We start from the raw sequence: 72,089 nt of genomic DNA, 5'->3' as shown, positions 1-72,089 counted from the left end.
TGTTCATTTCATGTATGCGCGAAATGCCTTAAAAATGGCTTTAAAATGGATTTGGAGCATGGAGACGATTATCTCGGGATTGCAAGATAACCAAACAAAACTTTTAGTGGATTTCTACTTATTTTATTAAATATCATCTCCACCAAACAGGACAAGCTTGCATCTGTTATAGTTTTGGAGAAAAATGTGTTCATTTCATGTATGCGCGAAATGCCTTAAAAATGGCTTTAAAATGGATTTGGAGCATGGAGACGATTATCTCGGGATTGCAATATAACCAAACAAAACTTTTAGTGGATTTCTACTTATTTTATTAAATATCATCTCCACCAAACAGGACAAGCTTGCATCTGTTATAGTTTTGGAGAAAAATGTGTTCATTTCATGTATGCGCGAAATGCCTTAAAAATGGCTTTAAAATGGATTTGGAGCATGGAGACGATTATCTCGGGATTGCAAGATAACCAAGCAAAACTTTTAGTGGATTTCTACTTATTTTATTAAATATCATCTCCACCAAACAGGACAAGCTTGCATCTGTTATAGTTTTGGAGAAAAATGTGTTCATTTCATGTATGCGCGAAATGCCTTAAAAATGGCTTTAAAATGGATTTGGAGCATGGAGACGATTATCTCGGGATTGCAATATAACCAAACAAAACTTTTAGTGGATTTCTACTTATTTTATTAAATATCATCTCCACCAAACAGGACAAGCTTGCATCTGTTATAGTTTTGGAGAAAAATGTGTTCATTTCATGTATGCGCGAAATGCCTTAAAAATGGCTTTAAAATGGATTTGGAGCATGGAGACGATTATCTCGGGATTGCAATATAACCAAACAAAACTTTTAGTGGATTTCTACTTATTTTATTAAATATCATCTCCACCAAACAGGACAAGCTTGCATCTGTTATAGTTTTGGAGAAAAATGTGTTCATTTCATGTATGCGCGAAATGCCTTAAAAATGGCTTTAAAATGGATTTGGAGCATGGAGACGATTATCTCGGGATTGCAAGATAACCAAACAAAACTTTTAGTGGATTTCTACTTATTTTATTAAATATCATCTCCACCAAACAGGACAAGCTTGCATCTGTTATAGTTTTGGAGAAAAATGTGTTAATTTCATGTATGCGCGAAATGCCTTAAAAATGGCTTTAAAATGGATTTGGAGCATGGAGACGATTATCTCGGGATTGCAAGATAACCAAACAAAACTTTTAGTGGATTTCTACTTATTTTATTAAATATCATCTCCACCAAACAGGACAAGCTTGCATCTGTTATAGTTTTGGAGAAAAATGTGTTCATTTCATGTATGCGCGAAATGCCTTAAAAATGGCTTTAAAATGGATTTGGAGCATGGAGACGATTATCTCGGGATTGCAATATAACCAAACAAAACGTTTAGTGGATTTCTACTTATTTTATTAAATATCATCTCCACCAAACAGGACAAGCTTGCATCTGTTATAGTTTTGGAGAAAAATGTGTTCATTTCATGTATGCGCGAAATGCCTTAAAAATGACTTTAAAATGGATTTGGAGCATGGAGACGATTATCTCGGGATTGCAAGATAACCAAACAAAACTTTTAGTGGATTTCTACTTATTTTATTAAATATCATCTCCACCAAACAGGACAAGCTTGCATCTGTTATAGTTTTGGAGAAAAATGTGTTCATTTCATGTATGCGCGAAATGCCTTAAAAATGGCTTTAAAATGGATTTGGAGCATGGAGACGATTATCTCGGGATTGCAATATAACCAAACAAAACTTTTAGTGGATTTCTACTTATTTTATTAAATATCATCTCCACCAAACAGGACAAGCTTGCATCTGTTATAGTTTTGGAGAAAAATGTGTTCATTTCATGTATGCGCGAAATGCCTTAAAAATGGCTTTAAAATGGATTTGGAGCATGGAGACGATTATCTCGGGATTGCAAGATAACCAAGCAAAACTTTTAGTGGATTTCTACTTATTTTATTAAATATCATCTCCACCAAACAGGACAAGCTTGCATCTGTTATAGTTTTGGAGAAAAATGTGTTCATTTCATGTATGCGCGAAATGCCTTAAAAATGGCTTTAAAATGGATTTGGAGCATGGAGACGATTATCTCGGGATTGCAATATAACCAAACAAAACTTTTAGTGGATTTCTACTTATTTTATTAAATATCATCTCCACCAAACAGGACAAGCTTGCATCTGTTATAGTTTTGGAGAAAAATGTGTTCATTTCATGTATGCGCGAAATGCCTTAAAAATGGCTTTAAAATGGATTTGGAGCATGGAGACGATTATCTCGGGATTGCAATATAACCAAACAAAACTTTTAGTGGATTTCTACTTATTTTATTAAATATCATCTCCACCAAACAGGACAAGCTTGCATGTGTTATAGTTTTGGAGAAAAATGTGATCATTTCATTTATGCACGAAATGCCTTAGAAATGGCTTTTAAGAGGATTTGAAGCATGGAGACGATTATCTCGGGATTGCAAGATAACCAAACAAAACTTTTAGTGAATTTCTATTTATTTTATTAAATATCATCTCCACCAAACAGGACAAGCTTGCATGTGTTATAGTTTTGGAGAAAAATGTGATCATTTCATTTATGCACGAAATGCCTTAGAAATGGCTTTTAAGAGGATTTGAAGCATGGAGACGATTATCTCGGGATTGCAAGATAACCAAACAAAACTTTTAGTGGATTTCTACTTATTTTATTAAATATCATCTCCACCAAACAGGACAAGCTTGCATCTGTTATAGTTTAGGAGAAAAATGTGATCATTTCATTTATGCGCGAAATGCCTTAGAAATGGCTTTTAAGAGGATTTGAAGCATGGAGACGATTATCTCGGGATTTAAAGATAACCAAACAAAACTTTTAGTGGATTTCTACTTATTTTATTAAATATCATCTCCACCAAACAGGACAAGCTTGCATCTGTTATAGTTTTGGAGAAAAATATGATCATTTCATTTATGCGCGAAATGCCTTAGAAATGGCTTTTAAGAGGATTTGAAGCATGGAGACGATTATCTCGGGATTGAAAGATAACCAAACAAAACTTTTAGTGGATTTCTACTTATTTTATTAAATACCATCTCCACCAAACAGGACAAGCTTGCATCTGTTATAGTTTAGGATAAAAATGTGATCATTTCATTTATGCGCGAAATGCCTTAGAAATGGCTTTTAAGAGGATTTGAAGCATGGAGACGATTATCTCGGGATTGCAAGATAACCAAACAAAACTTTTAGTGGATTTCTACTTATTTTATTAAATATCATCTCCACCAAACAGGACAAGCTTGCATCTGTTATAGTTTTGGAGAAAAATGTGATCATTTCATTTATGCGCGAAATGCCTTAGAAATGGCTTTTAAGAGGATTTGAAGCATGGAGACGATTATCTCGGGATTGAAAGATAACCAAACAAAACTTTTAGTGGATTTCTACTTATTTTATTAAATATCATCTCCACCAAACAGGACAAGCTTGCAACTGCTATAGTTTTGGAGAAAAATGTGATCATTTCATTTACGCGCAAAATGCCTTAGAAATGGCTTTTAAGAGGATTTGAAGCATGGAGACGATTATCTCGAGATTGCAAGATAACCAATCAAAACTTTTGGTGAATTTCTACTTATTTTATTAAATATCATCTCCACCAAATAGGACAAGCTTGCATCTGTTATAGTTTTGGAGAAAAATGTGATCATTTCATTTATGCGCGAAATGCCTTCGAAATGGCTTTTAAGAGGATTTGAAGCATGGAGGCGATTATCTCGGGATTGCAAGATAACCAAACAAAACTTTTAATGGATTTCCACTTATTTTATTAAATATCATCTCCACCAAACAGGACAAGCTTGCATCTGTTATAGTTTTGGAGAAAAATGTGATCATTTAATTTATGCGCGAAATGCCTTAGAAATGGCTTTTTAGAGGATTTGAAGCATGGAGACGATTATCTCGAGATTGCAAGATAACCAATCAAAACTTTTAGTGAATTTCTACTTATTTTATTAAATATCATCTCCACCAAACAGGACAAGCTTGCATCTGTTATAGTTTTGGAGAAAAATGTGATCATTTCATTTATGCGCGAAATGCCTTAGAAATGGCTTTTAAGAGGATTTGAAGCATGGAGACGATTATCTCGGGATTGCAAGATAACCAAACAAAACTTTTAGTGGATTTCTACTTATTTTATTAAATATCATCTCCACCAAACAGGAAAAGCTTGCACCTGTTATAGTTTTGGAGAAAAATGTGATGATTTCATTTATGCGCGAAATGCCTTAGAAATGGCTTTTAAGAGGATTTGAAGCATTGAGACGATTTTGTCGGGATTGCAAGATAACCAAACAAAACTTTTAGTGGATTTCTACTTATTTTATTAAATATCATCTCCACCAAACAGGACAAGCTTGTATCTGTTATAGTTTTAGAGAAAAATGTGATCATTTCATTTATGCGCGAAATGTCTTAGAAATGGCTTTTAAGAGGATTTGAAGCATGGAGACGATTATCTCGGGATTGCAAGATAACCAAACAAAACTTTTAGTGGATTTCTACTTATTTTATTAAATATCATCTCCACCAAATAGGACAAGCTTGCATCTGTTATAGTTTTGGAGAAAAATGTGATCATTTCATTTATGCGCGAAATGCCCTAGAAATGGCTTTTAAGAGGATTTGAAGCATTGAAACGATTATCTCGGGATTGCAAGATAACCAAACAAAACTTTTAGTGAATTTCTACTTATTTTATTAAATATCATCTCCACCAAACAGGACAAGCTTGTATCTGTTATAGTTTTCGAGAAAAATGTGATCATTTCATGTATGCGCGAAATGCCTTAGAAATGGCTTTTAAGAGGATTTGAAGCATGGAGACGATTATCTCGGGATTGCAAGATAACCAAACAAAACTTTTAATGGATTTCTACTTATTTTATTAAATATCATCTCCACCAAACAGGACAAGCTTGCATCTGTTATAGTTTTGGAGAAAAATGTGATCATTTCATTTATGCGAGAAATGTCTTAGAAATGGCTTTTAAGAGGATTTGAAGCATGGAGATGATTATCTCGAGATTGCAAGATAACCAAACAAAACTTTTAGTGAATTTCTACTTATTTTATTAAATATCATCTCCACCAAACAGGACAAGCTTGCATCTGTTATAGTTTTGGAGAAAAATGTGATCATTTCATTTATGCGCGAAATGCCTTAGAAATGGCTTTTAAGAGGATTTGAAGCATGGAGACGATTATCTCGGGATTGCAAGATAACCAAACAAAACTTTTAGTGGATTTCTACTTATTTTATTAAATATCATCTCCACCAAATAGGACAAGCTTGCATCTGTTATAGTTTTGGAGAAAAATGTGATCATTTCATTTATGCGCGAAATGCCCTAGAAATGGCTTTTAAGAGGATTTGAAGCATGGAGACGATTATCTCGGGATTGCAAGATAACCAAACAAAACTTTTAGTGAATTTCTACTTATTTTATTAAATATCATCTCCACCAAACAGGACAAGCTTGACACTGTTATAGTTTTGGAGAAAAATGTGATCATTTCATTTATGCGCGAAATGCCTTAGAAATGGCTTTTAAGAGGATTTGAAGCATTGAGACGATTTTCTCGGGATTTAAAGATAACCAAACAAAACTTTTAGTGGATTTCTACTTATTTTATTAAATATCATCTCCACCAAACAGGACAAGCTTGCAACTGTTATAGTTTTGGAGAAAAATGTGATCATTTCATTTATGCGCGAAATGCCTTCGAAATGGCTTTTAAGAGGATTTGAAGCATGGAGACGATTATCTCGGGATTGCAAGATAACCAAACAAAACTTTTTATGGATTTTTACTTATTTTATTAAATATCATCTCCACCAAACAGGACAAGCTTGCATCTGTTATAGTTTTGGAGAAAAATGTGATCATTTCATTTATGCGCGAAATGCCTTAGAAATGGCTTTTAAGAGGATTTGAAGCATGGAGACGATTATCTCGAGATTGCAAGATAACCAATCAAAACTTTTAGTGAATTTCTACTTATTTTATTAAATATCATCTCCACCAAACAGGACAAGCTTGTATCTGTTATAGTTTTCGAGAAAAATGTGATCATTTCATGTATGCGCGAAATGCCTTAGAAATGGCTTTTAAGAGGATTTGAAGCATGGAGACGATTATCTCGGGATTGCAAGATAACCAAACAAAACTTTTAATGGATTTCTACTTATTTTATTAAATATCATCTCCACCAAACAGGACAAGCTTGCATCTGTTATAGTTTTGGAGAAAAATGTGATCATTTCATTTATGCACGAAATGCCTTAGAAATGGCTTTTAAGAGGATTTGAAGCATGGAGACGATTATCTCGGGATTGCAAGATAACCAAACAAAACTTTTAGTGGATTTCTACTTATTTTATTAAATATCATCTCCACCAAACAGGACAAGCTTGCATCTGTTATAGTTTTAGAGAAAAAGTGATCATTTTATTTATGCGCGAAATGTCTTAGAAATGGCTTTTAAGAGGATTTGAAGCATGCAGACGATTATCTCGGGATTGCAAGATAACCAAACAAAACATTTAGTGGATTTCTACTTATTTTATTAAATATCATCTCCACCAAACAGGACAAGCTTGCAACTGTTATAGTTTTGGAGAAAAATGTGATCATTTAATTTATGCACGAAATGCCTTAGAAATGGCTTTTTAGAGGATTTGAAGCATGGAGACGATTATCTCGGGATTGCAAGATAACCAAACAAAACTTTTAGTGGATTTCTACTTATTTTATTAAATATCATCTCCACCAAACAGGACAAGCTTGCAACTGCTATAGTTTTGGAGAAAAATGTAATCATTTCATTTATGCGCGAAATGCCGTAGAAATGGCTTTTAAGAGGATTTGAAGTATGGAGACGATTATCTCGGGATTGCAAGATAACCAAACAAAACTTTTAGTGGATTTCTACTTATTTTATTAAATATCATCTCCACCAAACAGGACAAGCTTGCAACTGTTATAGTTTTGGAGAAAAATGTGATCATTTCATTTATGCGCGAAATGCCTTCGAAATGGCTTTTAAGAGGATTTGAAGCATGGAGGCGATTATCTCGGGATTGCAAGATAACCAAACAAAACTTTTAATGGATTTTTACTTATTTTATTAAATATCATCTCCACCAAACAGGACAAGCTTGCATCTGTTATAGTTTTGGAGAAAAATGGGATCATTTCATTTATGCGCGAAATGCCTTAGAAATGGCTTTTAAGAGGATTTGAAGCATGGAGACGATTATCTCGAGATTGCAAGATAACCAATCAAAACTTTTAGTGAATTTCTACTTATTTTATTAAATATCATCTCCACCAAACAGGACAAGCTTGCATCTGTTATAGTTTTGGAGAAAAATGTGATCATTTCATTTATGCGCGAAATGCCTTAGAAATGGCTTTTAAGAGGATTTGAAGCATTGAGACGATTTTCTCGGGATTTAAAGATAACCAAACAAAACTTTTAGTGGATTTCTACTTATTTTATTAAATATCATCTCCACCAAACAGGACAAGCTTGCATCTGTTATAGTTTTGGAGAAAAATGTGTTCATTTCATGTATGCGCGAAATGCCTTAAAAATGGCTTTAAAATGGATTTGGAGCATGGAGACGATTATCTCGGGATTGCAAGATAACCAAACAAAACTTTTAGTGGATTTCTACTTATTTTATTAAATATCATCTCCACCAAACAGGACAAGATTGCATCTGTTATAGTTTTGGAGAAAAATGTGTTCATTTCATGTATGCGCGAAATGCCTTAAAAATGGCTTTAAAATGGATTTGGAGCATGGAGACGATTATCTCGGGATTGCAAGATAACCAAACAAAACTTTTAGTGGATTTCTACTTATTTTATTAAATATCATCTCCACCAAACAGGACAAGCTTGCATCTGTTATAGTTTTGGAGAAAAATGTGATCATTTCATGTATGCGCGAAATGCCTTAGAAATGGCTTTTTAGAGGATTTGAAGCATGGAGACGATTATCTCGAGATTTAAAGATAACCAATCAAAACTTTTAGTGAATTTCTACTTATTTTATTAAATATCATCTCCACCAAACAGGACAAGCTTGCATCTGTTATAGTTTTGGAGAAAAATGTAATCATTTCATTTATGCGCGAAATGCCGTAGAAATGGCTTTTAAGAGGATTTGAAGCATGGAGACGATTATCTCGGGATTGCAAGATAACCAAACAAAACTTTTTATGGATTTTTACTTATTTTATTAAATATCATCTCCACCAAACAGGACAAGCTTGCATCTGTTATAGTTTTGGAGAAAAATGTGATCATTTCATGTATGCGCGAAATGCCTTAGAAATGGCTTTTAAGAGGATTTGAAGCATGGAGACGATTATCTCGGGATTGCAAGATAACCAAACAAAACTTTTAATGGATTTCTACTTATTTTTTTAAATATCATCTCCACCAAACAGGACAAGCTTGCATCTGTTATAGTTTTGGAGAAAAATGTGATCATTTCATTTATGCGAGAAATGTCTTAGAAATGGCTTTTAAGAGGATTTGAAGCATGGAGACGATTATCTCGAGATTGCAAGATAACCAAACAAAACTTTTAGTGGATTTCTACTTATTTTATTAAATATCATCTCCACCAAACAGGACAAGCTTGCATCTGTTATAGTTTTGGAGAAAAATGTGATCATTTCATGTATGCGCGAAATGCCTTAGAAATGGCTTTTTAGAGGATTTGAAGCATGGAGACGATTATCTCGAGATTGCAAGATAACCAATCAAAACTTTTAGTGAATTTCTACTTATTTTATTAAATATCATCTCCACCAAACAGGACAAGCTTGCATCTGTTATAGTTTTGGAGAAAAATGTAATCATTTCATTTATGCGCGAAATGCCGTAGAAATGGCTTTTAAGAGGATTTGAAGCATGGAGACGATTATCTCGGGATTGCAAGATAACCAAACAAAACTTTTTATGGATTTTTACTTATTTTATTAAATATCATCTCCACCAAACAGGACAAGCTTGCATCTGTTATAGTTTTGGAGAAAAATGTGATCATTTCATTTATGCGCGAAATGCCTTAGAAATGGCTTTTAAGAGGATTTGAAGCATGGAGACGATTATCTCGAGATTGCAAGATAACCAATCAAAACTTTTAGTGAATTTCTACTTATTTTATTAAATATCATCTCCACCAAACAGGACAAGCTTGTATCTGTTATAGTTTTCGAGAAAAATGTGATCATTTCATGTATGCGCGAAATGCCTTAGAAATGGCTTTTAAGAGGATTTGAAGCATGGAGACGATTATCTCGGGATTGCAAGATAACCAAACAAAACTTTTAATGGATTTCTACTTATTTTATTAAATATCATCTCCACCAAACAGGACAAGCTTGCATCTGTTATAGTTTTGGAGAAAAATGTGATCATTTCATTTATGCGCGAAATGCCTTCGAAATGGCTTTTAAGAGGATTTGAAGCATGGAGGCGATTATCTCGGGATTGCAAGATAACCAAACAAAACTTTTAATGGATTTCTACTTATTTTATTAAATATCATCTCCACCAAACAGGACAAGCTTGCATCTGTTATAGTTTTGGAGAAAAATGTGATCATTTCATTTATGCGCGAAATGCCTTAGAAATGGCTTTTAAGAGGATTTGAAGCATGGAGATGATTATCTCGAGATTGCAAGATAACCAAACAAAACTTTTAGTGGATTTCTACTTATTTTATTAAATATCATCTCCACCAAATAGGACAAGCTTGCATCTGTTATAGTTTTGGAGAAAAATGTGATCATTTCATTTATGCGCGAAATGCCCTAGAAATGGCTTTTAAGAGGATTTGAAGCATGGAGACGATTATCTCGGGATTGCAAGATAACCAAACAAAACTTTTAGTGAATTTCTACTTATTTTATTAAATATCATCTCCACCAAACAGGACAAGCTTGACACTGTTATAGTTTTGGAGAAAAATGTGATCATTTCATTTATGCGCGAAATGCCTTAGAAATGGCTTTTAAGAGGATTTGAAGCATTGAGACGATTTTCTCGGGATTTAAAGATAACCAAACAAAACTTTTAGTGGATTTCTACTTATTTTATTAAATATCATCTCCACCAAACAGGACAAGCTTGCAACTGTTATAGTTTTGGAGAAAAATGTGATCATTTCATTTATGCGCGAAATGCCTTCGAAATGGCTTTTAAGAGGATTTGAAGCATGGAGACGATTATCTCGGGATTGCAAGATAACCAAACAAAACTTTTTATGGATTTTTACTTATTTTATTAAATATCATCTCCACCAAACAGGACAAGCTTGCATCTGTTATAGTTTTGGAGAAAAATGTTATCATTTCATTTATGCGCGAAATGCCTTAGAAATGGCTTTTAAGAGGATTTGAAGCATGGAGACGATTATCTCGAGATTGCAAGATAACCAATCAAAACTTTTAGTGAATTTCTACTTATTTTATTAAATATCATCTCCACCAAACAGGACAAGCTTGCATCTGTTATAGTTTTGGAGAAAAATGTGATCATTTCATTTATGCGCGAAATGCCTTCGAAATGGCTTTTAAGAGGATTTGAAGCATGGAGGCGATTATCTCGGGATTGCAAGATAACCAAACAAAACTTTTAGTGGATTTTTACTTATTTTATTAAATATCATCTCCACCAAACAGGACAAGCTTGCATCTGTTATAGTTTTGGAGAAAAATGTGATCATTTCATTTATGCGCGAAATGCCTTAGAAATGGCTTTTAAGAGGATTTGAAGCATGGAGACGATTATCTCGGGATTGCAAGATAACCAAACAAAACTTTTAGTGAATTTCTACTTATTTTATTAAATATCATCTCCACCAAACAGGACAAGCTTGACACTGTTATAGTTTTGGAGAAAAATGTGATCATTTCATTTATGCGCGAAATGCCTTAGAAATGGCTTTTAAGAGGATTTGAAGCATTGAGACGATTTTCTCGGGATTGCAAGATAACCAAACAAAACTTTTTATGGATTTTTACTTATTTTATTAAATATCATCTCCACCAAACAGGACAAGCTTGCATCTGTTATAGTTTTGGAGAAAAATGTTATCATTTCATTTATGCGCGAAATGCCTTAGAAATGGCTTTTAAGAGGATTTGAAGCATGGAGACGATTATCTCGAGATTGCAAGATAACCAATCAAAACTTTTAGTGAATTTCTACTTATTTTATTAAATATCATCTCCACCAAACAGGACAAGCTTGCATCTGTTATAGTTTTGGAGAAAAATGTGATCATTTCATTTATGCGCGAAATGCCTTCGAAATGGCTTTTAAGAGGATTTGAAGCATGGAGGCGATTATCTCGGGATTGCAAGATAACCAAACAAAACTTTTAGTGGATTTTTACTTATTTTATTAAATATCATCTCCACCAAACAGGACAAGCTTGCATCTGTTATAGTTTTGGAGAAAAATGTGATCATTTCATTTATGCGCGAAATGCCTTGGAAATGGCTTTTAAGAGGATTTGAAGCATGGAGACGATTATCTCGGGATTGCAAGATAACCAAACAAAACTTTTAGTGGATTTCTACTTATTTTATTAAATATCATCTCCACCAAATAGGACAAGCTTGCATCTGTTATAGTTTTGGAGAAAAATGTGATCATTTCATTTATGCGCGAAATGCCCTAGAAATGGCTTTTAAGAGGATTTGAAGCATGGAGACGATTATCTCGGGATTGCAAGATAACCAAACAAAACTTTTAGTGAATTTCTACTTATTTTATTAAATATCATCTCCACCAAACAGGACAAGCTTGACACTGTTATAGTTTTGGAGAAAAATGTGATCATTTCATTTATGCGCGAAATGCCTTAGAAATGGCTTTTAAGAGGATTTGAAGCATTGAGACGATTTTCTCGGGATTTAAAGATAACCAAACAAAACTTTTAGTGGATTTCTACTTATTTTATTAAATATCATCTCCACCAAACAGGACAAGCTTGCAACTGTTATAGTTTTGGAGAAAAATGTGATCATTTCATTTATGCGCGAAATGCCTTCGAAATGGCTTTTAAGAGGATTTGAAGCATGGAGACGATTATCTCGGGATTGCAAGATAACCAAACAAAACTTTTTATGGATTTTTACTTATTTTATTAAATATCATCTCCACCAAACAGGACAAGCTTGCATCTGTTATAGTTTTGGAGAAAAATGTTATCATTTCATTTATGCGCGAAATGCCTTAGAAATGGCTTTTAAGAGGATTTGAAGCATGGAGACGATTATCTCGAGATTGCAAGATAACCAATCAAAACTTTTAGTGAATTTCTACTTATTTTATTAAATATCATCTCCACCAAACAGGACAAGCTTGCATCTGTTATAGTTTTGGAGAAAAATGTGATCATTTCATTTATGCGCGAAATGCCTTCGAAATGGCTTTTAAGAGGATTTGAAGCATGGAGGCGATTATCTCGGGATTGCAAGATAACCAAACAAAACTTTTAGTGGATTTTTACTTATTTTATTAAATATCATCTCCACCAAACAGGACAAGCTTGCATCTGTTAAAGTTTTGGAGAAAAATGTGATAATTTCATTTATGCGCGAAATGCCTTAGAAATGGCTTTTAAGAGGATTTGAAGCATGGAGACGATTATCTCGAGATTGCAAGATAACCAATCAAAACTTTTAGTGAATTTCTACTTATTTTATTAAATATCATCTCCACCAAACAGGACAAGCTTGCATCTGTTATAGTTTTGGAGAAAAATGTGATCATTTCATTTATGCGCGAAATGCCTTAGAAATGGCTTTTAAGAGGATTTGAAGCATGGAGACGATTATCTCGGGATTGAAAGATAACCAAACAAAACTTTTAGTGGATTTCTACTTATTTTATTAAATATCATCTCCACCAAACAGGACAAGCTTGCAACTGCTATAGTTTTGGAGAAAAATGTGATCATTTCATTTATGCGCGAAATGCCTTAGAAATGGCTTTTAAGAGGATTTGAAGCATAGAGACGATTATCTCGGGATTGAAAGATAACCAAACAAAACTTTTAGTGGATTTCTACTTATTTTATTAAATATCATCTCCACCAAACAGGACAAGCTTGCATCTGTTATAGTTTAGGAGAAAAATGTGATCATTTCATTTATGCGCGAAATGCCTAAGAAATGGCTTTTAAGAGGATTTGAAGCATGGAGACGATTATCTCGGGATTGAAAGATAACCAAACAAAACTTTTAGTGGATTTCTACTTATTTTATTAAATACCATCTCCACCAAACAGGACAAGCTTGACACTGTTATAGTTTAGGATAAAAATGTGATCATTTCATTTATGCGCGAAATGCCTTAGAAATGGCTTTTAAGAGGATTTGAAGCATGGAGACGATTATCTCGGGATTGCAAGATAACCAAACAAAACTTTTAGTGGATTTCTACTTATTTTATTAAATATCATCTCCACCAAACAGGACAAGCTTGCATCTGTTATAGTTTTGGAGAAAAATGTGATCATTTCATTTATGCGCGAAATGCCTTCGAAATGGCTTTTAAGAGGATTTGAAGCATGGAAGCGATTATCTCGTGATTGCAAGATAACCAAACAAAACATTTAATGGATTTCTACTTATTTTATTAAACATCATCTCCACCAAACAGGACAAGCTTGCATCTGTTATAGTTTTGGAGAAAAATGTGATCATTTCATTTATGCGCGAAATGCCTTAGAAATGGATTTTAAGAGGATTTGAAGCATGGAGACGATTATCTCGAGATTGCAAGATAACCAATCAAAACTTTTAGTGAATTTCTACTTATTTTATTAAATATCATCTCCACCAAACAGGACAAGCTTGTATCTGTTATAGTTTTCGAGAAAAATGTGATCATTTCATGTATGCGCAAAATGCCTTAGAAATGGCTTTTAAGAGGATTTGAAGCATGGAGACGATTATCTCGGGATTGCAAGATAACCAAACAAAACTTTTAATGGATTTCTACTTATTTTATTAAATATCATCTCCACCAAACAGGACAAGCTTGCATCTGTTATAGTTTTGGAGAAAAATGTGATCATTTCATTTATGCGAGAAATGTCTTAGAAATGGCTTTTAAGAGGATTTGAAGCATGGAGACGATTATCTCGGGATTGAAAGATAACCAAACAAAACTTTTAGTGGATTTCTACTTATTTTATTAAATATCATCTCCACCAAACAGGACAAGCTTGCAACTGCTATAGTTTTGGAGAAAAATGTGATCATTTCATTTATGCGCGAAATGCCTTAGAAATGGCTTTTAAGAGGATTTGAAGCATAGAGACGATTATCTCGGGATTGAAAGATAACCAAACAAAACTTTTAGTGGATTTCTACTTATTTTATTAAATATCATCTCCACCAAACAGGACAAGCTTGCATCTGTTATAGTTTAGGAGAAAAATGTGATCATTTCATTTATGCGCGAAATGCCTAAGAAATGGCTTTTAAGAGGATTTGAAGCATGGAGACGATTATCTCGGGATTGAAAGATAACCAAACAAAACTTTTAGTGGATTTCTACTTATTTTATTAAATACCATCTCCACCAAACAGGACAAGCTTGACACTGTTATAGTTTAGGATAAAAATGTGATCATTTCATTTATGCGCGAAATGCCTTAGAAATGGCTTTTAAGAGGATTTGAAGCATGGAGACGATTATCTCGGGATTGCAAGATAACCAAACAAAACTTTTAGTGGATTTCTACTTATTTTATTAAATATCATCTCCACCAAACAGGACAAGCTTGCATCTGTTATAGTTTTGGAGAAAAATGTGATCATTTCATTTATGCGCGAAATGCCTTCGAAATGGCTTTTAAGAGGATTTGAAGCATGGAAGCGATTATCTCGTGATTGCAAGATAACCAAACAAAACATTTAATGGATTTCTACTTATTTTATTAAACATCATCTCCACCAAACAGGACAAGCTTGCATCTGTTATAGTTTTGGAGAAAAATGTGATCATTTCATTTATGCGCGAAATGCCTTAGAAATGGATTTTAAGAGGATTTGAAGCATGGAGACGATTATCTCGAGATTGCAAGATAACCAATCAAAACTTTTAGTGAATTTCTACTTATTTTATTAAATATCATCTCCACCAAACAGGACAAGCTTGTATCTGTTATAGTTTTCGAGAAAAATGTGATCATTTCATGTATGCGCAAAATGCCTTAGAAATGGCTTTTAAGAGGATTTGAAGCATGGAGACGATTATCTCGGGATTGCAAGATAACCAAACAAAACTTTTAATGGATTTCTACTTATTTTATTAAATATCATCTCCACCAAACAGGACAAGCTTGCATCTGTTATAGTTTTGGAGAAAAATGTGATCATTTCATTTATGCGAGAAATGTCTTAGAAATGGCTTTTAAGAGGATTTGAAGCATGGAGACGATTATCTCGAGATTGCAAGATAACCAAACAAAACTTTTAGTGGATTTCTACTTATTTTATTAAATATCATCTCCACCAAACAGGACAAGCTTGCATCTGTTATAGTTTTGGAGAAAAATGTGATCATTTCATGTATGCGCGAAATGCCTTAGAAATGGCTTTTAAGAGGATTTGAAGCATGGAGACGATTATCTCGGGATTGCAAGATAACCAAACAAAACTTTTAATGGATTTCTACTTATTTTTTTAAATATCATCTCCACCAAACAGGACAAGCTTGCATCTGTTATAGTTTTGGAGAAAAATGTGATCATTTCATTTATGCGAGAAATGTCTTAGAAATGGCTTTTAAGAGGATTTGAAGCATGGAGACGATTATCTCGAGATTGCAAGATAACCAAACAAAACTTTTAGTGGATTTCTACTTATTTTATTAAATATCATCTCCACCAAACAGGACAAGCTTGCATCTGTTATAGTTTTGGAGAAAAATGTGATCATTTCATGTATGCGCGAAATGCCTTAGAAATGGCTTTTTAGAGGATTTGAAGCATGGAGACGATTATCTCGAGATTGCAAGATAACCAATCAAAACTTTTAGTGAATTTCTACTTATTTTATTAAATATCATCTCCACCAAACAGGACAAGCTTGCATCTGTTATAGTTTTGGAGAAAAATGTGATCATTTCATTTATGCGCGAAATGCCTTAGAAATGGCTTTTAAGAGGATTTGAAGCATGGAGACGATTATCTCGGGATTGCAAGATAACCAAACAAAACTTTTAGTGGATTTCTACTTATTTTATTAAATATCATCTCCACCAAACAGGAAAAGCTTGCACCTGTTATAGTTTTGGAGAAAAATGTGATGATTTCATTTATGCGCGAAATGCCTTAGAAATGGCTTTTAAGAGGATTTGAAGCATGGAGACGATTTTCTCGGGATTTAAAGATAACCAAACAAAACTTTTAGTGGATTTCTACTTATTTTATTAAATATCATCTCCACCAAACAGGACAAGCTTGCATCTGTTATAGTTTTGGAGAAAAATGTGATCATTTCATTTATGCGCGAAATGCCCTATAAATGGCTTTTAAGAGGATTTGAAGCATTGAAACGATTATCTCGGGATTGCAAGATAACCAAACAAAACTTTTAGTGAATTTCTACTTATTTTATTAAATATCATCTCCACCAAACAGGACAAGCTTGCATCTGTTATAGTTTTGGAGAAAAATGTGATCATTTCATTTATGCGCGAAATGCCTTAGAAATGGCTTTTAAGAGGATTTGAAGCATGGAGACGATTATCTCGGGATTGCAAGATAACCAAACAAAACTTTTAGTGGATTTCTACTTATTTTATTAAATATCATCTCCACCAAACAGGACAAGCTTGCATCTGTTATAGTTTTAGAGAAAAAGTGATCATTTCATTTATGCGCGAAATGCCTTCGAAATGGCTTTTAAGAGGATTTGAAGCATGAAGGCGATTATCTCGGGATTGCAAGATAACCAAACAAAACTTTTAATGGATTTCCACTTATTTTATTAAATATCATCTCCACCAAACAGGACAAGCTTGCATCTGTTATAGTTTTGGAGAAAAATGTGATCATTTCATTTATGCGAGAAATGTCTTAGAAATGGCTTTTAAGAGGATTTGAAGCATGGAGACGATTATCTCGAGATTGCAAGATAACCAAACAAAACTTTTAGTGGATTTCTACTTATTTTATTAAATATCATCTCCACCAAACAGGACAAGCTTGCATCTGTTATAGTTTTGGAGAAAAATGTGATCATTTCATGTATGCGCGAAATGCCTTAGAAATGGCTTTTAAGAGGATTTGAAGCATGGAGACGATTATCTCGGGATTGCAAGATAACCAAACAAAACTTTTAATGGATTTCTACTTATTTTTTTAAATATCATCTCCACCAAACAGGACAAGCTTGCATCTGTTATAGTTTTGGAGAAAAATGTGATCATTTCATTTATGCGAGAAATGTCTTAGAAATGGCTTTTAAGAGGATTTGAAGCATGGAGACGATTATCTCGAGATTGCAAGATAACCAAACAAAACTTTTAGTGGATTTCTACTTATTTTATTAAATATCATCTCCACCAAACAGGACAAGCTTGCATCTGTTATAGTTTTGGAGAAAAATGTGATCATTTCATGTATGCGCGAAATGCCTTAGAAATGGCTTTTTAGAGGATTTGAAGCATGGAGACGATTATCTCGAGATTGCAAGATAACCAATCAAAACTTTTAGTGAATTTCTACTTATTTTATTAAATATCATCTCCACCAAACAGGACAAGCTTGCATCTGTTATAGTTTTGGAGAAAAATGTAATCATTTCATTTATGCGCGAAATGCCGTAGAAATGGCTTTTAAGAGGATTTGAAGCATGGAGACGATTATCTCGGGATTGCAAGATAACCAAACAAAACTTTTTATGGATTTTTACTTATTTTATTAAATATCATCTCCACCAAACAGGACAAGCTTGCATCTGTTATAGTTTTGGAGAAAAATGTGATCATTTCATGTATGCGCGAAATGCCTTAGAAATGGCTTTTAAGAGGATTTGAAGCATGGAGACGATTATCTCGGGATTGCAAGATAACCAAACAAAACTTTTAATGGATTTCTACTTATTTTTTTAAATATCATCTCCACCAAACAGGACAAGCTTGCATCTGTTATAGTTTTGGAGAAAAATGTGATCATTTCATTTATGCGAGAAATGTCTTAGAAATGGCTTTTAAGAGGATTTGAAGCATGGAGACGATTATCTCGAGATTGCAAGATAACCAAACAAAACTTTTAGTGGATTTCTACTTATTTTATTAAATATCATCTCCACCAAACAGGACAAGCTTGCATCTGTTATAGTTTTGGAGAAAAATGTGATCATTTCATGTATGCGCGAAATGCCTTAGAAATGGCTTTTTAGAGGATTTGAAGCATGGAGACGATTATCTCGAGATTGCAAGATAACCAATCAAAACTTTTAGTGAATTTCTACTTATTTTATTAAATATCATCTCCACCAAACAGGACAAGCTTGCATCTGTTATAGTTTTGGAGAAAAATGTAATCATTTCATTTATGCGCGAAATGCCGTAGAAATGGCTTTTAAGAGGATTTGAAGCATGGAGACGATTATCTCGGGATTGCAAGATAACCAAACAAAACTTTTTATGGATTTTTACTTATTTTATTAAATATCATCTCCACCAAACAGGACAAGCTTGCATCTGTTATAGTTTTGGAGAAAAATGTGATCATTTCATTTATGCGCGAAATGCCTTAGAAATGGCTTTTAAGAGGATTTGAAGCATGGAGACGATTATCTCGAGATTGCAAGATAACCAATCAAAACTTTTAGTGAATTTCTACTTATTTTATTAAATATCATCTCCACCAAACAGGACAAGCTTGTATCTGTTATAGTTTTCGAGAAAAATGTGATCATTTCATGTATGCGCGAAATGCCTTAGAAATGGCTTTTAAGAGGATTTGAAGCATGGAGACGATTATCTCGGGATTGCAAGATAACCAAACAAAACTTTTAATGGATTTCTACTTATTTTATTAAATATCATCTCCACCAAACAGGACAAACTTGCATCTGTTATAGTTTTGGAGAAAAATGTGATCATTTCATTTATGCGCGAAATGCCTTCGAAATGGCTTTTAAGAGGATTTGAAGCATGGAGGCGATTATCTCGGGATTGCAAGATAACCAAACAAAACTTTTAATGGATTTCTACTTATTTTATTAAATATCATCTCCACCAAACAGGACAAGCTTGCATCTGTTATAGTTTTGGAGAAAAATGTGATCATTTCATTTATGCGCGAAATGCCTTAGAAATGGCTTTTAAGAGGATTTGAAGCATGGAGATGATTATCTCGAGATTGCAAGATAACCAAACAAAACTTTTAGTGGATTTCTACTTATTTTATTAAATATCATCTCCACCAAATAGGACAAGCTTGCATCTGTTATAGTTTTGGAGAAAAATGTGATCATTTCATTTATGCGCGAAATGCCCTAGAAATGGCTTTTAAGAGGATTTGAAGCATGGAGACGATTATCTCGGGATTGCAAGATAACCAAACAAAACTTTTAGTGAATTTCTACTTATTTTATTAAATATCATCTCCACCAAACAGGACAAGCTTGACACTGTTATAGTTTTGGAGAAAAATGTGATCATTTCATTTATGCGCGAAATGCCTTAGAAATGGCTTTTAAGAGGATTTGAAGCATTGAGACGATTTTCTCGGGATTTAAAGATAACCAAACAAAACTTTTAGTGGATTTCTACTTATTTTATTAAATATCATCTCCACCAAACAGGACAAGCTTGCAACTGTTATAGTTTTGGAGAAAAATGTGATCATTTCATTTATGCGCGAAATGCCTTCGAAATGGCTTTTAAGAGGATTTGAAGCATGGAGACGATTATCTCGGGATTGCAAGATAACCAAACAAAACTTTTTATGGATTTTTACTTATTTTATTAAATATCATCTCCACCAAACAGGACAAGCTTGCATCTGTTATAGTTTTGGAGAAAAATGTTATCATTTCATTTATGCGCGAAATGCCTTAGAAATGGCTTTTAAGAGGATTTGAAGCATGGAGACGATTATCTCGAGATTGCAAGATAACCAATCAAAACTTTTAGTGAATTTCTACTTATTTTATTAAATATCATCTCCACCAAACAGGACAAGCTTGCATCTGTTATAGTTTTGGAGAAAAATGTGATCATTTCATTTATGCGCGAAATGCCTTCGAAATGGCTTTTAAGAGGATTTGAAGCATGGAGGCGATTATCTCGGGATTGCAAGATAACCAAACAAAACTTTTAGTGGATTTTTACTTATTTTATTAAATATCATCTCCACCAAACAGGACAAGCTTGCATCTGTTATAGTTTTGGAGAAAAATGTGATCATTTCATTTATGCGCGAAATGCCTTAGAAATGGCTTTTAAGAGGATTTGAAGCATGGAGACGATTATCTCGGGATTGCAAGATAACCAAACAAAACTTTTAGTGAATTTCTACTTATTTTATTAAATATCATCTCCACCAAACAGGACAAGCTTGACACTGTTATAGTTTTGGAGAAAAATGTGATCATTTCATTTATGCGCGAAATGCCTTAGAAATGGCTTTTAAGAGGATTTGAAGCATTGAGACGATTTTCTCGGGATTGCAAGATAACCAAACAAAACTTTTTATGGATTTTTACTTATTTTATTAAATATCATCTCCACCAAACAGGACAAGCTTGCATCTGTTATAGTTTTGGAGAAAAATGTTATCATTTCATTTATGCGCGAAATGCCTTAGAAATGGCTTTTAAGAGGATTTGAAGCATGGAGACGATTATCTCGAGATTGCAAGATAACCAATCAAAACTTTTAGTGAATTTCTACTTATTTTATTAAATATCATCTCCACCAAACAGGACAAGCTTGCATCTGTTATAGTTTTGGAGAAAAATGTGATCATTTCATTTATGCGCGAAATGCCTTCGAAATGGCTTTTAAGAGGATTTGAAGCATGGAGGCGATTATCTCGGGATTGCATGATAACCAAACAAAACTTTTAGTGGATTTTTACTTATTTTATTAAATATCATCTCCACCAAACAGGACAAGCTTGCATCTGTTATAGTTTTGGAGAAAAATGTGATCATTTCATTTATGCGCGAAATGCCTTGGAAATGGCTTTTAAGAGGATTTGAAGCATGGAGACGATTATCTCGGGATTGCAAGATAACCAAACAAAACTTTTAGTGGATTTCTACTTATTTTATTAAATATCATCTCCACCAAATAGGACAAGCTTGCATCTGTTATAGTTTTGGAGAAAAATGTGATCATTTCATTTATGCGCGAAATGCCCTAGAAATGGCTTTTAAGAGGATTTGAAGCATGGAGACGATTATCTCGGGATTGCAAGATAACCAAACAAAACTTTTAGTGAATTTCTACTTATTTTATTAAATATCATCTCCACCAAACAGGACAAGCTTGACACTGTTATAGTTTTGGAGAAAAATGTGATCATTTCATTTATGCGCGAAATGCCTTAGAAATGGCTTTTAAGAGGATTTGAAGCATTGAGACGATTTTCTCGGGATTTAAAGATAACCAAACAAAACTTTTAGTGGATTTCTACTTATTTTATTAAATATCATCTCCACCAAACAGGACAAGCTTGCAACTGTTATAGTTTTGGAGAAAAATGTGATCATTTCATTTATGCGCGAAATGCCTTCGAAATGGCTTTTAAGAGGATTTGAAGCATGGAGACGATTATCTCGGGATTGCAAGATAACCAAACAAAACTTTTTATGGATTTTTACTTATTTTATTAAATATCATCTCCACCAAACAGGACAAGCTTGCATCTGTTATAGTTTTGGAGAAAAATGTTATCATTTCATTTATGCGCGAAATGCCTTAGAAATGGCTTTTAAGAGGATTTGAAGCATGGAGACGATTATCTCGAGATTGCAAGATAACCAATCAAAACTTTTAGTGAATTTCTACTTATTTTATTAAATATCATCTCCACCAAACAGGACAAGCTTGCATCTGTTATAGTTTTGGAGAAAAATGTGATCATTTCATTTATGCGCGAAATGCCTTCGAAATGGCTTTTAAGAGGATTTGAAGCATGGAGGCGATTATCTCGGGATTGCAAGATAACCAAACAAAACTTTTAGTGGATTTTTACTTATTTTATTAAATATCATCTCCACCAAACAGGACAAGCTTGCATCTGTTAAAGTTTTGGAGAAAAATGTGATAATTTCATTTATGCGCGAAATGCCTTAGAAATGGCTTTTAAGAGGATTTGAAGCATGGAGACGATTATCTCGAGATTGCAAGATAACCAATCAAAACTTTTAGTGAATTTCTACTTATTTTATTAAATATCATCTCCACCAAACAGGACAAGCTTGCATCTGTTATAGTTTTGGAGAAAAATGTGATCATTTCATTTATGCGCGAAATGCCTTAGAAATGGCTTGTAAGAGGATTTGAAGCATGGAGACGATTATCTCGGGATTGAAAGATAACCAAACAAAACTTTTAGTGGATTTCTACTTATTTTATTAAATATCATCTCCACCAAACAGGACAAGCTTGCAACTGCTATAGTTTTGGAGAAAAATGTGATCATTTCATTTATGCGCGAAATGCCTTAGAAATGGCTTTTAAGAGGATTTGAAGCATAGAGACGATTATCTCGGGATTGAAAGATAACCAAACAAAACTTTTAGTGGATTTCTACTTATTTTATTAAATATCATCTCCACCAAACAGGACAAGCTTGCATCTGTTATAGTTTAGGAGAAAAATGTGATCATTTCATTTATGCGCGAAATGCCTAAGAAATGGCTTTTAAGAGGATTTGAAGCATGGAGACGATTATCTCGGGATTGAAAGATAACCAAACAAAACTTTTAGTGGATTTCTACTTATTTTATTAAATACCATCTCCACCAAACAGGACAAGCTTGACACTGTTATAGTTTAGGATAAAAATGTGATCATTTCATTTATGCGCGAAATGCCTTAGAAATGGCTTTTAAGAGGATTTGAAGCATGGAGACGATTATCTCGGGATTGCAAGATAACCAAACAAAACTTTTAGTGGATTTCTACTTATTTTATTAAATATCATCTCCACCAAACAGGACAAGCTTGCATCTGTTATAGTTTTGGAGAAAAATGTGATCATTTCATTTATGCGCGAAATGCCTTCGAAATGGCTTTTAAGAGGATTTGAAGCATGGAAGCGATTATCTCGTGATTGCAAGATAACCAAACAAAACATTTAATGGATTTCTACTTATTTTATTAAACATCATCTCCACCAAACAGGACAAGCTTGCATCTGTTATAGTTTTGGAGAAAAATGTGATCATTTCATTTATGCGCGAAATGCCTTAGAAATGGATTTTAAGAGGATTTGAAGCATGGAGACGATTATCTCGAGATTGCAAGATAACCAATCAAAACTTTTAGTGAATTTCTACTTATTTTATTAAATATCATCTCCACCAAACAGGACAAGCTTGTATCTGTTATAGTTTTCGAGAAAAATGTGATCATTTCATGTATGCGCAAAATGCCTTAGAAATGGCTTTTAAGAGGATTTGAAGCATGGAGACGATTATCTCGGGATTGCAAGATAACCAAACAAAACTTTTAATGGATTTCTACTTATTTTATTAAATATCATCTCCACCAAACAGGACAAGCTTGCATCTGTTATAGTTTTGGAGAAAAATGTGATCATTTCATTTATGCGAGAAATGTCTTAGAAATGGCTTTTAAGAGGATTTGAAGCATGGAGACGATTATCTCGAGATTGCAAGATAACCAAACAAAACTTTTAGTGGATTTCTACTTATTTTATTAAATATCATCTCCACCAAACAGGACAAGCTTGACACTGTTATAGTTTTGGAGAAAAATGTGATCATTTTATTTATGCGCGAAATGCCTTAGAAATGGCTTTTAAGAGGATTTGAAGCATTGAGACGATTTTCTCGGGATTGCAAGATAACCAAACAAAACTTTTTATGGATTTTTACTTATTTTATTAAATATCATCTCCACCAAACAGGACAAGCTTGCATCTGTTATAGTTTTGGAGAAAAATGTTATCATTTCATTTATGCGCGAAATGCCTTAGAAATGGCTTTTAAGAGGATTTGAAGCATGGAGACGATTATCTCGAGATTGCAAGATAACCAATCAAAACTTTTAGTGAATTTCTACTTATTTTATTAAATATCATCTCCACCAAACAGGACAAGCTTGCATCTGTTATAGTTTTGGAGAAAAATGTGATCATTTCATTTATGCGCGAAATGCCTTCGAAATGGCTTTTAAGAGGATTTGAAGCATGGAGGCGATTATCTCGGGATTGCATGATAACCAAACAAAACTTTTAGTGGATTTTTACTTATTTTATTAAATATCATCTCCACCAAACAGGACAAGCTTGCATCTGTTATAGTTTTGGAGAAAAATGTGATCATTTCATTTATGCGCGAAATGCCTTGGAAATGGCTTTTAAGAGGATTTGAAGCATGGAGACGATTATCTCGGGATTGCAAGATAACCAAACAAAACTTTTAGTGGATTTCTACTTATTTTATTAAATATCATCTCCACCAAATAGGACAAGCTTGCATCTGTTATAGTTTTGGAGAAAAATGTGATCATTTCATTTATGCGCGAAATGCCCTAGAAATGGCTTTTAAGAGGATTTGAAGCATGGAGACGATTATCTCGGGATTGCAAGATAACCAAACAAAACTTTTAGTGAATTTCTACTTATTTTATTAAATATCATCTCCACCAAACAGGACAAGCTTGACACTGTTATAGTTTTGGAGAAAAATGTGATCATTTCATTTATGCGCGAAATGCCTTAGAAATGGCTTTTAAGAGGATTTGAAGCATTGAGACGATTTTCTCGGGATTTAAAGATAACCAAACAAAACTTTTAGTGGATTTCTACTTATTTTATTAAATATCATCTCCACCAAACAGGACAAGCTTGCAACTGTTATAGTTTTGGAGAAAAATGTGATCATTTCATTTATGCGCGAAATGCCTTCGAAATGGCTTTTAAGAGGATTTGAAGCATGGAGACGATTATCTCGGGATTGCAAGATAACCAAACAAAACTTTTTATGGATTTTTACTTATTTTATTAAATATCATCTCCACCAAACAGGACAAGCTTGCATCTGTTATAGTTTTGGAGAAAAATGTTATCATTTCATTTATGCGCGAAATGCCTTAGAAATGGCTTTTAAGAGGATTTGAAGCATGGAGACGATTATCTCGAGATTGCAAGATAACCAATCAAAACTTTTAGTGAATTTCTACTTATTTTATTAAATATCATCTCCACCAAACAGGACAAGCTTGCATCTGTTATAGTTTTGGAGAAAAATGTGATCATTTCATTTATGCGCGAAATGCCTTCGAAATGGCTTTTAAGAGGATTTGAAGCATGGAGGCGATTATCTCGGGATTGCAAGATAACCAAACAAAACTTTTAGTGGATTTTTACTTATTTTATTAAATATCATCTCCACCAAACAGGACAAGCTTGCATCTGTTAAAGTTTTGGAGAAAAATGTGATAATTTCATTTATGCGCGAAATGCCTTAGAAATGGCTTTTAAGAGGATTTGAAGCATGGAGACGATTATCTCGAGATTGCAAGATAACCAATCAAAACTTTTAGTGAATTTCTACTTATTTTATTAAATATCATCTCCACCAAACAGGACAAGCTTGCATCTGTTATAGTTTTGGAGAAAAATGTGATCATTTCATTTATGCGCGAAATGCCTTAGAAATGGCTTTTAAGAGGATTTGAAGCATGGAGACGATTATCTCGGGATTGAAAGATAACCAAACAAAACTTTTAGTGGATTTCTACTTATTTTATTAAATATCATCTCCACCAAACAGGACAAGCTTGCAACTGCTATAGTTTTGGAGAAAAATGTGATCATTTCATTTATGCGCGAAATGCCTTAGAAATGGCTTTTAAGAGGATTTGAAGCATAGAGACGATTATCTCGGGATTGAAAGATAACCAAACAAAACTTTTAGTGGATTTCTACTTATTTTATTAAATATCATCTCCACCAAACAGGACAAGCTTGCATCTGTTATAGTTTAGGAGAAAAATGTGATCATTTCATTTATGCGCGAAATGCCTAAGAAATGGCTTTTAAGAGGATTTGAAGCATGGAGACGATTATCTCGGGATTGAAAGATAACCAAACAAAACTTTTAGTGGATTTCTACTTATTTTATTAAATACCATCTCCACCAAACAGGACAAGCTTGACACTGTTATAGTTTAGGATAAAAATGTGATCATTTCATTTATGCGCGAAATGCCTTAGAAATGGCTTTTAAGAGGATTTGAAGCATGGAGACGATTATCTCGGGATTGCAAGATAACCAAACAAAACTTTTAGTGGATTTCTACTTATTTTATTAAATATCATCTCCACCAAACAGGACAAGCTTGCATCTGTTATAGTTTTGGAGAAAAATGTGATCATTTCATTTATGCGCGAAATGCCTTCGAAATGGCTTTTAAGAGGATTTGAAGCATGGAAGCGATTATCTCGTGATTGCAAGATAACCAAACAAAACATTTAATGGATTTCTACTTATTTTATTAAACATCATCTCCACCAAACAGGACAAGCTTGCATCTGTTATAGTTTTGGAGAAAAATGTGATCATTTCATTTATGCGCGAAATGCCTTAGAAATGGATTTTAAGAGGATTTGAAGCATGGAGACGATTATCTCGAGATTGCAAGATAACCAATCAAAACTTTTAGTGAATTTCTACTTATTTTATTAAATATCATCTCCACCAAACAGGACAAGCTTGTATCTGTTATAGTTTTCGAGAAAAATGTGATCATTTCATGTATGCGCAAAATGCCTTAGAAATGGCTTTTAAGAGGATTTGAAGCATGGAGACGATTATCTCGGGATTGCAAGATAACCAAACAAAACTTTTAATGGATTTCTACTTATTTTATTAAATATCATCTCCACCAAACAGGACAAGCTTGCATCTGTTATAGTTTTGGAGAAAAATGTGATCATTTCATTTATGCGAGAAATGTCTTAGAAATGGCTTTTAAGAGGATTTGAAGCATGGAGACGATTATCTCGAGATTGCAAGATAACCAAACAAAACTTTTAGTGGATTTCTACTTATTTTATTAAATATCATCTCCACCAAACAGGACAAGCTTGCATCTGTTATAGTTTTGGAGAAAAATGTGATCATTTCATGTATGCGCGAAATGCCTTAGAAATGGCTTTTAAGAGGATTTGAAGCATGGAGACAATTATCTCGGGATTGCAAGATAACCAAACAAAACTTTTAATGGATTTCTACTTATTTTTTTAAATATCATCTCCACCAAACAGGACAAGCTTGCATCTGTTATAGTTTTGGAGAAAAATGTGATCATTTCATTTATGCGAGAAATGTCTTAGAAATGGCTTTTAAGAGGATTTGAAGCATGGAGACGATTATCTCGAGATTGCAAGATAACCAAACAAAACTTTTAGTGGATTTCTACTTATTTTATTAAATATCATCTCCACCAAACAGGACAAGCTTGCATCTGTTATAGTTTTGGAGAAAAATGTGATCATTTCATGTATGCGCGAAATGCCTTAGAAATGGCTTTTTAGAGGATTTGAAGCATGGAGACGATTATCTCGAGATTGCAAGATAACCAATCAAAACTTTTAGTGAATTTCTACTTATTTTATTAAATATCATCTCCACCAAACAGGACAAGCTTGCATCTGTTATAGTTTTGGAGAAAAATGTGATCATTTCATTTATGCGCGAAATGCCTTAGAAATGGCTTTTAAGAGGATTTGAAGCATGGAGACGATTATCTCGGGATTGCAAGATAACCAAACAAAACTTTTAGTGGATTTCTACTTATTTTATTAAATATCATCTCCACCAAACAGGAAAAGCTTGCACCTGTTATAGTTTTGGAGAAAAATGTGATGATTTCATTTATGCGCGAAATGCCTTAGAAATGGCTTTTAAGAGGATTTGAAGCATGGAGACGATTTTCTCGGGATTTAAAGATAACCAAACAAAACTTTTAGTGGATTTCTACTTATTTTATTAAATATCATCTCCACCAAACAGGACAAGCTTGCATCTGTTATAGTTTTGGAGAAAAATGTGATCATTTCATTTATGCGCGAAATGCCCTATAAATGGCTTTTAAGAGGATTTGAAGCATTGAAACGATTATCTCGGGATTGCAAGATAACCAAACAAAACTTTTAGTGAATTTCTACTTATTTTATTAAATATCATCTCCACCAAACAGGACAAGCTTGCATCTGTTATAGTTTTGGAGAAAAATGTGATCATTTCATTTATGCGCGAAATGCCTTAGAAATGGCTTTTAAGAGGATTTGAAGCATGGAGACGATTATCTCGGGATTGCAAGATAACCAAACAAAACTTTTAGTGGATTTCTACTTATTTTATTAAATATCATCTCCACCAAACAGGACAAGCTTGCATCTGTTATAGTTTTAGAGAAAAAGTGATCATTTCATTTATGCGCGAAATGCCTTCGAAATGGCTTTTAAGAGGATTTGAAGCATGAAGGCGATTATCTCGGGATTGCAAGATAACCAAACAAAACTTTTAATGGATTTCCACTTATTTTATTAAATATCATCTCCACCAAACAGGACAAGCTTGCATCTGTTATAGTTTTGGAGAAAAATGTGATCATTTAATTTATGCGCGAAATGCCTTAGAAATGGCTTTTTAGAGGATTTGAAGCATGGAGACGATTATCTCGAGATTGCAAGATAACCAATCAAAACTTTTAGTGAATTTCTACTTATTTTATTAAATATCATCTCCACCAAACAGGACAAGCTTGCATCTGTTATAGTTTTGGAGAAAAATGTGATCATTTCATTTATGCGCGAAATGCCTTAGAAATGGCTTTTAAGAGGATTTGAAGCATGGAGACGATTATCTCGGGATTGCAAGATAACCAAACAAAACTTTTAGTGGATTTCTACTTATTTTATTAAATATCATCTCCACCAAACAGGAAAAGCTTGCACCTGTTATAGTTTTGGAGAAAAATGTGTTCATTTCATGTATGCGCGAAATGCCTTAAAAATGGCTTTAAAATGGATTTGGAGCATGGAGACGATTATCTCGGGATTGCAAGATAACCAAACAAAACTTTTAGTGGATTTCTACTTATTTTATTAAATATCATCTCCACCAAACAGGACAAGCTTGCATCTGTTATAGTTTTGGAGAAAAATGTGTTCATTTCATGTATGCGCGAAATGCCTTAAAAATGGCTTTAAAATGGATTTGGAGCATGGAGACGATTATCTCGGGATTGCAATATAACCAAACAAAACTTTTAGTGGATTTCTACTTATTTTATTAAATATCATCTCCACCAAACAGGACAAGCTTGCATCTGTTATAGTTTTGGAGAAAAATGTGTTCATTTCATGTATGCGCGAAATGCCTTAAAAATGGCTTTAAAATGGATTTGGAGCATGGAGACGATTATCTCGGGATTGCAAGATAACCAAACAAAACTTTTAGTGGATTTCTACTTATTTTATTAAATATCATCTCCACCAAACAGGACAAGCTTGCATCTGTTATAGTTTTGGAGAAAAATGTGTTCATTTCATGTATGCGCGAAATGCCTTAAAAATGGCTTTAAAATGGATTTGGAGCATGGAGACGATTATCTCGGGATTGCAAGATAACCAAACAAAACTTTTAGTGGATTTCTACTTATTTTATTAAATATCATCTCCACCAAACAGGACAAGCTTGCATCTGTTATAGTTTTGGAGAAAAATGTGTTCATTTCATGTATGCGCGAAATGCCTTAAAAATGGCTTTAAAATGGATTTGGAGCATGGAGACGATTATCTCGGGATTGCAAGATAACCAAACAAAACTTTTAGTGGATTTCTACTTATTTTATTAAATATCATCTCCACCAAACAGGACAAGCTTGCATCTGTTATAGTTTTGGAGAAAAATGTGTTCATTTCATGTATGCGCGAAATGCCTTAAAAATGGCTTTAAAATGGATTTGGAGCATGGAGACGATTATCTCGGGATTGCAATATAACCAAACAAAACTTAGTGGATTTCTACTTATTTTATTAAATATCATCTCCACCAAACAGGACAAGCTTGCATCTGTTATAGTTTTGGAGAAAAATGTGTTCATTTCATGTATGCGCGAAATGCCTTAAAAATGGCTTTAAAATGGATTTGGAGCATGGAGACGATTATCTCGGGATTGCAAGATAACCAAACAAAACTTTTAGTGGATTTCTACTTATTTTATTAAATATCATCTCCACCAAACAGGACAAGCTTGCATCTGTTATAGTTTTGGAGAAAAATGTGTTAATTTCATGTATGCGCGAAATGCCTTAAAAATGGCTTTAAAATGGATTTGGAGCATGGAGACGATTATCTCGGGATTGCAAGATAACCAAACAAAACTTTTAGTGGATTTCTACTTATTTTATTAAATATCATCTCCACCAAACAGGACAAGCTTGCATCTGTTATAGTTTTGGAGAAAAATGTGTTCATTTCATGTATGCGCGAAATGCCTTAAAAATGGCTTTAAAATGGATTTGGAGCATGGAGACGATTATCTCGGGATTGCAATATAACCAAACAAAACGTTTAGTGGATTTCTACTTATTTTATTAAATATCATCTCCACCAAACAGGACAAGCTTGCATCTGTTATAGTTTTGGAGAAAAATGTGTTCATTTCATGTATGCGCGAAATGCCTTAAAAATGGCTTTAAAATGGATTTGGAGCATGGAGACGATTATCTCGGGATTGCAAGATAACCAAACAAAACTTTTAGTGGATTTCTACTTATTTTATTAAATATCATCTCCACCAAACAGGACAAGCTTGCATCTGTTATAGTTTTGGAGAAAAATGTGTTCATTTCATGTATGCGCGAAATGCCTTAAAAATGGCTTTAAAATGGATTTGGAGCATGGAGACGATTATCTCGGGATTGCAAGATAACCAAACAAAACTTTTAGTGGATTTCTACTTATTTTATTAAATATCATCTCCACCAAACAGGACAAGCTTGCATCTGTTATAGTTTTGGAGAAAAATGTGTTCATTTCATGTATGCGCGAAATGCCTTAAAAATGGCTTTAAAATGGATTTGGAGCATGGAGACGATTATCTCGGGATTGCAAGATAACCAAACAAAACTTTTAGTGGATTTCTACTTATTTTATTAAATATCATCTCCACCAAACAGGACAAGCTTGCATCTGTTATAGTTTTGGAGAAAAATGTGTTCATTTCATGTATGCGCGAAATGCCTTAAAAATGGCTTTAAAATGGATTTGGAGCATGGAGACGATTATCTCGGGATTGCAAGATAACCAAACAAAACTTTTAGTGGATTTCTACTTATTTTATTAAATATCATCTCCACCAAACAGGACAAGCTTGCATCTGTTATAATTTTGGAGAAAAATGTGTTCATTTCATGTATGCGCGAAATGCCTTAAAAATGGCTTTAAAATGGATTTGGAGCATGGAGACGATTATCTCGGGATTGCAAGATAACCAAACAAAACTTTTAGTGGATTTCTTCTTATTTTATTAAATATCATCTCCACCAAACAGGACAAGCTTGCATCTGTTATAGTTTTGGAGAAAAATGTGTTCATTTCATGTATGCGCGAAATGCCTTAAAAATGGCTTTAAAATGGATTTGGAGCATGGAGACGATTATCTCGGGATTGCAAGATAACCAAACAAAACTTTTAGTGGATTTCTACTTATTTTATTAAATATCATCTCCACCAAACAGGACAAGCTTGCATCTGTTATAGTTTTGGAGAAAAATGTGTTCATTTCATGTATGCGCGAAATGCCTTAAAAATGGCTTTAAAATGGATTTGGAGCATGGAGACGATTATCTCGGGATTGCAAGATAACCAAACAAAACTTTTAGTGGATTTCTACTTATTTTATTAAATATCATCTCCACCAAACAGGACAAGCTTGCATCTGTTATAGTTTTGGAGAAAAATGTGTTCATTTCATGTATGCGCGAAATGCCTTAAAAATGGCTTTAAAATGGATTTGGAGCATGGAGACGATTATCTCGGGATTGCAAGATAACCAAACAAAACTTTTAGTGGATTTCTACTTATTTTATTAAATATCATCTCCACCAAACAGGACAAGCTTGCATCTGTTATAGTTTTGGAGAAAAATGTGTTCATTTCATGTATGCGCGAAATGCCTTAAAAATGGCTTTAAAATGGATTTGGAGCATGGAGACGATTATCTCGGGATTGCAAGATAACCAAACAAAACTTTTAGTGGATTTCTACTTATTTTATTAAATATCATCTCCACCAAACAGGACAAGCTTGCATCTGTTATAGTTTTGGAGAAAAATGTGTTCATTTCATGTATGCGCGAAATGCCTTAAAAATGGCTTTAAAATGGATTTGGAGCATGGAGACGATTATCTCGGGATTGCAAGATAACCAAACAAAACTTTTAGTGGATTTCTACTTATTTTATTAAATATCATCTCCACCAAACAGGACAAGCTTGCATCTGTTATAGTTTTGGAGAAAAATGTGTTCATTTCATGTATGCGCGAAATGCCTTAAAAATGGCTTTAAAATGGATTTGGAGCATGGAGACGATTATCTCGGGATTGCAATATAACCAAACAAAACTTTTAGTGGATTTCTACTTATTTTATTAAATATCATCTCCACCAAACAGGACAAGCTTGCATCTGTTATAGTTTTGGAGAAAAATGTGTTCATTTCATGTATGCGCGAAATGCCTTAAAAATGGCTTTAAAATGGATTTGGAGCATGGAGACGATTATCTCGGGATTGCAAGATAACCAAGCAAAACTTTTAGTGGATTTCTACTTATTTTATTAAATATCATCTCCACCAAACAGGACAAGCTTGCATCTGTTATAGTTTTGGAGAAAAATGTGTTCATTTCATGTATGCGCGAAATGCCTTAAAAATGGCTTTAAAATGGATTTGGAGCATGGAGACGATTATCTCGGGATTGCAATATAACCAAACAAAACTTTTAGTGGATTTCTACTTATTTTATTAAATATCATCTCCACCAAACAGGACAAGCTTGCATCTGTTATAGTTTTGGAGAAAAATGTGTTCATTTCATGTATGCGCGAAATGCCTTAAAAATGGCTTTAAAATGGATTTGGAGCATGGAGACGATTATCTCGGGATTGCAATATAACCAAACAAAACTTTTAGTGGATTTCTACTTATTTTATTAAATATCATCTCCACCAAACAGGACAAGCTTGCATCTGTTATAGTTTTGGAGAAAAATGTGTTCATTTCATGTATGCGCGAAATGCCTTAAAAATGGCTTTAAAATGGATTTGGAGCATGGAGACGATTATCTCGGGATTGCAAGATAACCAAACAAAACTTTTAGTGGATTTCTACTTATTTTATTAAATATCATCTCCACCAAACAGGACAAGCTTGCATCTGTTATAGTTTTGGAGAAAAATGTGTTAATTTCATGTATGCGCGAAATGCCTTAAAAATGGCTTTAAAATGGATTTGGAGCATGGAGACGATTATCTCGGGATTGCAAGATAACCAAACAAAACTTTTAGTGGATTTCTACTTATTTTATTAAATATCATCTCCACCAAACAGGACAAGCTTGCATCTGTTATAGTTTTGGAGAAAAATGTGTTCATTTCATGTATGCGCGAAATGCCTTAAAAATGGCTTTAAAATGGATTTGGAGCATGGAGACGATTATCTCGGGATTGCAATATAACCAAACAAAACGTTTAGTGGATTTCTACTTATTTTATTAAATATCATCTCCACCAAACAGGACAAGCTTGCATCTGTTATAGTTTTGGAGAAAAATGTGTTCATTTCATGTATGCGCGAAATGCCTTAAAAATGACTTTAAAATGGATTTGGAGCATGGAGACGATTATCTCGGGATTGCAAGATAACCAAACAAAACTTTTAGTGGATTTCTACTTATTTTATTAAATATCATCTCCACCAAACAGGACAAGCTTGCATCTGTTATAGTTTTGGAGAAAAATGTGTTCATTTCATGTATGCGCGAAATGCCTTAAAAATGGCTTTAAAATGGATTTGGAGCATGGAGACGATTATCTCGGGATTGCAATATAACCAAACAAAACTTTTAGTGGATTTCTACTTATTTTATTAAATATCATCTCCACCAAACAGGACAAGCTTGCATCTGTTATAGTTTTGGAGAAAAATGTGTTCATTTCATGTATGCGCGAAATGCCTTAAAAATGGCTTTAAAATGGATTTGGAGCATGGAGACGATTATCTCGGGATTGCAAGATAACCAAGCAAAACTTTTAGTGGATTTCTACTTATTTTATTAAATATCATCTCCACCAAACAGGACAAGCTTGCATCTGTTATAGTTTTGGAGAAAAATGTGTTCATTTCATGTATGCGCGAAATGCCTTAAAAATGGCTTTAAAATGGATTTGGAGCATGGAGACGATTATCTCGGGATTGCAATATAACCAAACAAAACTTTTAGTGGATTTCTACTTATTTTATTAAATATCATCTCCACCAAACAGGACAAGCTTGCATCTGTTATAGTTTTGGAGAAAAATGTGTTCATTTCATGTATGCGCGAAATGCCTTAAAAATGGCTTTAAAATGGATTTGGAGCATGGAGACGATTATCTCGGGATTGCAATATAACCAAACAAAACTTTTAGTGGATTTCTACTTATTTTATTAAATATCATCTCCACCAAACAGGACAAGCTTGCATCTGTTATAGTTTTGGAGAAAAATGTGTTCATTTCATGTATGCGCGAAATGCCTTAAAAATGGCTTTAAAATGGATTTGGAGCATGGAGACGATTATCTCGGGATTGCAAGATAACCAAACAAAACTTTTAGTGGATTTCTACTTATTTTATTAAATATCATCTCCACCAAACAGGACAAGCTTGCATCTGTTATAGTTTTGGAGAAAAATGTGTTAATTTCATGTATGCGCGAAATGCCTTAAAAATGGCTTTAAAATGGATTTGGAGCATGGAGACGATTATCTCGGGATTGCAAGATAACCAAACAAAACTTTTAGTGGATTTCTACTTATTTTATTAAATATCATCTCCACCAAACAGGACAAGCTTGCATCTGTTATAGTTTTGGAGAAAAATGTGTTCATTTCATGTATGCGCGAAATGCCTTAAAAATGGCTTTAAAATGGATTTGGAGCATGGAGACGATTATCTCGGGATTGCAATATAACCAAACAAAACGTTTAGTGGATTTCTACTTATTTTATTAAATATCATCTCCACCAAACAGGACAAGCTTGCATCTGTTATAGTTTTGGAGAAAAATGTGTTCATTTCATGTATGCGCGAAATGCCTTAAAAAATGACTTTAAAATGGATTTGGAGCATGGAGACGATTATCTCGGGATTGCAAGATAACCAAACAAAACTTTTAGTGGATTTCTACTTATTTTATTAAATATCATCTCCACCAAACAGGACAAGCTTGCATCTGTTATAGTTTTGGAGAAAAATGTGTTCATTTCATGTATGCGCGAAATTCCTTAAAAATGGCTTTAAAATGGATTTGGAGCATGGAGACGATTATCTCGGGATTGCAAGATAACCAAACAAAACTTTTAGTGGATTTCTACTTATTTTATTAAATATCATCTCCACCAAACAGGACAAGCTTGCATCTGTTATAGTTTTGGAGAAAAATGTGTTCATTTCATGTATGCGCGAAATGCCTTAAAAATGGCTTTAAAATGGATTTGGAGCATGGAGACGATTATCTCGGGATTGCAAGATAACCAAACAAAACTTTTAGTGGATTTCTACTTATTTTATTAAATATCATCTCCACCAAACAGGACAAGCTTGCATCTGCTATAGTTTTGGAGAAAAATGTGTTCATTTCATGTATGCGCGAAATGCCCTTAAAAATGGCTTTAAAATGGATTTGGAGCATGGAGACGATTATCTCGGGATTGCAAGATAACCAAACAAAACTTTTAGTGGATTTCTACTTATTTTATTAAATATCATCTCCACCAAACAGGACAAGCTTGCATCTGTTATAGTTTTGGAGAAAAATGTGTTCATTTCATGTATGCGCGAAATGCCTTAAAAATGGCTTTAAAATGGATTTGGAGCATGGAGACGATTATCTCGGGATTGCAAGATAACCAAACAAAACTTTTAGTGGATTTCTACTTATTTTATTAAATATCATCTCCACCAAACAGGACAAGCTTGCATCTGTTATAGTTTTGGAGAAAAATGTGTTCATTTCATGTATGCGCGAAATGCCTTAAAAATGGCTTTAAAATGGATTTGGAGCATGGAGACGATTATCTCGGGATTGCAAGATAACCAAACAAAACTTTTAGTGGATTTCTACTTATTTTATTAAATATCATCTCCACCAAACAGGACAAGCTTGCATCTGTTATAGTTTTGGAGAAAAATGTGTTCATTTCATGTATGCGCGAAATGCCTTAAAAATGGCTTTAAAATGGATTTGGAGCATGGAGACGATTATCTCGGGATTGCAAGATAACCAAACAAAACTTTTAGTGGATTTCTACTTATTTTATTAAATATCATCTCCACCAAACAGGACAAGCTTGCATCTGTTATAGTTTTGGAGAAAAATGTGTTCATTTCATGTATGCGCGAAATGCCTTAAAAATGGCTTTAAAATGGATTTGGAGCATGGAGACGATTATCTCGGGATTGCAAGATAACCAAACAAAACTTTTAGTGGATTTCTACTTATTTTATTAATATCATCTCCACCAAACAGGACAAGCTTGCATCTGTTATAGTTTTGGAGAAAAATGTGTTCATTTCATGTATGCGCGAAATGCCTTAAAAATGGCTTTAAAATGGATTTGGAGCATGGAGACGATTATCTCGGGATTGCAAGATAACCAAACAAAACTTTTAGTGGATTTCTACTTATTTTATTAAATATCATCTCCACCAAACAGGACAAGCTTGCATCTGTTATAGTTTTGGAGAAAAATGTGTTCATTTCATGTATGCGCGAAATGCCTTAAAAATGGCTTTAAAATGGATTTGGAGCATGGAGACGATTATCTCGGGATTGCAAGATAACCAAACAAAACTTTTAGTGGATTTCTACTTATTTTATTAAATATCATCTCCACCAAACAGGACAAGCTTGCATCTGTTATAGTTTTGGAGAAAAATGTGTTCATTTCATGTATGCGCGAAATGCCTTAAAAATGGCTTTAAAATGGATTTGGAGCATGGAGACGATTATCTCGGGATTGCAAGATAACCAAACAAAACTTTTAGTGGATTTCTACTTATTTTATTAAACATCATCTCCACCAAACAGGACAAGCTTGCATCTGTTATAGTTTTGGAGAAAAATGTGTTCATTTCATGTATGCGCGAAATGCCTTAAAAATGGCTTTAAAATGGATTTGGAGCATGGAGACGATTATCTCGGGATTGCAAGATAACCAACAAAACTTTTAGTGGATTTCTACTTATTTTATTAAATATCATCTCCACCAAACAGGACAAGCTTGCATCTGTTATAGTTTTGGAGAAAAATGTGTTCATTTCATGTATGCGCGAAATGCCTTAAAAATGGCTTTAAAATGGATTTGGAGCATGGAGACGATTATCTCGGGATTGCAAGATAACCAAACAAAACTTTTAGTGGATTTCTACTTATTTTATTAAATATCATCTCCACCAAACAGGACAAGCTTGCATCTGTTATAGTTTTGGAGAAAAATGTGTTCATTTCATGTATGCGCGAAATGCCTTAAAAATGGCTTTAAAATGGATTTGGAGCATGGAGACGATTATCTCGGGATTGCAAGATAACCAAACAAAACTTTTAGTGGATTTCTACTTATTTTATTAAATATCATCTCCACCAAACAGGACAAGCTTGCATCTGTTATAGTTTTGGAGAAAAATGTGTTCATTTCATGTATGCGCGAAATGCCTTAAAAATGGCTTTAAAATGGATTTGGAGCATGGAGACGATTATCTCGGGATTGCAAGATAACCAAACAAAACTTTTAGTGGATTTCTACTTATTTTATTAAATATCATCTCCACCAAACAGGACAAGCTTGCATCTGTTATAGTTTTGGAGAAAAATGTGTTCATTTCATGTATGCGCGAAATGCCTTAAAAATGGCTTTAAAATGGATTTGGAGCATGGAGACGATTATCTCGGGATTGCAATATAACCAAACAAAACTTTTAGTGGATTTCTACTTATTTTATTAAATATCATCTCCACCAAACAGGACAAGCTTGCATCTGTTATAGTTTTGGAGAAAAATGTGTTCATTTCATGTATGCGCGAAATGCCTTAAAAATGGCTTTAAAATGGATTTGGAGCATGGAGACGATTATCTCGGGATTGCAAGATAACCAAACAAAACTTTTAGTGGATTTCTACTTATTTTATTAAATATCATCTCCACCAAACAGGACAAGCTTGCATCTGTTATAGTTTTGGAGAAAAATGTGTTCATTTCATGTATGCGCGAAATGCCTTAAAAATGGCTTTAAAATGGATTTGGAGCATGGAGACGATTATCTCGGGATTGCAATATAACCAAACAAAACTTTTAGTGGATTTCTACTTATTTTATTAAATATCATCTCCACCAAACAGGACAAGCTTGCATCTGTTATAGTTTTGGAGAAAAATGTGTTCATTTCATGTATGCGCGAAATGCCTTAAAAATGGCTTTAAAATGGATTTGGAGCATGGAGACGATTATCTCGGGATTGCAATATAACCAAACAAAACTTTTAGTGGATTTCTACTTATTTTATTAAATATCATCTCCACCAAACAGGACAAGCTTGCATCTGTTATAGTTTTGGAGAAAAATGTGTTCATTTCATGTATGCGCGAAATGCCTTAAAAATGGCTTTAAAATGGATTTGGAGCATGGAGACGATTATCTCGGGATTGCAAGATAACCAAACAAAACTTTTAGTGGATTTCTACTTATTTTATTAAATATCATCTCCACCAAACAGGACAAGCTTGCATCTGTTATAGTTTTGGAGAAAAATGTGTTCATTTCATGTATGCGCGAAATGCCCTTAAAAATGGCTTTAAAATGGATTTGGAGCATGGAGACGATTATCTCGGGATTGCAAGATAACCAAACAAAACTTTTAGTGGATTTCTACTTATTTTATTAAATATCATCTCCACCAAACAGGACAAGCTTGCATCTGTTATAGTTTTGGAGAAAAATGTGTTCATTTCATGTATGCGCGAAATGCCTTAAAAATGGCTTTAAAATGGATTTGGAGCATGGAGACGATTATCTCGGGATTGCAAGATAACCAAACAAAACTTTTAGTGGATTTCTACTTATTTTATTAAATATCATCTCCACCAAACAGGACAAGCTTGCATCTGTTATAGTTTTGGAGAAAAATGTGTTCATTTCATGTATGCGCGAAATGCCTTAAAAATGGCTTTAAAATGGATTTGGAGCATGGAGACGATTATCTCGGGATTGCAATATAACCAAACAAAACGTTTAGTGGATTTCTACTTATTTTATTAAATATCATCTCCACCAAACAGGACAAGCTTGCATCTGTTATAGTTTTGGAGAAAAATGTGTTCATTTCATGTATGCGCGAAATGCCTTAAAAATGGCTTTAAAATGGATTTGGAGCATGGAGACGATTATCTCGGGATTGCAAGATAACCAAACAAAACTTTTAGTGGATTTCTACTTATTTTATTAAATATCATCTCCACCAAACAGGACAAGCTTGCATCTGTTATAGTTTTGGAGAAAAATGTGTTCATTTCATGTATGCGCGAAATGCCTTAAAAATGGCTTTAAAATGGATTTGGAGCATGGAGACGATTATCTCGGGATTGCAAGATAACCAAACAAAACTTTTAGTGGATTTCTACTTATTTTATTAAATATCATCTCCACCAAACAGGACAAGCTTGCATCTGTTATAGTTTTGGAGAAAAATGTGTTCATTTCATGTATGCGCGAAATGCCTTAAAAATGGCTTTAAAATGGATTTGGAGCATGGAGACGATTATCTCGGGATTGCAAGATAACCAAACAAAACTTTTAGTGGATTTCTACTTATTTTATTAAATATCATCTCCACCAAACAGGACAAGCTTGCATCTGTTATAGTTTTGGAGAAAAATGTGTTCATTTCATGTATGCGCGAAATGCCTTAAAAATGGCTTTAAAATGGATTTGGAGCATGGAGACGATTATCTCGGGATTGCAATATAACCAAACAAAACTTTTAGTGGATTTCTACTTATTTTATTAAATATCATCTCCACCAAACAGGACAAGCTTGCATGTGTTATAGTTTTGGAGAAAAATGTGTTCATTTCATGTATGCGCAAAATGCCTTTGAAATGGCTTTAAAATGGATTTGGAGCATGGAGACGATTATCTCGGATTGCAAGATAACCAAACAAAACTTTTAGTGGATTTCTACTTATTTTATTAAATATCATCTCCACCAAACAGGACAAGCTTGCATCTGTTATAGTTTTGGAGAAAAATGTGTTCATTTCATGTATGCGCGAAATGCCTTAAAAATGGCTTTAAAATGGATTTGGAGCATGGAGACGATTATCTCGGGATTGCAAGATAACCAAACAAAACTTTTAGTGGTTTTCTACTTATTTTATTAAATATCATCTCCACCAAACAGGACAAGCTTGCATGTGTTATAGTTTTGGAGAAAAATGTGTTCATTTCATGTATGCGCAAAATGCCTTTAAAATGGCTTTAAAATGGATTTGGAGCATGGAGACGATTATCTCAGGATGGCAATATAAACAAACGAAACTTTTAGTAGATTTCTACTTATTTTATTAATATGATCTCCACCAAACAGGACAAGCTTGCATCTGTTATAGTTTTGGAGAAAAATGTGTTCATTTCATGTATGCGCGAAATGCCTTAAAAATGGCTTTAAAAATGGATTTGGAGCATGGAGACGATTATCTCGGGATTGCAAGATAACCAAACAAAACTTTTAGTGGATTTCTACTTATTTTATTAAATATCATCTCCACCAAACAGGACAAGCTTGCATCTGTTATAGTTTTGGAGAAAAATGTGTTCATTTCATGTATGCGCGAAATGCCTTAAAAATGGCTTTAAAATGGATTTGGAGCATGGAGACGATTATCTCGGGATTGCAAGATAACCAAACAAAACTTTTAGTGGATTTCTACTTATTTTATTAAATATCATCTCCACCAAACAGGACAAGCTTGCATCTGTTATAGTTTTGGAGAAAAATGTGTTCATTTCATGTATGCGCGAAATGCCTTAAAAATGGCTTTAAAATGGATTTGGAGCATGGAGACGATTATCTCGGGATTGCAAGATAACCAAACAAAACTTTTAGTGGATTTCTACTTATTTTATTAAATATCATCTCCACCAAACAGGACAAGCTTGCATCTGTTATAGTTTTGGAGAAAAATGTGTTCATTTCATGTATGCGCGAAATGCCTTAAAAATGGCTTTAAAATGGATTTGGAGCATGGAGACGATTATCTCGGGATTGCAAGATAACCAAACAAAACTTTTAGTGGATTTCTACTTATTTTATTAAATATCATCTCCACCAAACAGGACAAGCTTGCATCTGTTATAGTTTTGGAGAAAAATGTGTTCATTTCATGTATGCGCGAAATGCCTTAAAAATGGCTTTAAAATGGATTTGGAGCATGGAGACGATTATCTCGGGATTGCAAGATAACCAAACAAAACTTTTAGTGGATTTCTACTTATTTTATTAAATATCATCTCCACCAAACAGGACAAGCTTGCATCTGTTATAGTTTTGGAGAAAAATGTGTTCATTTCATGTATGCGCGAAATGCCTTAAAAATGGCTTTAAAATGGATTTGGAGCATGGAGACGATTATCTCGGGATTGCAAGATAACCAAACAAAACTTTTAGTGGATTTCTACTTATTTTATTAAATATCATCTCCACCAAACAGGACAAGCTTGCATCTGTTATAGTTTTGGAGAAAAATGTGTTCATTTCATGTATGCGCGAAATGCCTTAAAAATGGCTTTAAAATGGATTTGGAGCATGGAGACGATTATCTCGGGATTGCAAGATAACCAAACAAAACTTTTAGTGGATTTCTACTTATTTTATTAAATATCATCTCCACCAAACAGGACAAGCTTGCATGTGTTATAGTTTTGGAGAAAAATGTGTTCATTTCATGTATGCGCAAAATGCCTTTGAAATGGCTTTAAAATGGATTTGGAGCATGGAGACGATTATCTCGGGATTGCAAGATAACCAAACAAAACTTTTAGTGGATTTCTACTTATTTTATTAAATATCATCTCCACCAAACAGGACAAGCTTGCATCTGTTATAGTTTTGGAGAAAAATGTGTTCATTTCATGTATGCGCGAAATGCCTTAAAAATGGCTTTAAAATGGATTTGGAGCATGGAGACGATTATCTCGGGATTGCAAGATAACCAAACAAAACTTTTAGTGGATTTCTACTTATTTTATTAAATATCATCTCCACCAAACAGGACAAGCTTGCATCTGTTATAGTTTTGGAGAAAAATGTGTTCATTTCATGTATGCGCGAAATGCCTTAAAAATGGCTTTAAAATGGATTTGGAGCATGGAGACGATTATCTCGGGATTGCAAGATAACCAAACAAAACTTTTAGTGGATTTCTACTTATTTTATTAAATATCATCTCCACCAAACAGGACAAGCTTGCATCTGTTATAGTTTTAGAGAAAAATGTGTTCATTTCATGTATGCGCGAAATGCCTTAAAAATGGCTTTAAAATGGATTTGGAGCATGGAGACGATTATCTCGGGATTGCAAGATAACCAAACAAAACTTTTAAAGGATTTCTACTTATTTTATTAAATATCATCTCCACCAAACAGGACAAGCTTGCATGTGTTATAGTTTTGGAGAAAAATGTGTTCATTTCATGTATGCGCAAAATGCCTTTGAAATGGCTTTAAAATGGATTTGGAGCATGGAGACGATTATCTCAGGATGGCAATATAAACAAACGAAACTTTTAGTAGATTTCTACTTATTTTATTAAATATTATCTCCACCAAACAGGACAAGCTTGCATCTGTTATAGTTTTGGAGAAAAATGTGTTCATTTCATGTATGCGCGAAATGCCTTAAAAATGGCTTTAAAATGGATTTGGAGCATGGAGACGATTATCTCGGGATTGCAAGATAACCAAACAAAACTTTTAGTGGATTTCTACTTATTTTATTAAATATCATCTCCACCAAACAGGACAAGCTTGCATCTGTTATAGTTTTGGAGAAAAATGTGTTCATTTCATGTATGCGCGAAATGCCTTAAAAATGGCTTTAAAATGGATTTGGAGCATGGAGACGATTATCTCGGGATTGCAAGATAACCAAACAAAACTTTTAGTGGATTTCTACTTATTTTATTAAATATCATCTCCACCAAACAGGACAAGCTTGCATCTGTTATAGTTTTGGAGAAAAATGTGTTCATTTCATGTATGCGCGAAATGCCTTAAAAATGGCTTTAAAATGGATTTGGAGCATGGAGACGATTATCTCGGGATTGCAAGATAACCAAACAAAACTTTTAGTGGATTTCTACTTATTTTATTAAATATCATCTCCACCAAACAGGACAAGCTTGCATCTGTTATAGTTTTGGAGAAAAATGTGTTCATTTCATGTATGCGCGAAATGCCTTAAAAATGGCTTTAAAATGGATTTGGAGCATGGAGACGATTATCTCGGGATTGCAAGATAACCAAACAAAACTTTTAGTGGATTTCTACTTATATTATTAAATATCATCTCCACCAAACAGGACAAGCTTGCATGTGTTATAGTTTTGGAGAAAAATGTGTTCATTTCATGTATGCGCAAAATGCCTTTGAAATGGCTTTAAAATGGATTTGGAGCATGGAGACGATTATCTCGGGATTGCAAGATAACCAAACAAAACTTTTAGTGGATTTCTACTTATTTTATTAAATATCATCTCCACCAAACAGGACAAGCTTGCATCTGTTATAGTTTTGGAGAAAAATGTGTTCATTTCATGTATGCGCGAAATGCCTTAAAAATGGCTTTAAAATGGATTTGGAGCATGGAGACGATTATCTCGGGATTGCAAGATAACCAAACAAAACTTTTAGTGGATTTCTACTTATTTTATTAAATATCATCTCCACCAAACAGGACAAGCTTGCATCTGTTATAGTTTTGGAGAAAAATGTGTTCATTTCATGTATGCGCGAAATGCCTTAAAAATGGCTTTAAAATGGATTTGGAGCATGGAGACGATTATCTCGGGATTGCAAGATAACCAAACAAAACTTTTAGTGGATTTCTACTTATTTTATTAAATATCATCTCCACCAAACAGGACAAGCTTGCATCTGTTATAGTTTTAGAGAAAAATGTGTTCATTTCATGTATGCGCGAAATGCCTTAAAAATGGCTTTAAAATGGATTTGGAGCATGGAGACGATTATCTCGGGATTGCAAGATAACCAAACAAAACTTTTAAAGGATTTCTACTTATTTTATTAAATATCATCTCCACCAAACAGGACAAGCTTGCATGTGTTATAGTTTTGGAGAAAAATGTGTTCATTTCATGTATGCGCAAAATGCCTTTGAAATGGCTTTAAAATGGATTTGGAGCATGGAGACGATTATCTCAGGATGGCAATATAAACAAACGAAACTTTTAGTAGATTTCTACTTATTTTATTAAATATTATCTCCACCAAACAGGACAAGCTTGCATCTGTTATAGTTTTGGAGAAAAATGTGTTCATTTCATGTATGCGCGAAATGCCTTAAAAATGGCTTTAAAATGGATTTGGAGCATGGAGACGATTATCTCGGGATTGCAATATAACCAAACAAAACTTTTAGTGGATTTCTACTTATTTTATTAAATATCATCTCCACCAAACAGGACAAGCTTGCATCTGTTATAGTTTTGGAGAAAAATGTGTTTATTTCATGTATGCGCGAAATGCCTTAAAAATGGCTTTAAAATGGATTTGGAGCATGGAGACGATTATCTCGGGATTGCAAGATAACCAAACAAAACTTTTAGTGGATTTCTACTTATTTTATTAAATATCATCTCCACCAAACAGGACAAGCTTGCATGTGTTATAGTTTTGGAGAAAAATGTGTTCATTTCATGTATGCGCAAAATGCATTTGAAATGGCTTTAAAATGGATTTGGAGCATGGAGACGATTATCTCGGGATTGCAAGATAACCAAACAAAACTTTTAGTGGATTTCTACTTATTTTATTAAATATCATCTCCACCAAACAGGACAAGCTTGCATCTGTTATAGTTTTGGAGAAAAATGTGTTCATTTCATGTATGCGCGAAATGCCTTAAAAATGGCTTTAAAATGGATTTGGAGCATGGAGACGATTATCTCGGGATTGCAAGATAACCAAACAAAACTTTTAGTGGTTTTCTACTTATTTTATTAAATATCATCTCCACCAAACAGGACAAGCTTGCATGTGTTATAGTTTTGGAGAAAAATGTGTTCATTTCATGTATGCGCAAAATGCCTTTGAAATGGCTTTAAAATGGATTTGGAGCATGGAGACGATTATCTCGGGATTGCAAGATAACCAAACAAAACTTTTAGTGGATTTCTACTTATTTTATTAAATATCATCTCCACCAAACAGGACAAGCTTGCATCTGTTATAGTTTTGGAGAAAAATGTGTTCATTTCATGTATGCGCGAAATGCCTTAAAAATGGCTTTAAAATGGATTTGGAGCATGGAGACGATTATCTCGGGATTGCAAGATAACCAAACAAAACTTTTAGTGGATTTCTACTTATTTTATTAAATATCATCTCCACCAAACAGGACAAGCTTGCATCTGTTATAGTTTTGGAGAAAAATGTGTTCATTTCATGTATGCGCGAAATGCCTTAAAAATGGCTTTAAAATGGATTTGGAGCATGGAGACGATTATCTCGGGATTGCAAGATAACCAAACAAAACTTTTAGTGGATTTCTACTTATTTTATTAAATATCATCTCCACCAAACAGGACAAGCTTGCATGTGTTATAGTTTTGGAGAAAAATGTGTTCATTTCATGTATGCGCAAAATGCCTTTGAAATGGCTTTAAAATGGATTTGGAGCATGGAGACGATTATCTCGGGATTGCAAGATAACCAAACAAAACTTTTAGTGGATTTCTACTTATTTTATTAAATATCATCTCCACCAAACAGGACAAGCTTGCATCTGTTATGGTTTTGGAGAAAAATGTGTTCATTTCATGTATGCGCGAAATGCCTTAAAAATGGCTTTAAAATGGATTTGGAGCATGGAGACGATTATCTCGGGATTGCAAGATAACCAAACAAAACTTTTAGTGGATTTCTACTTATTTTATTAAATATCATCTCCACCAAACAGGACAAGCTTGCATCTGTTATAGTTTTGGAGAAAAATGTGTTCATTTCATGTATGCGCGAAATGCCTTAAAAATGGCTTTAAAATGGATTTGGAGCATGGAGACGATTATCTCGGGATTGCAAGATAACCAAACAAAACTTTTAGTGGATTTCTACTTATTTTATTAAATATCATCTCCACCAAACAGGACAAGCTTGCATCTGTTATAGTTTTAGAGAAAAATGTGTTCATTTCATGTATGCGCGAAATGCCTTAAAAATGGCTTTAAAATGGATTTGGAGCATGGAGACGATTATCTCGGGATTGCAAGATAACCAAACAAAACTTTTAGTGGATTTCTACTTATTTTATTAAATATCATCTCCACCAAACAGGACAAGCTTGCATGTGTTATAGTTTTGGAGAAAAATGTGTTCATTTCATGTATGCGCAAAATGCCTTTGAAATGGCTATAAAATGGATTTGGAGCATGGAGACGATTATCTCAGGATGGCAATATAAACAAACGAAACTTTTAGTAGATTTCTACTTATTTTATTAAATGTTATCTCCACCAAACAGGACAAGCTTGCATCTGTTATAGTTTTGGAGAAAAATGTGTTCATTTCATGTATGCGCGAAATGCCTTAAAAATGGCTTTAAAATGGATTTGGAGCATGGAGACGATTATCTCGGGATTGCAAGATAACCAAACAAAACTTTTAGTGGATTTCTACTTATTTTATTAAATATCATCTCCACCAAACAGGACAAGCTTGCATCTGTTATAGTTTTGGAGAAAAATGTGTTCATTTCATGTATGCGCGAAATGCCTTAAAAATGGCTTTAAAATGGATTTGGAGCATGGAGACGATTATCTCGGGATTGCAAGATAACCAAACAAAACTTTTAGTGGATTTCTACTTATTTTATTAAATATCATCTCCACCAAACAGGACAAGCTTGCATCTGTTATAGTTTTGGAGAAAAATGTGTTCATTTCATGTATGCGCGAAATGCCTTAAAAATGGCTTTAAAATGGATTTGGAGCATGGAGACGATTATCTCGGGATTGCAAGATAACCAAACAAAACTTTTAGTGGATTTCTACTTATTTTATTAAATATCATCTCCACCAAACAGGACAAGCTTGCATCTGTTATAGTTTTAGAGAAAAATGTGTTCATTTCATGTATGCGCGAAATGCCTTAAAAATGGCTTTAAAATGGATTTGGAGCATGGAGACGATTATCTCGGGATTGCAAGATAACCAAACAAAACTTTTAGTGGATTTCTACTTATTTTATTAAATATCATCTCCACCAAACAGGACAAGCTTGCATGTGTTATAGTTTTGGAGAAAAATGTGTTCATTTCATGTATGCGCAAAATGCCTTTGAAATGGCTTTAAAATGGATTTGGAGCATGGAGACGATTATCTCAGGATGGCAATATAAACAAACGAAACTTTTAGTAGATTTCTACTTATTTTATTAAATATTATCTCCACCAAACAGGACAAGCTTGCATCTGTTATAGTTTTGGAGAAAAATGTGTTCATTTCATGTATGCGCGAAATGCCTTAAAAATGGCTTTAAAATGGATTTGGAGCATGGAGACGATTATCTCGGGATTGCAAGATAACCAAACAAAACTTTTAGTGGATTTCTACTTATTTTATTAAATATCATCTCCACCAAACAGGACAAGCTTGCATCTGTTATAGTTTTGGAGAAAAATGTGTTCATTTCATGTATGCGCGAAATGCCTTAAAAATGGCTTTAAAATGGATTTGGAGCATGGAGACGATTATCTCGGGATTGCAAGATAACCAAACAAAACTTTTAGTGGATTTCTACTTATTTTATTAAATATCATCTCCACCAAACAGGACAAGCTTGCATGTGTTATAGTTTTGGAGAAAAATGTGTTCATTTCATGTATGCGCAAAATGCCTTTGAAATGGCTTTAAAATGGATTTGGAGCATGGAGACGATTATCTCAGGATGGCAATATAATCAAACGAAACTTTTAGTAGATTTCTACTTATTTTATTAAATATTATCTCCACCAAACAGGACAAGCTTGCATCTGTTATAGTTTTGGAGAAAAATGTGTTCATTTCATGTATGCGCGAAATGCCTTAAAAATGGCTTTAAAATGGATTTGGAGCATGGAGACGATTATCTCGGGATTGCAAGATAACCAAACAAAACTTTTAGTGGATTTCTACTTATTTTATTAAATATCATCTCCACCAAACAGGACAAGCTTGCATCTGTTATAGTTTTGGAGAAAAATGTGTTCATTTCATGTATGCGCGAAATGCCTTAAAAATGGCTTTAAAATGGATTTGGAGCATGAAGACGATTATCTCGGGATTGCAATATAACCAAACAAAACTTTTAGTGGATTTCTACTTATTTTATTAAATATCATCTCCACCAAACAGGACAAGCTTGCATCTGTTATAGTTTTGGAGAAAAATGTGTTCATTTCATGTATGCGCGAAATGCCTTAAAAATGGCTTTAAAATGGATTTGGAGCATGGAGACGATTATCTCGGGATTGCAAGATAACCAAACAAAACTTTTAGTGGATTTCTACTTATTTTATTAAATATCATCTCCACCAAACAGGACAAGCTTGCATCTGTTATAGTTTTGGAGAAAAATGTGTTCATTTCATGTATGCGCGAAATGCCTTAAAAATGGCTTTAAAATGGATTTGGAGCATGGAGACGATTATCTCGGGATTGCAAGATAACCAAACAAAACTTTTAGTGGATTTCTACTTATTTTATTAAATATCATCTCCACCAAACAGGACAAGCTTGCATGTGTTATAGTTTTGGAGAAAAATGTGTTCATTTCATGTATGCGCAAAATGCCTTTGAAATGGCTTTAAAATGGATTTGGAGCATGGAGACGATTATCTCAGGATGGCAATATAAACAAACGAAACTTTTAGTAGATTTCTACTTATTTTATTAAATATTATCTCCACCAAACAGGACAAGCTTGCATCTGTTATAGTTTTGGAGAAAAATGTGTTCATTTCATGTATGCGCGAAATGCCTTAAAAATGGCTTTAAAATGGATTTGGAGCATGGAGACGATTATCTCGGGATTGCAAGATAACCAAACAAAACTTTTAGTGGATTTCTACTTATTTTATTAAATATCATCTCCACCAAACAGGACAAGCTTGCATCTGTTATAGTTTTGGAGAAAAATGTGTTCATTTCATGTATGCGCGAAATGCCTTAAAAATGGCTTTAAAATGGATTTGGAGCATGAAGACGATTATCTCGGGATTGCAATATAACCAAACAAAACTTTTAGTGGATTTCTACTTATTTTATTAAATATCATCTCCACCAAACAGGACAAGCTTGCATCTGTTATAGTTTTGGAGAAAAATGTGTTCATTTCATGTATGCGCGAAATGCCTTAAAAATGGCTTTAAAATGGATTTGGAGCATGGAGACGATTATCTCGGGATTGCAAGATAACCAAACAAAACTTTTAGTGGATTTCTACTTATTTTATTAAATATCATCTCCACCAAACAGGACAAGCTTGCATCTGTTATAGTTTTGGAGAAAAATGTGTTCATTTGATGTATGCGCGAAATGCCTTAAGAATGGCTTTAAAATGGATTTGGAGCATGGAGACGATTATCTCGGGATTGCAAGATAACCAAACAAAACTTTTAGTGGATTTCTACTTATTTTATTAAATATCATCTCCACCAAACAGGACAAGCTTGCATCTGTTATAGTTTTGGAGAAAAATGTGTTCATTTCATGTATGCGCGAAATGCCTTAAAAATGGCTTTAAAATGGATTTGGAGCATGGAGACGATTATCTCGGGATTGCAAGATAACCAAACAAAACTTTTAGTGGATTTCTACTTATTTTATTAAATATCATCTCCACCAAACAGGACAAGCTTGCATGTGTTATAGTTTTGGAGAAAAATGTGTTCATTTCATGTATGCGCAAAATGCCTTTGAAATGGCTTTAAAATGGATTTGGAGCATGGAGACGATTATCTCGGGATTGCAAGATAACCAAACAAAACTTTTAGTGGATTTCTACTTATTTTATTAAATATCATCTCCACCAAACAGGACAAGCTTGCATCTGTTATAGTTTTGGAGAAAAATGTGTTCATTTCATGTATGCGCGAAATGCCTTAAAAATGGCTTTAAAATGGATTTGGAGCATGGAGACGATTATCTCGGGATTGCAAGATAACCAAACAAAACTTTTAGTGGTTTTCTACTTATTTTATTAAATATCATCTCCACCAAACAGGACAAGCTTGCATGTGTTATAGTTTTGGAGAAAAATGTGTTCATTTCATGTATGCGCAAAATGCCTTTGAAATGGCTTTAAAATGGATTTGGAGCATGGAGACGATTATCTCGGGATTGCAAGATAACCAAACAAAACTTTTAGTGGATTTCTACTTATTTTATTAAATATCATCTCCACCAAACAGGACAAGCTTGCATCTGTTATAGTTTTGGAGAAAAATGTGTTCATTTCATGTATGCGCGAAATGCCTTAAAAATGGCTTTAAAATGGATTTGGAGCATGGAGACGATTATCTCGGGATTGCAAGATAACCAAACAAAACTTTTAGTAAATTTCTACTTATTTTATTAAATATCATCTCCACCAAACAGGACAAGCTTGCATCTGTTATAGTTTTGGAGAAAAATGTGTTCATTTCATGTATGCGCGAAATGCCTTAAAAATGGCTTTAAAATGGATTTGGAGCATGGAGACGATTATCTCGGGATTGCAAGATAACCAAACAAAACTTTTAGTGGATTTCTACTTATTTTATTAAATATCATCTCCACCAAACAGGACAAGCTTGCATGTGTTATAGTTTTGGAGAAAAATGTGTTCATTTCATGTATGCGCAAAATGCCTTTGAAATGGCTTTAAAATGGATTTGGAGCATGGAGACGATTATCTCGGGATTGCAAGATAACCAAACAAAACTTTTAGTGGATTTCTACTTATTTTATTAAATATCATCTCCACCAAACAGGACAAGCTTGCATGTGTTATAGTTTTGGAGAAAAATGTGTTCATTTCATGTATGCGCAAAATGCCTTTGAAATGGCTTTAAAATGGATTTGGAGCATGGAGACGATTATCTCGGGATTGCAAGATAACCAAACAAAACTTTTAGTGGATTTCTACTTATTTTATTAAATATCATCTCCACCAAACAGGACAAGCTTGCATCTGTTATAGTTTTGGAGAAAAATGTGTTCATTTCATGTATGCGCGAAATGCCTTAAAAATGGCTTTAAAATGGATTTGGAGCATGGAGACGATTATCTCGGGATTGCAAGATAACCAAACAAAACTTTTAGTGGTTTTCTACTTATTTTATTAAATATCATCTCCACCAAACAGGACAAGCTTGCATGTGTTATAGTTTTGGAGAAAAATGTGTTCATTTCATGTATGCGCAAAATGCCTTTGAAATGGCTTTAAAATGGATTTGGAGCATGGAGACGATTATCTCGGGATTGCAAGATAACCAAACAAAACTTTTAGTGGATTTCTACTTATTTTATTAAATATCATCTCCACCAAACAGGACAAGCTTGCATCTGTTATAGTTTTGGAGAAAAATGTGTTCATTTCATGTATGCGCGAAATGCCTTAAAAATGGCTTTAAAATGGATTTGGAGCATGGAGACGATTATCTCGGGATTGCAAGATAACCAAACAAAACTTTTAGTAAATTTCTACTTATTTTATTAAATATCATCTCCACCAAACAGGACAAGCTTGCATCTGTTATAGTTTTGGAGAAAAATGTGTTCATTTCATGTATGCGCGAAATGCCTTAAAAATGGCTTTAAAATGGATTTGGAGCATGGAGACGATTATCTCGGGATTGCAAGATAACCAAACAAAACTTTTAGTGGATTTCTACTTATTTTATTAAATATCATCTCCACCAAACAGGACAAGCTTGCATGTGTTATAGTTTTGGAGAAAAATGTGTTCATTTCATGTATGCGCAAAATGCCTTTGAAATGGCTTTAAAAGGGATTTGGAGCATGGAGACGATTATCTCGGGATTGCAAGATAACCAAACAAAACTTTTAGTGGATTTCTACTTATTTTATTAAATATCATCTCCACCAAACAGGACAAGCTTGCATGTGTTATAGTTTTGGAGAAAAATGTGTTCATTTCATGTATGCGCAAAATGCCTTTGAAATGGCTTTAAAATGGATTTGGAGCATGGAGACGATTATCTCAGGATGGCAATATAAACAAACGAAACTTTTAGTAGATTTCTACTTATTTTATTAAATATTATCTCCACCAAACAGGACAAGCTTGCATCTGTTATAGTTTTGGAGAAAAATGTGTTCATTTCATGTATGCGCGAAATGCCTTAAAAATGGCTTTAAAATGGATTTGGAGCATGGAGACGATTATCTCGGGATTGCAAGATAACCAAACAAAACTTTTAGTGGATTTCTACTTATTTTATTAAATATCATCTCCACCAAACAGGACAAGCTTGCATGTGTTATAGTTTTGGAGAAAAATGTGTTCATTTCATGTATGCGCAAAATGCCTTTGAAATGGCTTTAAAATGGATTTGGAGCATGGAGACGATTATCTCAGGATGGCAATATAAACAAACGAAACTTTTAGTAGATTTCTACTTATTTTATTAAATATTATCTCTACCAAACAGGACAAGCTTGCATCTGTTATAGTTTTGGAGAAAAATGTGTTCATTTCATGTATGCGCGAAATGCCTTAAAAATGGCTTTAAAATGGATTTGGAGCATGGAGACGATTATCTCGGGATTGCAATATAACCAAACAAAACTTTTAGTGGATTTCTACTTATTTTATTAAATATCATCTCCACCAAACAGGACAAGCTTGCATCTGTTATAGTTTTGGAGAAAAATGTGTTCATTTCATGTATGCGCGAAATGCCTTAAAAATGGCTTTAAAATGGATTTGGAGCATGGAGACGATTATCTCGGGATTGCAAGATAACCAAACAAAACTTTTAGTGGATTTCTACTTATTTTATTAAATATCATCTCCACCAAACAGGACAAGCTTGCATCTGTTATAGTTTTGGAGAAAAATGTGTTCATTTCATGTATGCGCGAAATGCCTTAAAAATGGCTTTAAAATGGATTTGGAGCATGGAGACGATTATCTCGGGATTGCAAGATAACCAAACAAAACTTTTAGTGGATTTCTACTTATTTTATTAAATATCATCTCCACCAAACAGGACAAGCTTGCATCTGTTATAGTTTTGGAGAAAAATGTGTTCATTTCATGTATGCGCGAAATGCCTTAAAAATGGCTTTAAAATGGATTTGGAGCATGGAGACGATTATCTCGGGATTGCAAGATAACCAAACAAAACTTTTAGTGGATTTCTACTTATTTTATTAAATATCATCTCCACCAAACAGGACAAGCTTGCATGTGTTATAGTTTTGGAGAAAAATGTGTTCATTTCATGTATGCGCAAAATGCATTTGAAATGGCTTTAAAATGGATTTGGAGCATGGAGACGATTATCTCGGGATTGCAAGATAACCAAACAAAACTTTTAGTGGATTTCTACTTATTTTATTAAATATCATCTCCACCAAACAGGACAAGCTTGCATCTGTTATAGTTTTGGAGAAAAATGTGTTCATTTCATGTATGCGCGAAATGCCTTAAAAATGGCTTTAAAATGGATTTGGAGCATGGAGACGATTATCTCGGGATTGCAAGATAACCAAACAAAACTTTTAGTGGATTTCTACTTATTTTATTAAATATCATCTCCACCAAACAGGACAAGCTTGCATGTGTTATAGTTTTGGAGAAAAATGTGTTCATTTCATGTATGCGCAAAATGCCTTTGAAATGGCTTTAAAATGGATTTGGAGCATGGAGACGATTATCTCGGGATTGCAAGATAACCAAACAAAACTTTTAGTGGATTTCTACTTATTTTATTAAATATCATCTCCACCAAACAGGACAAGCTTGCATCTGTTATAGTTTTGGAGAAAAATGTGTTCATTTCATGTATGCGCGAAATGCCTTAAAAATGGCTTTAAAATGGATTTGGAGCATGGAGACGATTATCTCGGGATTGCAAGATAACCAAACAAAACTTTTAGTGGATTTCTACTTATTTTATTAAATATCATCTCCACCAAACAGGACAAGCTTGCATCTGTTATAGTTTTGGAGAAAAATGTGTTCATTTCATGTATGCGCGAAATGCCTTAAAAATGGCTTTAAAATGGATTTGGAGCATGGAGACGATTATCTCGGGATTGCAAGATAACCAAACAAAACTTTTAGTGGATTTCTACTTATTTTATTAAATATCATCTCCACCAAACAGGACAAGCTTGCATGTGTTATAGTTTTGGAGAAAAATGTGTTCATTTCATGTATGCGCAAAATGCCTTTGAAATGGCTTTAAAATGGATTTGGAGCATGGAGACGATTATCTCGGGATTGCAAGATAACCAAACAAAACTTTTAGTGGATTTCTACTTATTTTATTAAATATCATCTCCACCAAACAGGACAAGCTTGCATCTGTTATAGTTTTGGAGAAAAATGTGTTCATTTCATGTATGCGCGAAATGCCTTAAAAATGGCTTTAAAATGGATTTGGAGCATGGAGACGATTATCTCGGGATTGCAAGATAACCAAACAAAACTTTTAGTGGATTTCTACTTATTTTATTAAATATCATCTCCACCAAACAGGACAAGCTTGCATCTGTTATAGTTTTAGAGAAAAATGTGTTCATTTCATGTATGCGCGAAATGCCTTAAAAATGGCTTTAAAATGGATTTGGAGCATGGAGACGATTATCTCGGGATTGCAAGATAACCAAACAAAACTTTTAGTGGATTTCTACTTATTTTATTAAATATCATCTCCACCAAACAGGACAAGCTTGCATGTGTTATAGTTTTGGAGAAAAATGTGTTCATTTCATGTATGCGCAAAATGCCTTTGAAATGGCTTTAAAATGGATTTGAAGCATGGAGACGATTATCTCAGGATGGCAATATAAACAAACGAAACTTTTAGTAGATTTCTACTTATTTTATTAAATATTATCTCCACCAAACAGGACAAGCTTGCATCTGTTATAGTTTTGGAGAAAAATGTGTTCATTTCATGTATGCGCGAAATGCCTTAAAAATGGCTTTAAAATGGATTTGGAGCATGGAGACGATTATCTCGGGATTGCAAGATAACCAAACAAAACTTTTAGTGGATTTCTACTTATTTTATTAAATATCATCTCCACCAAACAGGACAAGCTTGCATCTGTTATAGTTTTGGAGAAAAATGTGTTCATTATATGTATGCGCGAAATGCCTTAAAAATGGCTTTAAAATGGATTTGGAGCATGGAGACGATTATCTCGGGATTGCAAGATAACCAAACAAAACTTTTAGTGGATTTCTACTTATTTTATTAAATATCATCTCCACCAAACAGGACAAGCTTGCATCTGTTATAGTTTTGGAGAAAAATGTGTTCATTTCATGTATGCGCGAAATGCCTTAAAAATGGCTTTAAAATGGATTTGGAGCATGGAGACGATTATCTCGGGATTGCAAGATAACCAAACAAAACTTTTAGTGGATTTCTACTTATTTTATTAAATATCATCTCCACCAAACAGGACAAGCTTGCATGTGTTATAGTTTTGGAGAAAAATGTGTTCATTTCATGTATGCGCAAAATGCCTTTGAAATGGCTTTAAAATGGATTTGGAGCATGGAGACGATTATCTCGGGATTGCAAGATAACCAAACAAAACTTTTAGTGGATTTCTACTTATTTTATTAAATATCATCTCCACCAAACAGGACAAGCTTGCATCTGTTATAGTTTTGGAGAAAAATGTGTTCAGTTCATGTATGCGCGAAATGCCTTAAAAATGGCTTTAAAATGGATTTGGAGCATGGAGACGATTATCTCGGGATTGCAAGATAACCAAACAAAACTTTTAGTGGATTTCTACTTATTTTATTAAATATCATCTCCACCAAACAGGACAAGCTTGCATCTGTTATAGTTTTGGAGAAAAATGTGTTCATTTCATGTATGCGCGAAATGCCTTAAAAATGGCTTTAAAATGGATTTGGAGCATGGAGACGATTATCTCGGGATTGCAAGATAACCAAACAAAACTTTTAGTAAATTTCTACTTATTTTATTAAATATCATCTCCACCAAACAGGACAAGCTTGCATCTGTTATAGTTTTGGAGAAAAATGTGTTCATTTCATGTATGCGCGAAATGCCTTAAAAATGGCTTTAAAATGGATTTGGAGCATGGAGACGATTATCTCGGGATTGCAAGATAACCAAACAAAACTTTTAGTGGATTTCTACTTATTTTATTAAATATCATCTCCACCAAACAGGACAAGCTTGCATGTGTTATAGTTTTGGAGAAAAATGTGTTCATTTCATGTATGCGCAAAATGCCTTTGAAATGGCTTTAAAAGGGATTTGGAGCATGGAGACGATTATCTCGGGATTGCAAGATAACCAAACAAAACTTTTAGTGGATTTCTACTTATTTTATTAAATATCATCTCCACCAAACAGGACAAGCTTGCATGTGTTATAGTTTTGGAGAAAAATGTGTTCATTTCATGTATGCGCAAAATGCCTTTGAAATGGCTTTAAAATGGATTTGGAGCATGGAGACGATTATCTCAGGATGGCAATATAAACAAACGAAACTTTTAGTAGATTTCTACTTATTTTATTAAATATTATCTCCACCAAACAGGACAAGCTTGCATCTGTTATAGTTTTGGAGAAAAATGTGTTCATTTCATGTATGCGCGAAATGCCTTAAAAATGGCTTTAAAATGGATTTGGAGCATGGAGACGATTATCTCGGGATTGCAAGATAACCAAACAAAACTTTTAGTGGATTTCTACTTATTTTATTAAATATCATCTCCACCAAACAGGACAAGCTTGCATGTGTTATAGTTTTGGAGAAAAATGTGTTCATTTCATGTATGCGCAAAATGCCTTTGAAATGGCTTTAAAATGGATTTGGAGCATGGAGACGATTATCTCAGGATGGCAATATAAACAAACGAAACTTTTAGTAGATTTCTACTTATTTTATTAAATATTATCTCTACCAAACAGGACAAGCTTGCATCTGTTATAGTTTTGGAGAAAAATGTGTTCATTTCATGTATGCGCGAAATGCCTTAAAAATGGCTTTAAAATGGATTTGGAGCATGGAGACGATTATCTCGGGATTGCAATATAACCAAACAAAACTTTTAGTGGATTTCTACTTATTTTATTAAATATCATCTCCACCAAACAGGACAAGCTTGCATCTGTTATAGTTTTGGAGAAAAATGTGTTCATTTCATGTATGCGCGAAATGCCTTAAAAATGGCTTTAAAATGGATTTGGAGCATGGAGACGATTATCTCGGGATTGCAAGATAACCAAACAAAACTTTTAGTGGATTTCTACTTATTTTATTAAATATCATCTCCACCAAACAGGACAAGCTTGCATCTGTTATAGTTTTGGAGAAAAATGTGTTCATTTCATGTATGCGCGAAATGCCTTAAAAATGGCTTTAAAATGGATTTGGAGCATGGAGACGATTATCTCGGGATTGCAAGATAACCAAACAAAACTTTTAGTGGATTTCTACTTATTTTATTAAATATCATCTCCACCAAACAGGACAAGCTTGCATCTGTTATAGTTTTGGAGAAAAATGTGTTCATTTCATGTATGCGCGAAATGCCTTAAAAATGGCTTTAAAATGGATTTGGAGCATGGAGACGATTATCTCGGGATTGCAAGATAACCAAACAAAACTTTTAGTGGATTTCTACTTATTTTATTAAATATCATCTCCACCAAACAGGACAAGCTTGCATGTGTTATAGTTTTGGAGAAAAATGTGTTCATTTCATGTATGCGCAAAATGCATTTGAAATGGCTTTAAAATGGATTTGGAGCAAGGAGACGATTATCTCGGGATTGCAAGATAACCAAACAAAACTTTTAGTGGATTTCTACTTATTTTATTAAATATCATCTCCACCAAACAGGACAAGCTTGCATCTGTTATAGTTTTGGAGAAAAATGTGTTCATTTCATGTATGCGCGAAATGCCTTAAAAATGGCTTTAAAATGGATTTGGAGCATGGAGACGATTATCTCGGGATTGCAAGATAACCAAACAAAACTTTTAGTGGATTTCTACTTATTTTATTAAATATCATCTCCACCAAACAGGACAAGCTTGCATGTGTTATAGTTTTGGAGAAAAATGTGTTCATTTCATGTATGCGCAAAATGCCTTTGAAATGGCTTTAAAATGGATTTGGAGCATGGAGACGATTATCTCGGGATTGCAAGATAACCAAACAAAACTTTTAGTGGATTTCTACTTATTTTATTAAATATCATCTCCACCAAACAGGACAAGCTTGCATCTGTTATAGTTTTGGAGAAAAATGTGTTCATTTCATGTATGCGCGAAATGCCTTAAAAATGGCTTTAAAATGGATTTGGAGCATGGAGACGATTATCTCGGGATTGCAAGATAACCAAACAAAACTTTTAGTGGATTTCTACTTATTTTATTAAATATCATCTCCACCAAACAGGACAAGCTTGCATCTGTTATAGTTTTGGAGAAAAATGTGTTCATTTCATGTATGCGCGAAATGCCTTAAAAATGGCTTTAAAATGGATTTGGAGCATGGAGACGATTATCTCGGGATTGCAAGATAACCAAACAAAACTTTTAGTGGATTTCTACTTATTTTATTAAATATCATCTCCACCAAACAGGACAAGCTTGCATGTGTTATAGTTTTGGAGAAAAATGTGTTCATTTCATGTATGCGCAAAATGCCTTTGAAATGGCTTTAAAATGGATTTGGAGCATGGAGACGATTATCTCGGGATTGCAAGATAACCAAACAAAACTTTTAGTGGATTTCTACTTATTTTATTAAATATCATCTCCACCAAACAGGACAAGCTTGCATCTGTTATAGTTTTGGAGAAAAATGTGTTCATTTCATGTATGCGCGAAATGCCTTAAAAATGGCTTTAAAATGGATTTGGAGCATGGAGACGATTATCTCGGGATTGCAAGATAACCAAACAAAACTTTTAGTGGATTTCTACTTATTTTATTAAATATCATCTCCACCAAACAGGACAAGCTTGCATCTGTTATAGTTTTAGAGAAAAATGTGTTCATTTCATGTATGCGCGAAATGCCTTAAAAATGGCTTTAAAATGGATTTGGAGCATGGAGACGATTATCTCGGGATTGCAAGATAACCAAACAAAACTTTTAGTGGATTTCTACTTATTTTATTAAATATCATCTCCACCAAACAGGACAAGCTTGCATGTGTTATAGTTTTGGAGAAAAATGTGTTCATTTCATGTATGCGCAAAATGCCTTTGAAATGGCTTTAAAATGGATTTGAAGCATGGAGACGATTATCTCAGGATGGCAATATAAACAAACGAAACTTTTAGTAGATTTCTACTTATTTTATTAAATATTATCTCCACCAAACAGGACAAGCTTGCATCTGTTATAGTTTTGGAGAAAAATGTGTTCATTTCATGTATGCGCGAAATGCCTTAAAAATGGCTTTAAAATGGATTTGGAGCATGGAGACGATTATCTCGGGATTGCAAGATAACCAAACAAAACTTTTAGTGGATTTCTACTTATTTTATTAAATATCATCTCCACCAAACAGGACAAGCTTGCATCTGTTATAGTTTTGGAGAAAAATGTGTTCATTTCATGTATGCGCGAAATGCCTTAAAAATGGCTTTAAAATGGATTTGGAGCATGGAGACGATTATCTCGGGATTGCAAGATAACCAAACAAAACTTTTAGTGGATTTCTACTTATTTTATTAAATATCATCTCCACCAAACAGGACAAGCTTGCATCTGTTATAGTTTTGGAGAAAAATGTGTTCATTTCATGTATGCGCGAAATGCCTTAAAAATGGCTTTAAAATGGATTTGGAGCATGGAGACGATTATCTCGGGATTGCAAGATAACCAAACAAAACTTTTAGTGGATTTCTACTTATTTTATTAAATATCATCTCCACCAAACAGGACAAGCTTGCATGTGTTATAGTTTTGGAGAAAAATGTGTTCATTTCATGTATGCGCAAAATGCCTTTGAAATGGCTTTAAAATGGATTTGGAGCATGGAGACGATTATCTCGGGATTGCAAGATAACCAAACAAAACTTTTAGTGGATTTCTACTTATTTTATTAAATATCATCTCCACCAAACAGGACAAGCTTGCATCTGTTATAGTTTTGGAGAAAAATGTGTTCATTTCATGTATGCGCGAAATGCCTTAAAAATGGCTTTAAAATGGATTTGGAGCATGGAGACGATTATCTCGGGATTGCAAGATAACCAAACAAAACTTTTAGTGGATTTCTACTTATTTTATTAAATATCATCTCCACCAAACAGGACAAGCTTGCATCTGTTATAGTTTTGGAGAAAAATGTGTTCATTTCATGTATGCGCGAAATGCCTTAAAAATGGCTTTAAAATGGATTTGGAGCATGGAGACGATTATCTCGGGATTGCAAGATAACCAAACAAAACTTTTAGTGGATTTCTACTTATTTTATTAAATATCATCTCCACCAAACAGGACAAGCTTGCATCTGTTATAGTTTTAGAGAAAAATGTGTTCATTTCATGTATGCGCGAAATGCCTTAAAAATGGCTTTAAAATGGATTTGGAGCATGGAGACGATTATCTCGGGATTGCAAGATAACCAAACAAAACTTTTAGTGGATTTCTACTTATTTTATTAAATATCATCTCCACCAAACAGGACAAGCTTGCATGTGTTATAGTTTTGGAGAAAAATGTGTTCATTTCATGTATGCGCAAAATGCCTTTGAAATGGCTTTAAAATGGATTTGGAGCATGGAGACGATTATCTCAGGATGGCAATATAAACAAACGAAACTTTTAGTAGATTTCTACTTATTTTATTAAATATTATCTCCACCAAACAGGACAAGCTTGCATCTGTTATAGTTTTGGAGAAAAATGTGTTCATTTCATGTATGCGCGAAATGCCTTAAAAATGGCTTTAAAATGGATTTGGAGCATGGAGACGATTATCTCGGGATTGCAAGATAACCAAACAAAACTTTTAGTGGATTTCTACTTATTTTATTAAATATCATCTCCCCCAAACAGGACAAGCTTGCATCTGTTATAGTTTTGGAGAAAAATGTGTTCATTTCATGTATGCGCGAAATGCCTTAAAAATGGCTTTAAAATGGATTTGGAGCATGGAGACGATTATCTCGGGATTGCAAGATAACCAAACAAAACTTTTAGTGGATTTCTACTTATTTTATTAAATATCATCTCCACCAAACAGGACAAGCTTGCATCTGTTATAGTTTTGGAGAAAAATGTGTTCATTTCATGTATGCGCGAAATGCCTTAAAAATGGCTTTAAAATGGATTTGGAGCATGGAGACGATTATCTCGGGATTGCAAGATAACCAAACAAAACTTTTAGTGGATTTCTACTTATTTTATTAAATATCATCTCCACCAAACAGGACAAGCTTGCATCTGTTATAGTTTTGGAGAAAAATGTGTTCATTTCATGTATGCGCGAAATGCCTTAAAAATGGCTTTAAAATGGATTTGGAGCATGGAGACGATTATCTCGGGATTGCAAGATAACCAAACAAAACTTTTAGTGGATTTCTACTTATTTTATTAAATATCATCTCCACCAAACAGGACAAGCTTGCATCTGTTATAGTTTTGGAGAAAAATGTGTTCATTTCATGTATGCGCGAAATGCCTTAAAAATGGCTTTAAAATGGATTTGGAGCATGGAGACGATTATCTCGGGATTGCAATATAACCAAACAAAACTTTTAGTGGATTTCTACTTATTTTATTAAATATCATCTCCACCAAACAGGACAAGCTTGCATCTGTTATAGTTTTGGAGAAAAATGTGTTCATTTCATGTATGCGCGAAATGCCTTAAAAATGGCTTTAAAATGGATTTGGAGCATGGAGACGATTATCTCGGGATTGCAAGATAACCAAACAAAACTTTTAGTGGATTTCTACTTATTTTATTAAATATCATCTCCACCAAACAGGACAAGCTTGCATCTGTTATAGTTTTGGAGAAAAATGTGTTCATTTCATGTATGCGCGAAATGCCTTAAAAATGGCTTTAAAATGGATTTGGAGCATGGAGACGATTATCTCGGGATTGCAAGATAACCAAACAAAACTTTTAGTGGATTTCTACTTATTTTATTAAATATCATCTCCACCAAACAGGACAAGCTTGCATCTGTTATAGTTTTGGAGAAAAATGTGTTCATTTCATGTATGCGCGAAATGCCTTAAAAATGGCTTTAAAATGGATTTGGAGCATGGAGACGATTATCTCGGGATTGCAATATAACCAAACAAAACTTTTAGTGGATTTCTACTTATTTTATTAAATATCATCTCCACCAAACAGGACAAGCTTGCATCTGTTATAGTTTTGGAGAAAAATGTGTTCATTTCATGTATGCGCGAAATGCCTTAAAAATGGCTTTAAAATGGATTTGGAGCATGGAGACGATTATCTCGGGATTGCAAGATAACCAAACAAAACTTTTAGTGGATTTCTACTTATTTTATTAAATATCATCTCCACCAAACAGGACAAGCTTGCATCTGTTATAGTTTTGGAGAAAAATGTGTTCATTTCATGTATGCGCGAAATGCCTTAAAAATGGCTTTAAAATGGATTTGGAGCATGGAGACGATTATCTCGGGATTGCAAGATAACCAAACAAAACTTTTAGTGGATTTCTACTTATTTTATTAAATATCATCTCCACCAAACAGGACAAGCTTGCATCTGTTATAGTTTTGGAGAAAAATGTGTTCATTTCATGTATGCGCGAAATGCCTTAAAAATGGCTTTAAAATGGATTTGGAGCATGGAGACGGTTATCTCGGGATTGCAAGATAACCAAACAAAACTTTTAGTGGATTTCTACTTATTTTATTAAATATCATCTCCACCAAACAGGACAAGCTTGCATCTGTTATAGTTTTGAAGAAAAAATGTGTTCATTTCATGTATGCGCGAAATGCCTTAAAAATGGCTTTAAAATGGATTTGGAGCATGGAGACGATTATCTCGGGATTGCAATATAACCAAACAAAACTTTTAGTGGATTTCTACTTATTTTATTAAATATCATCTCCACCAAACAGGACAAGCTTGCATCTGTTATAGTTTTGGAGAAAAATGTGTTCATTTCATGTATGCGCGAAATGCCTTAAAAATGGCTTTAAAATGGATTTGGAGCATGGAGACGATTATCTCGGGATTGCAAGATAACCAAACAAAACTTTTAGTGGATTTCTACTTATTTTATTAAATATCATCTCCACCAAACAGGACAAGCTTGCATCTGTTATAGTTTTGGAGAAAAATGTGTTCATTTCATGTATGCGCGAAATGCCTTAAAAATGGCTTTAAAATGGATTTGGAGCATGGAGACGATTATCTCGGGATTGCAAGATAACCAAACAAAACTTTTAGTGGATTTCTACTTATTTTATTAAATATCATCTCCACCAAACAGGACAAGCTTGCATCTGTTATAGTTTTGGAGAAAAATGTGTTCATTTCATGTATGCGCGAAATGCCTTAAAAATGGCTTTAAAATGGATTTGGAGCATGGAGACGATTATCTCGGGATTGCAAGATAACCAAACAAAACTTTTAGTGGATTTCTACTTATTTTATTAAATATCATCTCCACCAAACAGGACAAGCTTGCATCTGTTATAGTTTTGGAGAAAAATGTGTTCATTTCATGTATGCGCGAAATGCCTTAAAAATGGCTTTAAAATGGATTTGGAGCATGGAGACGATTATCTCGGGATTGCAATATAACCAAACAAAACTTTTAGTGGATTTCTACTTATTTTATTAAATATCATCTCCACCAAACAGGACAAGCTTGCATCTGTTATAGTTTTGGAGAAAAATGTGTTCATTTCATGTATGCGCGAAATGCCTTAAAAATGGCTTTAAAATGGATTTGGAGCATGGAGACGATTATCTCGGGATTGCAAGATAACCAAACAAAACTTTAGTGGATTTCTACTTATTTTATTAAATATCATCTCCACCAAACAGGACAAGCTTGCATCTGTTATAGTTTTGGAGAAAAATGTGTTCATTTCATGTATGCGCGAAATGCCTTAAAAATGGCTTTAAAATGGATTTGGAGCATGGAGACGATTATCTCGGGATTGCAAGATAACCAAACAAAACTTTTAGTGGATTTCTACTTATTTTATTAAATATCATCTCCACCAACAGGACAAGCTTGCATCTGTTATAGTTTTGGAGAAAAATGTGTTCATTTCATGTATGCGCGAAATGCCTTAAAAATGGCTTTAAATGGATTTGGAGCATGGAGACGATTATCTCGGGATTGCAAGATAACCAAACAAAACTTTTAGTGGATTTCTACTTATTTTATTAAATATCATCTCCCCCAAACAGGACAAGCTTGCATCTGTTATAGTTTTGGAGAAAAATGTGTTCATTTCATGTATGCGCGAAATGCCTTAAAAATGGCTTTAAAATGGATTTGGAGCATGGAGACGATTATCTCGGGATTGCAAGATAACCAAACAAAACTTTTAGTGGATTTCTACTTATTTTATTAAATATCATCTCCACCCAAACAGGACAAGCTTGCATCTGTTATAGTTTTGGAGAAAATGTGTTCATTTCATGTATGCGCGAAATGCCCTTAAAAATGGCTTTAAAATGGATTTGGAGCATGGAGACGATTATCTCGGGATTGCAAGATAACCAAACAAAACTTTTAGTGGATTTCTACTTATTTTATTAAATATCATCTCCACCAAACAGGACAAGCTTGCATCTGTTATAGTTTTGGAGAAAAATGTGGTCATTTCATGTATGGCGCGAAATGCCTTAAAAATGGTCTTTAAAATGGATTTGGAGCATGGAGACGATTATCTCGGGATTGCAAGATAACCAAACAAAACTTGTAGTGGATTTCTACTTATTTTATTAAATATCATCTCCCCAAACAGGACAAGCTTGCATCTGTTATAGTTTTGGGAGAAAAATGTGTTCATTTCATGTATGCGCGAAATGCCTTAAAAATGGCTTTAAAATGGATTTGGAGCATGGAGACGATTATCTCGGGATTGCAAGATAACCAAACAAAACTTTTAGTGGATTTCTACTTATTTTATTAAATATCATCTCCACCAAACAGGACAAGCTTGCATCTGTTATAGTTTTGGAGAAAAATGTGTTCATTTCATGTATGCGCGAAATGCCTTAAAAATGGCTTTAAAATGGATTTGGAGCATGGAGACGATTATCTCGGGATTGCAAGATAACCAAACAAAACTTTTAGTGGATTTCTACTTATTTTATTAAATATCATCTCCACCAAACAGGACAAGCTTGCATCTGTTATAGTTTTGGAGAAAATGTGTTCATTTCATGTATGCGCGAAATGCCTTAAAAATGGCTTTAAAATGGATTTGGAGCATGGAGACGATTATCTCGGGATTGCAAGATAACCAAACAAAACTTTTAGTGGATTTCTACTTATTTTATTAAATATCATCTCCACCAAACAGGACAAGCTTGCATCTGTTATAGTTTTGGAGAAAAATGTGTTCATTTCATGTATGCGCGAAATGCCTTAAAAATGGCTTTAAAATGGATTTGGAGCATGGAGACGATTATCTCGGGATTGCAAGATAACCAAACAAAACTTTTAGTGGATTTCTACTTATTTTATTAAATATCATCTCCACCAAACAGGACAAGCTTGCATCTGTTATAGTTTTGGAGAAAAATGTGTTCATTTCATGTATGCGCGAAATGCCTTAAAAATGGCTTTAAAATGGATTTGAGCATGGAGACGATTATCTCGGGATTGCAAGATAACCAAACAAAACTTTTTGTGGATTTCTACTTATTTTATTAAATATCATCTCCACCAAACAGGACAAGCTTGCATCTGTTATAGTTTTGGAGAAAAATGTGTTCATTTCATGTATGCGCGAAATGCCTTAAAAATGGCTTTAAAATGGATTTGGAGCATGGAGACGATTATCTCGGGATTGCAAGATAACCAAACAAAACTTTTAGTGGATTTCTACTTATTTTATTAAATATCATCTCCACCAAACAGGACAAGCTTGCATCTGTTATAGTTTTGGAGAAAAAATGTGTTCATTTCATGTATGCGCGAAATGCCTTAAAAATGGCTTTAAAATGGATTTGGAGCATGGAGACGATTATCTCGGGATTGCAAGATAACCAAACAAAACTTTTAGTGGATTTCTACTTATTTTATTAAATATCATCTCCACCAAACAGGACAAGCTTGCATCTGTTATAGTTTTGGAGAAAAATGTGTTCATTTCATGTATGCGCGAAATGCCTTAAAAATGGCTTTAAAATGGATTTGGAGCATGGAGACGATTATCTCGGGATTGCAAGATAACCAAACAAAACTTTTAGTGGATTTCTACTTATTTTATTAAATATCATCTCCACCAAACAGGACAAGCTTGCATCTGTTATAGTTTTGGAGAAAAATGTGTTCATTTCATGTATGCGCGAAATGCCTTAAAAATGGCTTTAAAATGGATTTGGAGCATGGAGACGATTATCTCGGGATTGCAATATAACCAAACAAAACTTTTAGTGGATTTCTACTTATTTTATTAAATATCATCTCCACCAAACAGGACAAGCTTGCATCTGTTATAGTTTTGGAGAAAAATGTGTTCATTTCATGTATGCGCGAAATGCCTTAAAAATGGCTTTAAAATGGATTTGGAGCATGGAGACGATTATCTCGGGATTGCAAGATAACCAAGCAAAACTTTTAGTGGATTTCTACTTATTTTATTAAATATCATCTCCACCAAACAGGACAAGCTTGCATCTGTTATAGTTTTGGAGAAAAATGTGTTCATTTCATGTATGCGCGAAATGCCTTAAAAATGGCTTTAAAATGGATTTGGAGCATGGAGACGATTATCTCGGGATTGCAATATAACCAAACAAAACTTTTAGTGGATTTCTACTTATTTTATTAAATATCATCTCCACCAAACAGGACAAGCTTGCATCTGTTATAGTTTTGGAGAAAAATGTGTTCATTTCATGTATGCGCGAAATGCCTTAAAAATGGCTTTAAAATGGATTTGGAGCATGGAGACGATTATCTCGGGATTGCAAGATAACCAAGCAAAACTTTTAGTGGATTTCTACTTATTTTATTAAATATCATCTCCACCAAACAGGACAAGCTTGCATCTGTTATAGTTTTGGAGAAAAATGTGTTCATTTCATGTATGCGCGAAATGCCTTAAAAATGGCTTTAAAATGGATTTGGAGCATGGAGACGATTATCTCGGGATTGCAATATAACCAAACAAAACTTTTAGTGGATTTCTACTTATTTTATTAAATATCATCTCCACCAAACAGGACAAGCTTGCATCTGTTATAGTTTTGGAGAAAAATGTGTTCATTTCATGTATGCGCGAAATGCCTTAAAAATGGCTTTAAAATGGATTTGGAGCATGGAGACGATTATCTCGGGATTGCAATATAACCAAACAAAACTTTTAGTGGATTTCTACTTATTTTATTAAATATCATCTCCACCAAACAGGACAAGCTTGCATCTGTTATAGTTTTGGAGAAAAATGTGTTCATTTCATGTATGCGCGAAATGCCTTAAAAATGGCTTTAAAATGGATTTGGAGCATGGAGACGATTATCTCGGGATTGCAAGATAACCAAACAAAACTTTTAGTGGATTTCTACTTATTTTATTAAATATCATCTCCACCAAACAGGACAAGCTTGCATCTGTTATAGTTTTGGAGAAAAATGTGTTAATTTCATGTATGCGCGAAATGCCTTAAAAATGGCTTTAAAATGGATTTGGAGCATGGAGACGATTATCTCGGGATTGCAAGATAACCAAACAAAACTTTTAGTGGATTTCTACTTATTTTATTAAATATCATCTCCACCAAACAGGACAAGCTTGCATCTGTTATAGTTTTGGAGAAAAATGTGTTCATTTCATGTATGCGCGAAATGCCTTAAAAATGGCTTTAAAATGGATTTGGAGCATGGAGACGATTATCTCGGGATTGCAATATAACCAAACAAAACGTTTAGTGGATTTCTACTTATTTTATTAAATATCATCTCCACCAAACAGGACAAGCTTGCATCTGTTATAGTTTTGGAGAAAAATGTGTTCATTTCATGTATGCGCGAAATGCCTTAAAAATGGCTTTAAAATGGATTTGGAGCATGGAGACGATTATCTCGGGATTGCAAGATAACCAAACAAAACTTTTAGTGGATTTCTACTTATTTTATTAAATATCATCTCCACCAAACAGGACAAGCTTGCATCTGTTATAGTTTTGGAGAAAAATGTGTTCATTTCATGTATGCGCGAAATGCCTTAAAAATGGCTTTAAAATGGATTTGGAGCATGGAGACGATTATCTCGGGATTGCAATATAACCAAACAAAACTTTTAGTGGATTTCTACTTATTTTATTAAATATCATCTCCACCAAACAGGACAAGCTTGCATCTGTTATAGTTTTGGAGAAAAATGTGTTCATTTCATGTATGCGCGAAATGCCTTAAAAATGGCTTTAAAATGGATTTGGAGCATGGAGACGATTATCTCGGGATTGCAAGATAACCAAACAAAACTTTTAGTGGATTTCTACTTATTTTATTAAATATCATCTCCACCAAACAGGACAAGCTTGCATCTGTTATAGTTTTGGAGAAAAATGTGTTCATTTCATGTATGCGCGAAATGCCTTAAAAATGGCTTTAAAATGGATTTGGAGCATGGAGACGATTATCTCGGGATTGCAATATAACCAAACAAAACTTTTAGTGGATTTCTACTTATTTTATTAAATATCATCTCCACCAAACAGGACAAGCTTGCATCTGTTATAGTTTTGGAGAAAAATGTGTTCATTTCATGTATGCGCGAAATGCCTTAAAAATGGCTTTAAAATGGATTTGGAGCATGGAGACGATTATCTCGGGATTGCAATATAACCAACAAAACTTTTAGTGGATTTCTACTTATTTTATTAAATATCATCTCCACCAAACAGGACAAGCTTGCATCTGTTATAGTTTTGGAGAAAAATGTGTTCATTTCATGTATGCGCGAAATGCCTTAAAAATGGCTTTAAAATGGATTTGGAGCATGGAGACGATTATCTCGGGATTGCAAGATAACCAAACAAAACTTTTAGTGGATTTCTACTTATTTTATTAAATATCATCTCCACCAAACAGGACAAGCTTGCATCTGTTATAGTTTTGGAGAAAAATGTGTTCATTTCATGTATGCGCGAAATGCCTTAAAAATGGCTTTAAAATGGATTTGGAGCATGGAGACGATTATCTCGGGATTGCAAGATAACCAAACAAACTTTAGTGGATTTCTACTTATTTTATTAAATATCATCTCCACCAAACAGGACAAGCTTGCATCTGTTATAGTTTTGGAGAAAAATGTGTTCATTTCATGTATGCGCGAAATGCCTTAAAAATGGCTTTAAAATGGATTTGGAGCATGGAGACGATTATCTCGGGATTGCAAGATAACCAAACAAAACTTTTAGTGGATTTCTACTTATTTTATTAAATATCATCTCCACCAAACAGGACAAGCTTGCATCTGTTATAGTTTTGGAGAAAAATGTGTTCATTTCATGTATGCGCGAAATGCCTTAAAAATGGCTTTAAAATGGATTTGGAGCATGGAGACGATTATCTCGGGATTGCAAGATAACCAAACAAAACTTTTAGTGGATTTCTACTTATTTTATTAAATATCATCTCCACCAAACAGGACAAGCTTGCATCTGTTATAGTTTTGGAGAAAAATGTGTTCATTTCATGTATGCGCGAAATGCCTTAAAAATGGCTTTAAAATGGATTTGGAGCATGGAGACGATTATCTCGGGATTGCAAGATAACCAAACAAAACTTTTAGTGGATTTCTACTTATTTTATTAAATATCATCTCCACCAAACAGGACAAGCTTGCATCTGTTATAGTTTTGGAGAAAAATGTGTTCATTTCATGTATGCGCGAAATGCCTTAAAAATGGCTTTAAAATGGATTTGGAGCATGGAGACGATTATCTCGGGATTGCAAGATAACCAAACAAAACTTTTAGTGGATTTTCTACTTATTTTATTAAATATCATCTCCACCAAACAGGACAAGCTTGCATCTGTTATAGTTTTGGAGAAAAATGTGTTCATTTCATGTATGCGCGAAATGCCTTAAAAATGGCTTTAAAATGGATTTGGAGCATGGAGACGATTATCTCGGGATTGCAAGATAACCAAACAAAACTTTTAGTGGATTTCTACTTATTTTATTAAATATCATCTCCACCAAACAGGACAAGCTTGCATCTGTTATAGTTTTGGAGAAAAATGTGTTCATTTCATGTATGCGCGAAATGCCTTAAAAATGGCTTTAAAATGGATTTGGAGCATGGAGACGATTATCTCGGGATTGCAAGATAACCAAACAAAACTTTTAGTGGATTTCTACTTATTTTATTAAATATCATCTCCACCAAACAGGACAAGCTTGCATCTGTTATAGTTTTGGAGAAAAATGTGTTCATTTCATGTATGCGCGAAATGCCTTAAAAATGGCTTTAAAATGGATTTGGAGCATGGAGACGATTATCTCGGGATTGCAAGATAACCAAACAAAACTTTTAGTGGATTTCTACTTATTTTATTAAATATCATCTCCACCAAACAGGACAAGCTTGCATCTGTTATAGTTTTGGAGAAAAATGTGTTCATTTCATGTATGCGCGAAATGCCTTAAAAATGGCTTTAAAATGGATTTGGAGCATGGAGACGATTATCTCGGGATTGCAAGATAACCAAACAAAAC

This window comes from Anomaloglossus baeobatrachus, chromosome 5, assembly GCF_048569485.1.
Source record: "Anomaloglossus baeobatrachus isolate aAnoBae1 chromosome 5, aAnoBae1.hap1, whole genome shotgun sequence".
Lineage (NCBI taxonomy): Eukaryota > Metazoa > Chordata > Amphibia > Anura > Aromobatidae > Anomaloglossus > Anomaloglossus baeobatrachus.
The sequence above is the reverse complement of the archived record's forward strand: the minus strand, read 5'-3'. Positions refer to the sequence as shown.